The sequence below is a fragment of the Pyrus communis genome, chromosome 7 (genome assembly GCF_963583255.1).
Source record: "Pyrus communis chromosome 7, drPyrComm1.1, whole genome shotgun sequence".
Lineage (NCBI taxonomy): Eukaryota > Viridiplantae > Streptophyta > Magnoliopsida > Rosales > Rosaceae > Pyrus > Pyrus communis.
In genome coordinates, this window is record NC_084809.1 from 15,418,889 (window position 1) to 15,490,977 (window position 72,089).

The 72,089-nt window shown below is 37.1% G+C and overlaps 2 protein-coding genes and 2 pseudogenes across 2 annotated transcripts in view; 3 read left to right on the plus strand and 1 right to left on the minus strand.

Annotated features, from left to right (window-relative positions):
* Positions 1–35,794: 35,794 nt before the first annotated feature.
* On the plus strand, positions 35,795–39,130 carry LOC137738646 (nucleolin 1-like). Its single transcript, XM_068478121.1, has 7 exons — positions 35,795–36,379; positions 36,486–36,566; positions 36,674–36,806; positions 37,341–37,444; positions 37,528–37,672; positions 37,789–37,935; positions 38,217–39,130. Exons 2-7 carry the CDS (start codon positions 36,526–36,528, stop codon positions 38,991–38,993), a joined length of 1,347 nt encoding a protein of 448 aa, XP_068334222.1. The 5' UTR covers positions 35,795–36,379; positions 36,486–36,525; the 3' UTR covers positions 38,994–39,130.
* A 24,132-nt stretch (positions 39,131–63,262) lies between these two features.
* Positions 63,263–67,086, plus strand: LOC137740621 (uncharacterized; annotated as a pseudogene).
* LOC137741060 (protein ALTERED PHOSPHATE STARVATION RESPONSE 1-like) lies at positions 67,035–67,985 on the plus strand (annotated as a pseudogene).
* Positions 67,986–69,404: 1,419 nt separating this feature from the next.
* LOC137740237 (ras-related protein RHN1-like) overlaps positions 69,405–72,089 on the minus strand; it is a 3,492-nt gene continuing 807 nt past the window's right edge. Inside the window, exons 2-7 of the mRNA XM_068480082.1 lie at positions 71,913–71,990; positions 71,651–71,818; positions 71,310–71,358; positions 70,610–70,683; positions 70,358–70,451; positions 69,405–69,783 (exon numbers count right to left, since the gene is read on the minus strand). Coding sequence (XP_068336183.1) covers positions 69,683–69,783; positions 70,358–70,451; positions 70,610–70,683; positions 71,310–71,358; positions 71,651–71,818; positions 71,913–71,990 — 564 coding nt within the window. The 3' untranslated portion in view covers positions 69,405–69,682. The remainder of the gene's footprint in view (positions 69,784–70,357; positions 70,452–70,609; positions 70,684–71,309; positions 71,359–71,650; positions 71,819–71,912; positions 71,991–72,089) is intronic.

Here is a 72,089-nt window from a genome sequence, read left to right on the forward strand (position 1 = left end):
TTTACTATCTGTTTTAAATTATAATCTGTCCGTTTAATTTAATCTCGTCCAACCACAATCACCCCCCCTTATTTTGTTAAGTCTTAATCATTTGATTTGTCTTATTTTATGTTTTTGAGTATTTGGAGTCTTTTAAACTTGTTTTGAGTCTTTTAGTTTGTCTTAGTGTTTTAAAAGTTAGTTTTATTTATTTGAGTCAAGTATTTAGCATCCCTAGTTAATCCCCGGTTAGAACGATCCCTACTTACATCATTACTACAATTGTCACAAATAGGGTTTAGTTTGTGTGCGTATAATTATCGCATCATTGGCCATGGAGGGGATGGCCAACGGGATGGCCATGAAGTTTATGGCAGGTGTCTCGGGTATGATAATCAAAATTGCAGTAGGTGCAGTGGAGGGGAGGACGAGCAGAGGAGGGACGGGACGGGCCACGAACAGCCATGGCAGCAGGTTGATCGACAGAGCGGAGGACGCCCAGGGAGCGTTGTTTTTCAGCTTGAGACACCGAGGAACAGGCCTGACGAACAGTGGGAAGGGGATTCATTAAAAGAATCTGGTCACGAACAGCAGCAAAGGATTCGTTAAGGCCCATTAAAAATTGCATGAGTTGTTGACGGTCATGCTTGGTGTTGCAAGAGCACGTGCAGCCATCATTATAAGAAGCAAGCTCATCCCAGAGAGCTTTCAGGCGAGTAAAATAGGCGAAGATAGAAGAAGAACCTTGAGAAATTGTAGCAAGTTCCCGGTTGAGTTGGAAGATGCGTGGAGCGTTACTCTGAGAGAAGCGTTCGCGAAGATCATCCCATACAACTTGGACAGAGGTGGAAAAAAGCACAGATTCTTGAAGGTCAGGTTCCAAGGAATGCAGAAGCCAAGAGAGAATCATGTCATTGCAACGACGCCAAGCCGCGTGAGCATCAGGGTCGTCGGAGGAAGAAGGTTCTTGGATATCGCCAGTGATGAAACCAAGTTTATTCTTGGCACTCAAGGAAAGCTGTATGCCACGGGCCCAGGATGTGTAGTTATCACCATTCAACTTCTTGGATACAAGGACAAGATTCGGGTGGTCGGAATGATGAAGGGAAAAAACACCATCAGAAGAAGAAGAGTCAGCCATGGGAACGGCAGAGAAAGCTGCCCAAAAAAAAAAAAATTAGGGCTAGGGTTATAAACCTGCTCTGTATACCATGTAGAAAAAGGTATGTAGGCTAAAAAATATATTTGTTATTGACACGTGAATGTGGAAAAATGGAAGAGAATGCTTTTTTTCTCATTGTGTTTCTCTACAAGATTACAAGGATATATATACATGATACAAGTGTGTAGGTAGGACAAGGTAGCCGTCTTAGTGTGTAGGTAGGACAAGGTAGGACGGCTGTAGAGGACAAGGTAGCCGTCCTAGTGTGTAGGTAGGACAAGGTAGGACGGCTTGACGGCTGTAAGACGGCTAGTGTGTAGGTAGGACAAGGTAGGACGGCTGTAGGACGGCTTATTCTTCCAATAATAATATTATATACAATTACACAAGGACTCCAACCATATTCCTTATGTAGGCTAACAGGGTAAAAATAAAATAAAATTTTCTGTACCTGCAAGATAGAATGATTAGTGAATACCAAATAGAGTCTAAATGAATTGAAAGCAACAAACTTTCATCAATTTGCTTAAAACAATCAAAGTTCCAAATTTATACTGAGTTAGGCTTAAGCAAATTAAAACAAATGAACTTACCAAAACCTTGAAATTGGTTTGAAGCTCTGGTTTAGATTGAAGATTTTCTTGAGAGTTTTGATATTTTTTGGTTGAAATGGGAGAGATTGTGAATCAAAATGTAACGTTTGCATGATTATGTATTATGGTTAATCCTAACAACTCAGTAGAAATAATTGAATTACGTAAGATTTGATTGGTAAGTCATAAGTATGGGGATTTAAGACAAATCCAAAACTCAAATATGTTCAGTTGAAAGACAACCATGCCTTCCGTGGTTGATCCATCCTTTCAAACACTAATTGCTCATATAATACCTTGAACCGCAAATATTGGTTTATCGTGATGGATAGGGCATTCATTTGCAACTCAGGATTTAAATCATCACTTTTTATTTAGTCTAGCTTATTAAAGTAATATCTCCTTTAACAAAAATCGCTTCAGTCCTACTTGGATTTTATAAAAAGGAGAGATTTTCCAATGGGCTAGGAATACGGGATGATACACCATATGTTATTACATAAGTAGTGTGAAGTTTTTCTTTTTAAGTGTCTCTCTACTTGTATAATGACCTATGACGTATATGCACGGGTTTCGGACACACGAAAAAATCTCTACTTTAAAAAAAAAATAAAAAAATAAAAAAAACTAATTGGGCCAATCCACACTATTTTAAAGTATTGAAACAAGGCTCAATTATTTTGAAGTCCAAAGCGATATTGGGGTGCTATGAGTAGGCCCAATTCTAGTTTAGGCCGAAGAATTGAAGAATCCTAACCTGATAATCCCACAAGCTTATAGTTAAAATAACTGCATCCCATCCATGAGCAACTAGTCCACCTTAAGCCCATCCCAACGAATGTCACTAGAACAAGGCTTCATGTTAATCTTGAGTTTACTGTTGTTTTTTTTTTTTTTTGGATTACAATTTTCAATGTAGTTATTGTGAGGTTAAGTTTACCATCCTTTAGAGCAGTTTCACTGAGGAACTGATAGGCTAGCACCCAGCCAAAAAAATGGCTCGGCACCTGGGCTTTCCCCTCCAGCCCAGCAGATAGGCTGGCACTCAGCCCAAGCCAGGCAAGAGACCGGCTCAAAATCGACAAATCCAGATGCCTGGCCATCAACCGTGACAACCTCCGATTCCGAGCTGCAGCATAATAGAACAACGATGAACAAACCCAGAAAGCAACCTGGCAAACCAAGAAAAACCCATATCACAATTTGCAATACCAAGCTCAAGAAATTAATTTTCTGAAAATTTGGATAGGAAAAGGAGGCCACCTTCCAATAGAACCCATGAGGAAAAACCAGCTGTGAGATTTGTTGTGAGATTTTTTGTGAGATTTGTTGGCTGTTTGGTTAATTTTTCGGGAAAAACCAGCTGAGGATGGAAAAGGTGGGCCGAGGAACCTTACTGCTACTACGGTGTTTTATTTTTCTGTGGGGAAGACCGGAAGAGTTCCTTAAATCCGAATGGAGAGAGAGAGAGAGAGAGAGAGAGAGAGAGAGAGAGAGAGAGAGATGCAGAGGGAGGTTCCAGGGGAGCGGTGCGACATGGTGAGGTTTTGAGGGGGAGTGGGAGCGATGGATTAAATGGGGTTTAATAAAATTGATAATATTTTAATAAATCAAATTATTATTTTATAATAAAAATTAATAATATTTTAATAAAATTTACTAGGCTATTTAGTTTTAGGGGTGGAAATGCTCTTGGCCTATTACTGTTTATTGGGGTCTATCACTGTTCATTAAGTGGATAAATGCGCTGGGTGCTAGCGTGAAGTCTTTAGGGGTGGAATTGCTCTTAATGCAAATAATATTGTTTGTTTGAATTTTTTTGTAAAAACATAAAAAATAAAAAAACCGAATTGAAAATTGAACTCGTTTGATATCAACTATCATTTATCAATAAAAAAAAATGAAACAAAAACTAAAAATGAAATAATTTTTAAATTCCCTTACAAAAACAAGGTTCATATTTTTTTTTTGCCGTAGAACAATGTTTTTGTTTTTTTTTGTTGACAACGGAGAACAAAGCTTTGAAGGAAAAAAAAAAAAGAGACAACTACTTTAAAATATCACGAAGTCAAGTGACTCCAACTGTATCAAGAAGCTATAAAATATAAAAAAAGGGAAGATGACAAGCATATATGGTGCTCAAAATTTAAACAAAGTTTGATGACTCTAGTACTAATGTATATAAAAATGTTACGTACTATAATAGGACCATGTGTTTTGGTTCAATACGGAATATTTCTTGGTCCCGAAAACTTTGGGGCTCACAGGAAATTAAGTGGCATGTAAGAATTAAAATTTTTTTTTTGTCAACATGGAAGAATTAATTGGGTAAACTATTAACTACGATTGCCTCCTTGTTTTTCAAGTCTACGTGTTCCATAAGTTTTCTTCCTTACCAAGTTAGAGCTCCTTCTTTATATAAAAGAGGCTTTTTGTCACAAAGAAGACAACGGTTGAGTCAGTTCTTTTTGTTGTATTGCTTTCACTGTGTTAAAAAAAAAAAAAGCCCGCTTCGTGCGTTTGTTGGGTTTTTTTTTTTTTTTTTTTTCCTGGGAATTTTGTTGGCTGGTTATATATATATACACACAGATATATACTGTGGTCGATATGCCCTAGGTGGGGCATTATTCACGAGGCCGAACAATTTTCAGGAGCTTTTGTCCTGGGTTTCTCAGTCCCTTTCTGCACCTTCAACATTTGATTCTACTGTAAAATCCAAATCACATCTCTCTCTCTCTCCCTCAGTGTCTCTGACTCATTATTATTTTTATTTTATTGGGCTACGAATATATTAAACAAGATTCTTTCATCTCCAACGTCACGATTCTTCCTTCTTTGTCAACCCATCTTCTTCTTCTTCTTCTTCTTCTTCTTCTTCTTCTTCTCATGATCAATCCATCACCATGGTATGCTCTCTCTCTCTCTCTCTCTCTCTCTCTCTCTCTCTCTCTCTCTCATATGTATATGTTTATTGGCATGCAGTCTTCTTTCTCTTTTTCTACTTTAATTTAATATCAGCAAGATTTGTGGTACCCTTTTGTGTTTGAATGTTTGAATGCAAGTGTGTCACTCGGATGATTTCAATCATTTGATTATGTGTGCTTTGCTTAATGCCACTGGTTTTCACTCAACATGGATTCATTTCGGGTAATTGCCATCTAATTCTCGAAGATCATAGTTTGGACGCAGCAGTAAACATGTACCAATTTTGAAATTATTATTTTGTCATATATAGTAGTTAAATACATCTGATCAATACTTTCGAGTATTAGGTATATGCAAGTAATTTCATGTATATATTAGGCCTGAAACTCCCTCTCGAGTCTCGACCGGTTAAAATTTTAGGAGTCTGAAAATTAAGCTGATTAAAAGTCTTTAACAAGTACAAAATTTGGATATTTTTAAAAATGTTTATTTTTAATCAGTGGCAAGTAAACATTTTGTTAATAACAATTTTGACAGCCTGTAATGCGAGTGATGCTTGAATCACTGGTGAGCCTTGTGACGGCATTGATATCCCGGCCGGCAGCTACTACCACAACCTTGCTCTACCACAGTGATCTCCTCCCTCGAAATTTCAACTCACGGCGAAGGCGGTTAGAGCGATTGGTTCAACGAGACTATCTCGTTCAAGAAAATTGCCTTTTCAGCTCTCTCATCAACGTTTTGAGATGTTTTTGGTAGCATACAACTTGTATATATAACACAACATGCGTTTGGGTTAATCACTGTCACGTGATCGTTAGGGTTTTTGTTTGTATAACATGGTGTGGTGGCAAAGGACACCATACTTGTGGAGTTGAGTTGGCAAAAAATTTCCTTATGTAATATGCCTTGAGCGAATGCAGATTTTGCTTGGTTGAACCTCTTTCTGTACCTTCTTTTTTTTTCTTTTTTTTTTTTTTGGAGAGTTTAGGTGCGTAGAATTTGGAGTTTTAGGTGCATGGTTTTCTCAATTAATGGGTTGGCCTGTTGGCACTAATACAACAATAATGAAAATATTATGCTAAACACCGAAAAGAAAAAAGGACTAAAACAAAGAAGAAGAAATCAACAAAAGTTGGGGATTGGGCTGAAAGATTATCTTAAATATCCTATTTGGGCTGGCATTTACTGCCCTAACTTGGTTCACAACTCACGAAATCCGGGTTTTAGACATCCAAATATCATTTGGTTGGTGATTCAATTCCGTTTTGAGTGTTCAGTTAATACTCGGTGTGATGCCACATAATATTACAATTTGATGATATTCCTCTTTATTTGGAAGTGAGAGGTCTTTAGGTTCGAATTTTGTGGATGGCGAGTTCAATACCAAATTAGGTTGCCCATTGTGTAACTTAGCCGAACTCTCTGTTAGAGATTTCAATAATAAATATATAAATTATTATATATATATAATGACTTGGTGCTGCATTGTGTAGTGTGTGTGTGTATGATAAGGGGTGCTGCAGTGCGCAGAATTTAATTAGTTGAATGGTTACAACTTTTAGTTAAAAGACATGATGCTTACTCAAATTGTATGAGTAGAATTAAAAGATATAAATAATCAAAATTTATTTTCTGAAAATTCTAAATAGAAGACAAGTCTTGTGGGTCAACACTATTAAGAAGGGTTGTATACCTTCAACTAAAATGAAAGGACTCGATGAATGAGTGCTTTAATGCCTATAAATACCTATTGTGGCATAATGTTTCACACACAATTTTCAGAAATTTGTTTCTACATTATTTGCTCTCTTTTCTCTCCATCACATTCATACAATTTCTTTCTAATTATTTCTAAGGGAATACAATTCGGTTTTGCTAATCGAATATTCCATACTTTGTTGTATCCTGAAAGTGACTTGCCAAGAACCCTTTAGCAAACTCATTCGAGTGGGGGCAAATAACATTTTAAGGAAACGATTCAAGTCGTACCTCAAAGTCATCATTCAGATTATTCTCTATATTTCTATATTTACTCTAATAATCTTAAAGTGTTATTTTCATCATGGAGAACAAGTCTGATAACATGACTTTGAAGATTATCAATCAAGATGTCTACAAGCTAGACAAATTTGATGGATCAAACTTCACCCGATGGAAGGATAAGATGCATTTCATGCTTACCGTTCTAAACGTCATTTATGTGTTGGACCCGAAATTGGAGCCTATTCGTGAACCAAGTGATGAAGACTCCGACAAAATAGTTACCGATCGAAAGAAGTGTGAAGAAGATGAATTGGTATGTCGATGACACATCTTGGGCACATTATCTGATCACTTATATGACCTGTACGCACACATTCAATCTCCAAACGAAATATGGGAAGCACTTGAACACAAGTACACAACGGAGAAAAGAGATACCGATAAATTTTTAAAGTTCAAATATTATGAGTTCACTATGTTTGATAACAAACTCATCCTAGACCAAGTTCATGAATTATTGGTCTTGGTCTCAAAGTTTCGTGAACTCAAAATAATTATTTCGGATCCTATGATAGTTGGGGCTATTATGGCAAAATTACCCCAAACATGAAATAATTATAGAAAAAAACTTCTACACATGGTGGAAGATATTAATTTGGAGGATTTGCAAAAGGGTATTCAAATTGAAGAAGAAACTGGAAATCGTGATAAGAATTTTGCAAATCAAGATTTCTCCAAAGTTCACATTGTCGAAGGAAACAAATACAAAAAGAACTTCAAAGTCAAAATTGACAAAGGGAAGTTTTAAAAGACCAATTCCAACAACAACCAAAAGAATGCAAATGGTGTCTACTACCATTGTGGAAAGAAAAGCCATTACATTCATGATTGTAGACACAAAAAAGCAAGTGAGGAATATGTCAATAAGACCAATAGAGCAAATATGGTGAAAAACTCTGGAATTGATAACATTGTTGCAATGGTATCAATGATGCATATTGGCATGATTATCGAACTGAATATGGCAGCGGCAATAAAATCCTTTGATTGGTGGCTCGACTTAAGAGATACTATACATGTGTGCAATGATAAGGCACAATTTATGACATATGAAGCATCAACGGACAATCAAGAGGTTTTTATGGGGAATCATAATTCCTCCAAAGTTCTAGGAAAGGGAACCGTTGAACTTCAGTTTACTTCTAAGAAGAAATTGACGTTGCTTAATGTACTGCATGTTTCAGAAATTAGAAAGAATCTTGTGTCTGCAAATTTATTATGTAAGAACGGTATAAAGACTGTTCTAGAGTCCAACAAGTTAATAATGTCGAAAAATGGAATGTTTGTTGGGAAGGAGTATTCTTGTGCTGGGATGTTCAAACTAAGTATTAATAATAAAGTGAATTCTTCTGCTTATATTGTTGAATCTCCCTCTCATTTATGACATTTACGTTTAGCACATATAAATTTTAGATCTTTAAAATACATGCGCACACTTGGTTTAATTGCTTGTAATGATGATTATAATGATAAATATGAAACATATATTCAAGCGAAAATGACTAAGAAATCTTTTCCAACTGCTGAAAGAAATACAAATTTATTAGACTTAATACATTCTGACATATGTGAATTTAATGGTGTTTTAACAAGCGGAGGAAAAAGATATTTTATCACATTTATAGATGATTGTTCTAAGTTCACTTTTGTTTATTATTGTCTAATAAAGATGAAGCCTTTGAGTGTTTTAAGTGCTACAAAGCTGAAGTTGAAAACCAAAAAGGAAGGAAAATTAAATGCCTTCGCAGTGATAGAGGTGGTGAATATTTTTCACATGAATTTGATATTTTTTATGAAGAGCATGATGTTATACATTAAAGAACTGCACCTTATACACCACAACAAAATGATTTGGCAGAAAGAAAAATAGGACACTCACTGAAATGATTAATTCTATGATGATTAATGCTAATACTCCTATTTATGGGGTGAAACATTGTTTACTGCATGCCATATACACAATAGAATTACATCTACGAAGACACATGTGTCACCAAATGAAATTTGGAAAGGAAGAAAACCAAATTTGTCATATTTAAGAGTATGGGGTTGTGTAGCATTTTACAAGGCATTGGACCCTAAGAGATCCAAGTTGGGTCCAAGAGGAATTAAAAGCATATTTGTAGGATATGCAGAAAATTCAAAGGCATATAGGTTGCTTAATTTAGACTCAAATACAATAGTTGAGTCTAGAGATGTCAAATTTATAGAAAATAAATTCTATAACGACTACTCAATGTCTAGAAAAGAGAATGATCAAACACTTTTCTCTAATCCGGCTAGTAGTCATTCTCAAGGTGAGAAAAGAAAACAGTTTGAAACTGTTAATGAACCAAGGAAAAGCTAAATAGTAAGAAAAGAAAAGACTCTAGGCTCTGATTTTATTTCGTCTCAATCTATTGTATTTTTAGGAGGGGCATAGTCAAACTAAGATTTTAAAGGATTTTAAAAGTGATAAATTTGATAGGATTTAGGCCTGGTTTGGTACTGAGGTGATTATGAAAAAAGCTGGGAGCTGTTTTTGTGTTTGGTAAACATTCAGCTTCAGCTTTTTTTCACAGTTTTTGGTGAAAAAAGCCAAAAACAAGAAGTTGCAAAACCCAGCTTTGAAAAACCGGTTTTTTTTCACATCTGTTTTACATAAAAGTTTACCAAACACTATATTGTTTTTTTTTTCTTTTCAAAAGCACTTTTACAAAAAAGTTTACCAAACACTCTGCTGCTTTATTTCACAGCTGCTTATTCTCACAGCACAGCAGAAGCAGCTTTTTTTTTCAAAGCACATCAATACCAAACCAGCTCTTAAGAGGATTAAGGCCTAGTTTGGTACTGAGGTGATTCTGAAAAAAGCTGGTATAAAAAAAAAGCTGGAAGCTGTTTTTGTGTTTGGTAAACATTCAGCTTCTGTTTTTTTTCACAGTTTTGAGTGAAAAAAAGCCAAAAGCAAGAAGCTGCAAAACCTAGCTTTGAAAAACCGGTTTTTTTTCACATCTGTTTTATATAAAAGTTTACAAACACTATAACACTGCTTTTTTTTTTTTCAAAAGCACTTTTACAAAAAAGTTTACCAAACACTCTGCTGCTTTATTTCACAGCTGCTTATTCTCACAGCATAGCAGAAGCAGCTTTTTTTCAAAGTACATCAAAACCAAACCAGCCCTAAAGACTCCTACAAAATTCATATGGATTTTTATAGAATTTGAATGGATTGTGGTGGAAGGATTTGAAATCCTAGGGGTGGATTATTTGTAGTATTGGTTATATATACTTTTGGCTCTCAAATCCCACAAAATCCACAACTTATTGAAATCCTCCAAAATCTTAATTTTTTGAATATGCTTAGATTTGGATGGATTTTAAAATCCTTTAAAATCTTTTAATTGACTACACCTAGATTTTAAAGGATTCTAAAATCCTTTAATTGACTACACCTAGATTTGAATGAATTCTAAAATCCTTTAAAATCTTTTAATTGACTACACTAGGATTTTAAAGTCTTTTAAAATCCTCTCAAATCCAAGTTTGACTATACCCCCCTTAGTCAAAGGAAATAGAAAAAAGGTTCTTAAAAAAATACCCATATTGTTGAATGTTAAAGATGATCCTAAAAGTCTAAGCAAAGCAATGACTTCAAGAGATGTAGCCTTTTGGAAAGAGGCTATAGATAATGAATTTGAATCATTGATATCTAATCAGACATGGATTTTAGTAGATTTGCCTCAAGGATCAAAAGCAATAGGTTGTAAGTGGGTATTTAGAAGAAAATACAATACAAATGGGTATATTCAGACATTTAAAGCTAGGCTGGTTGCCAAAGGTTTTAAGCAAAAAAAGGGAATAAATTATTTTGATACATATGCACCAGTAGCTAGGCTTACATCAATTAGAATATTGTATGCATTGACATCTTTATATAATTTGCATGTGCATCAAATGGATGTGAAAACGACTTTTTTTAAATGGTGATTTAGATGAAGAAGTCTATATGGAACAACCAGAAGGGTTTGTTCTCCCTGGGAATGAAAAGAAGGTTTGTAAATTAGTAAAGTCGTTATATGGATTGAAGTAAACACCAAAGCAATGGCATGAAAAGTTTGATTTTGTAATTTTATCATATGGATTTAGACATAACAGTGCTGATAAATGCATACACTCCAAATTCACAAATGATTATGGTGTTGTTATATGTTTATATGTCGATGACTTGCTAATTTTTGGTACAAACATGAAAGGTGTATCTGAAACTAAAGAGTATCTAAATTCAAAATTTAAGATGAAGGACTTGAATGGAGTATATAGTATCTTGGGAATTAAAGTAAAGAAGTATAGTAGGGATTACGCTTTGTGTCAGTCACATTATACAGAAAAATTGCTTCTTAAGTTTAAGCATCTACAAATAAAAGAACCAAATACCCCTTATGACCCTAGTGGAACTTTGCTTAATAATTCTGGTAGGTCCATTGCACAGCTTGAGTATGCTAGTGTAATCAGAAGATTAATGTATATCGTGCATTGTACCAGGCCAGATGAGCTTGACTGTGTCGTAGGCAGCTACTTGCGCCTCCAGGGATGTGGAGGTGCGAGTGGGAATATTTGAGAACCTTGCCCTTTTAATGAAGGTAATCTTGTCTTTGGGATAAAGTCCACGTGTCGTCTTTTAGATTTTTGGGATTATTTTTTGCTCCACATACGTTATAATGATTTTCTTCTTTATTTGTAAGTGAGAAGTCTTTGTGTAAATATATTGTTGTATAAAAAATTTCGTTTTTCGTGTTAGGTAACCATGTAGTTTTCAGTTTGCATAGTGTTTTATACAATACACTAAGTGGTAGGAGAATAAATTGGTATTTCTCATTTACAAGTAAAGAAAAATACCACTAGACCATAGTACATATTAAGTGGCATAAATTTACTATTTTTTTTTTTAGGTGTGGAACAAACGATATTGTCTACACTAAAGGGGTAGGGGAGTGGGTTAAGCCTCACAATGAGCTAGCAATAATGTGGTTCATATTCACATTTTGGCAAGAATCAAACCTATGACCTCTCACTTACAAGTAAAGAAGAATACCACTAATCCGTAATAATAAATGACTACTATTATTAAGAGAAGGTGCTTGTCAACCATTTTGACACATTGCCAATTATGCCCTTATAACAAGAAGTCCCATTTCCATTTGATGGTTATCCTTATTTAAAGGATTCTTTTTAGCGCCCATCCTACATTGTATTTCAAAGATCAAATTGTTCATCTTTTAGGTCTTCCTTCAAAGATCATCTCTACCAAAAAAAAAAAAAAATACTCAAATCTGAAATTATTTGCCTGTTGAATTAAATGGTAGTCATTTTAGTATTTCTTCAAAAAATTGTATTCATCTATTTTTTCCACTACAATTGGATGTCTTCATGGTTTTAAATTGATCTAATTTTTTTGCAAGAATGTTATATGAATGATGTACTAAAATATAGACAGTTTGAATCATGAAAAATGATATGAAATGAGCACCACAAAGTATCCCTCAAGTACTTTGAACTAAATTGAATAAAAAATGAAGTTACATATTTAGGAAAAAATGGAAAGTAAAAAAATATTCCCTTATTTCTCTCTTCCCACAATTTCCTTTTCCTATTTCCTCAATGGAATAGGATCCTTTTGGATTCTCTTTGTGGGGATCTGGAGGATCAATCAATTTTGTCCGTTCATCGTTCATCGTGCGGTTTGAAATTATTTTTAATTTTTAATTTAAAATTGAATATAAATAGTACTTAACGAAAACTGACCACACGATATATGATGGACGAACACGATTGATTGATTTCCGGATCCCCACAAAGAGAATCCGGAGAGGATCCTTGTCCTTCCTCGACTATTCTAACAAAAAATCGCTTGTGCCATGTTTGCTATTTATTTATGGAGAAGCCATCATCCATCTATTGTCACTTGAAACGTGAATATGATTGCCATTTTCGGCATAGTCTGAAGAAGTAACTGTGCAACTGAGAAGGGTCATCGGCTTATCACCATTTCCACCATCACTTCTCCTTTGCCATTTCTAATGACAGTGCTATACTATCAACTCCACAATCAGGATAGACACAAAAAGGGAGAGTAGTGAAATTCACAATAAATAATTAGATATAAGACCAATTATGTAGTTAATTATTAAGTTTAACTCCTGGGATTTTTCTTTGTAATATCCATTTATTGACTTTTGATCCAACTAACCAATTTTATGATGATGAGTCAACATTTTTTTTTGGATAATTATTTAAAAAAAAAAAAAATCCAATGCCTTGTATTATATACCCTTCTACACATTTGTGCACCCCTGATTTTAATTAGGTCTATGTTAGTATAGGAGAATCTAATTAGGATTCTCATGAGCTAGGTTTTGTAAATCCCTCTGGGTTTATGATTACTTATATTTCAAATCAATTGTTTAGTATATATTTGTAATATTGTCACATCAATGAAACAAGGAATTACAATTCTACATGGTTTCACTTGTTTTAGATTTTCCCTTCCTGGTAAAACCCTAGCCTAATTTCTCCTTCTAAAACTTTTTTCCGTGACTTCTCATCCCTTTTCTACCATGACTACTCAACCCTCTTCCTCCTCTATCCCATTGGACCCTCATTCTCAAGTCCTAACGTTGCTCACTTTCTGAAACTCACTGACCCTAACTACCTCATTTGGCTTAGTCAGATGAAGCCATTTCTTCTCGGTTACAATTTATTTGGTTATGTTGATGGCACTAATCCGGCCCTTGCCGACACTTTTCCTGCTGCTGACAAGGAACCTGTCAAACCGAATCCGGCTTTTATTATCTGGTTTCAAACTGATCAATTGGTTATCAGTTATTTAATTTCCACTCTTGACTTTTACATTGTTTCTCTATTTTCCTTTGAGACAATTTGTTTTGTTTTTTTTATAAACCACATAGATAGGTTTATAAACCAAAGTGTAGTGACATTACGAACCTAACAAAATATCTACCACTCTTCATCATAGGTTCATTAACATTATAAACCACATAGATACATTTTCTAAATCATTTGGCCTACAATACATGATCATTATAAATTTTTCAGACAAGCATCCAATGCCAAGGTTAACAAGGCTCACTAAATCATTATACACAACCAAATAACCAAATCTCATTCGAATACACTATGAACATACATTGTTGGCAACTAATTTTTTTCTATTCTTGTGAATTATTTTACCTGTAAGTTGCTTGCTATGGTAGTAAGAATTTGCTTTCTTTGGTCTTGACAAATTTGTACATATAAAACAATTGAACACCTTCAATGAAAAACCAAAGTCACCCACCCACGGGAGGGGGAGGTTTGGCCCATTGATCTTTGATGCCTAAGTGGTTTGAAAATTACAATCTTCTCGTAACTCCTAGTCTTGATACAACGACTCAACGGGGGATGTTGGAAGTGTGCCCTAGAAGTCAATTATAAGATTAAATCCTTCAAGATAATACACAACGATAGTCAACTTTGACTAGTCTTAGGGTAAGAACACTGACCAAGACTATCTTATTAATCAATGTACGTCTAAACAGTTAGTCTATAGATAATTTATAGAGAAAGAAGCAATCTAAATAAGTTGGATTAGAGAGATCTTCTTCAGATCATCTATCTGATGAGATCTTCTTCAGATCATCTATCATATCATAAAATGTTCCTAGTCATAGGATTATCAAGTGTACACCAATAATCTGGAAAGATCAGTATACACTATGTCTACTCAATTGGGACGATGGCTAATTTGAAGCCATTTGTGTGTAGACACTAAGATAAGTGTGTTTATGCTCAATAAAGAGTGAGTTTACTGAACGTGATCAAACTAGAGTACTTGCATGGAGTTCCACATATATGTCAAGCAAGTGACTCTAAGATGTAAATATTTCAGCCATTGATCATTTAATGATGCGACATGGCCATACCTCATCTTAGGTGGGTTTCTATGTATCTTTGGGGTCCTTGACTTATTCATAAAGGCATATTTGTGTACAACAAGAGATCTCTAGCATTCAATAAAAGAAGAAGAATACTTTACGATATGAATCGAGAATCTTTAGCCAAAGTATTGACTGTGGTTAAGAAAGGCCTTATGCGTCTCAATTGAATCCTATACATTTAGGAAAATCACTTTAGCGGTTTGACATAAACCATCCATACACTAATAATATGATTAAGAGTATTAAGTAAGAGAAGGATTGAGTTGCATTGCAATTGCAATTGAATAAGTCCTCCAAACTATTCTATATTGGCTTGGATAGTCAGGACACATTGTTAGATGTCACTCATGACTTGTGGGCCCTCTTGATTACTAACGACATAGTTTTCGATGATTAGGAGAATTAAAAGTATGTTTTAATTCACTAGGTATTTGTGGTAGTACTAATCACCTTATTGCCTTTCTAATTGGAACCTAATGAATCGTATACAGATATGCTAGTCCATGAGATATAAGATAAAGAAGTGGTGGGAACAGTTCATTAGATTAATTAATTACAGGGAAGATTAATTAAAAAGTCGTAATTAATCAAACTAACGATAAATTATTAGTAATAACCCTTAAGTTTGTTTTGGGTTTTCTAGGCCCAATGGGCCCAAACCCATGGGACCCAACTTATGAAATAAGATGACATTAAGTGACAAAAGGCCCAAAAGCCCCACCCTAAGGAGAAAGCAGACAAGGAAGATCCAAAGGAGGATCAACAAAAGAAATGAAGGATCTAAGGAGCATATGAGCTTTCTTAGAGAGGCCAATCTTGGCTCCAAATGGTGTACCCATCTCTTCCCTTCTTGAATAAATGTGATTTAAAATAGATACATCAACCATTAGGCCTATGGATTTTGAAGGAGATTTATTTAGTTTTGATTAGTATTTTGTTTATTGGTTTCATTGCCATGCTTTAATTTTAAAGTATATGCATGCTAATCTAGTGAAATCCCACTCTAGTTTTTCTCTTTGGGGGAGTGTATTGTTGTGTTGTTTAGGCGTTAGAGGCAAGGGTCTTAATGTTTTGTCCAAGTTCATCTAATGCCCACAACTTAATAATCATAACCACATATAGTTAGGAATTATTTTAACTTTTTTTTTTTTTTTTGAACAAATGATATTATCTACATTAAGGGAGAGAAGAGATGGGCCTAGCCTCACAAGAGGTTAGCAGTAATGTGGTTCAAATTCGCCTTTAATGAGAATCGAACTTAAGATCTTTTACTTACAAGTGAAAATACAAATAAAAACTTGTAGCCGAATTCATTGGATATTCTGAACTCTAAACCTAAACCTAACAATCCAACTACAACTATGAGACCATACTTCTACGTTAAATAATTTTCAACAATTGGCACATATGGTCTTATAGCATTCATATTTACATATCAAATAACACTATGGAAAAAGTGACTAATAAGAACAATGTGGCTAAAATAATTTTCTTATCCTGCCTGTCACATGATCATGTCGATGATCTATCCTGGCATATTATAAATAAAAATGTTCATTTTCATCCACTAATCAACATAATTAGCTTAACCAAGTCAAAAGTCTAGGAGTTGTCACGAGTGCTACTACAAGTTGCTGATAGTTTGTGACACCAATTTACCAACAACTTATATTTCAAGCTACTTTCAAAGAGTGTCAAAAAGTGTGATAGCAAAACCCCATCTCACACAGCACGTTTTCGGCTGCTATTATATTCATGACAATGAAGTGTTTCCCTCTATGTCACAAGAATCACAACCAACTCTCTGCCAGCTGCTATTGGATTTTTCCTCTTGGAGAATGTCATGATCCAATCTCTGTAATAAATGTTGGATAAAACATTGAGAAAACAATGAAATAATCTGACTTTTGTTAGAAAGTTCAGTTAATTTTTAAAAATAATGTTAATTATTAGTCTTCACATGTGTATACGTGATTGACAGTCGTTGATCATTGTAAGTTTTGTGATGGTATTCCCATATATATATGCCTATGCAAGCAACCATTGATTTGAGTGAATCCATGAAAGACGACGAAAGCGAAGAATTTGTATATGCTAGTTGGTAAATATTTTCCTTTCAATAAAACTATTTTAGACAAACAAAACCGACACACTTACTAACACATTTTTTAATATAGGTGAGCTCTACCATTTTATATAAACCTCATATGTATTAGAGAAGGGTAATGCTAGGGACACTAAATTTGTAGACAAAATTTACAAACTAAATGATGTGTCATTAATAGGAAATGAGCACGTTTGCCTCGATCCTGACATATGTTCAAAATCGACATGTGACGTCACCAAATACTGTTATCTCTAACATACCCCACCTCCGGGATATGGCAAAGCACAACTTGAGAATCGAATCGCATAGTAATTTTTCGTATACTTTATGGTTGCATCTAATCTTCTCGTTAGATTGCCTATGTACCCTAAACAGGGATCAAGCCATTCGTAGTTTGTCTTTAACTACACTTGAACATTTATTGCATAAATCATTACCTAAGCCATGCGATATCTTAAATAACAATCGACGAAGCACAACATTATTCTCTAGCCATATTGGTCAATGAGTCTAATCATAATGACAACAATCATAACCAAAATCATTCCACAATCACATCAATTAATAACACATACCATACACCGAAATGCAGGGCTGGAACGACACAGTTCGGCCGAAGCCTACATCTTTGAAGCTGATATCAAATCCAAGGATCCAATAAGTCAAATGATGTGATTTCGGACCACTCAATGAAATCTAATAACATCGGGTTCCGAACCACTCAACGGAACCAAGAAACCAAAAAGGATTTCGAACCACTCAATGGAATCAAGACACCAAAGGGGATTCTGGACCACTCAACGAAATCCAAACCAGGATAAGATTTCGGACCACTCAACGGAATCGCGGAGTAAAAGGGATTCCTGACCTCTCAACGGAATTCGAGTGGATACGATTTCAGACCACTCAATAGAATTGCGGAGTACAATAAATATCAGACCACTCAATGAAATCCAAGCTGGATACAATTTCGGACCATTTAACGGAATTGCGAAGCATGAGGGATTCTAGACCACTCAACGAAATCCAGACGGAGCAGGGAACCAGACCACTCAACGGAACCCTAGTGGAAACCCAATTCTGAATCACTTAACAGAATTGAGCGGAAGTCCAAAAATACAGCAAAACTCGAAGAAGAAGACATGAAACAAGTACTCAAAAAAGCTCAACGAAACAAGAAATGGAATAATGACACGATATGTGAACAAGTCTCGAAGCAACAAACCCCATGACAATGGATTCATGGTCCACTCCTAGCCCTCACATTTCATCACATCAGGCCAAACATACAAATCAACCACACTTCACAACAAGTTCAATACAAAAGTCAAATCTCATAAAATAAACAAGCATAACACAATGTGATGCCATCAGTGCGTAAATTGAGGTGCACGTCAACCGAGGAAGACACGTCATCACGCTGAGTCCAATAAGCTCCATGGAATCTCAACAACACTCTAAGCTCAGCGACACACTAAAAGAAGTCGGGCTAATTGACTAAAAAGTCAACCGTCGATCAAGGTCGAGAGTAGGGTCCACAAACCTAGAAATCCAAACTAGAAGATCCGCCTATCAAATTTCTAATCCGTAACTTCCCAAAGTCCACATACTAAAACTTCATTACGATCCAACGGTTGGATCTCCACCAATTGTTAGAATTAGGTTGCTATCAACATTTGATTTTACAAACTTAGAAATTCAATTTGGGAAGAGCTGTACGTCGGATTCCCAATCCATCAGTTCCTATAGTCCTCAAATATTACGTACTATAATGTATTAAGGTTTGGTAACGGTCTAACATCGAATCTTCGTTTGCTACATTATTCAAATGGCGGACTTTAATGGAACTAGGTTCAAGGGATGGAATTTCATCAATTGGACATCATATATGGATTCAAGGTATTGAATTTAGACTGGAAAGATAAAGTTGGCCTCCTGGCCACGCGCCGCTGTATGCGGCGATTTCTGGCGAATAGAAACCTAATTTTATGACGAACTCTAAAAATTACCAAATTATATAGAAATGTAGAGCAAGTCAAGGGGAATAATTTTCATACCAGGGCCGAAGTCCAATTCAGTCGGAAAATGGCCTGAAAATGCCTCGATCTGCCAGAAACCCTAGAAATGGGTGTTCTCTAATTCGACAAATCCACAACTCCACCGCCCCCAAACCTATTTATGCTTTGTTCTTGGCCTCAAGGGAAGTCTTTTAGTGGTGGTGGTTGAAGGGAATTCTTGCAAGAATGGCGATCTGCCACCGTGAAGCCTTCGGTCGTCCCAACTTGGTTCCTCACAAATTTGGGGCTATACCCAGTCGAGTTTGGGTGGGAATTAAAGAGGGGACATCGATGAGTCTGGTGGTGGTGTTGGATAGCTTCAACTCGTCGGAAATTCGACGAAAACGGCGACGGAAAGTCGCCAGAAAATGGGTTGGAGTCGGGTCATGGTGGGGTGTCGGGTATTGGGGGGAAATCCTCTCCCCGGTTTGCTATTTTCCCCCCTTCCTCCTTTCCCTCCTTTTCTCATCATGTCATTGGTCCCTTTCTCCTTCGCCAGTCACAGCCACCCACATGGTGTCTCCCTTCCCCTCCATTCTCTCCCGCAATTCTTTTTTGGGAGTTTTAATGAAAGGCCCGAGGTATTGTTCACTTTAACGAAAAACCACATTTTTACACTAAAAAGTCAAACCTGGTACTATTCATTTTACTCTTTATTTTGTCTTTATCGTTAAAACTAAAAGTTTTCAAGCCTTTTTCATCATTTTTCCTTTATATATATATATATATATATATATATATATATATTAGTCCCTTCCCAAATTAATAGGGACCCCTAAAAATATTAAATTCTTATTTTATTTAAGAAACTTCTAACGTCCGTAACTTCTTCTTTCACGTCCTGATTCACGAATAGCCTTCGCCTATGTGCTCATGGGGTTGAGCTCCATTCGAAAACATTAAGAATGACCTCAGAAGGTCTATGGATTTAAATAATTATTTTCAAAAATTCAAACTTTGTAATTAAGTAATTAAAATCTAAAATTAATATAAATTCCCAAAAATAATATAAAATCTCCTTAATACATATAGTGAAATCCAGGAACAGGATTTCACAACGTTCATCAAAGCTTAAGTTGTAATCCAGTCATCAGTTTCTATGTCATTTAGTTTACAAAATGTAAAAACTGAAAGGGTAATGCTAGGGAGATCAAAATTTTAAATCAAATTTGCAAACAAAATAATATGTCACCAATAGGCAATAAGCATGTTAATCAACGTTTAAGTAATAATAATCCAATTATCAACAATCACATCATTTAGTTTGCAAATTTGATTTAAAACTTTGATCTCCCTAGCATTACCCTAAATTGAAATATCAACTTACATGTTTGAAAGTAGTTGTTAAACAAGTTTTTAAATTTCAATTTTAAAAATGTAAAAACTGAAATATTAAAATGATTATCTAACAGTCATTACTTAATTGATGCCTTTCGACCTGATTTTAAGCATTGACTCACCCTTTGTTGATATCGTTTAAATTAGTACATGTTGTGTTGATGGCACTTTACCATATTAACGGAAAGCAATAATGCCTATACACCATAATGCTGGTTCGATCCTCATTACTCCTCTTTTTTCTTAATATTTTAATAATTTAACCCTCTAACACTATTATTTGTCAAAACAAAAAAATTAGTATATGTAGTGGTCAACTCCAATCTCCAGTCTCCAAATCCAAAAACATCAAAACCTTTTCGTTAGTCATGATCATCGATCCTACGAATCCGACCACCCTCCCTTTTCTTGTGTGGACCGGAAGATTAGGAACACATGATGTCACGGAGTAAATACGCCATTGACCATTTGGCACATTCGAACATGAAAAAATATTAATTTACATGCACCATGTCATTTCAAGTCAGGTTTGCTTTTTAATTTAGGAAAACTAATGAAAATGGCTTGAAAACTTTAAGTTTTAATGATAAGAACAAAATAAAGGGTAAAGTGAATAATGACACATCCCGACCCAGAAAGTCCACTTGGACCCTGAATCGAGCTGTGCTGGCCGACACCTGGAAGGTGACGAAGCCATAAAATGTGATAGAGTGTAGAAAAATGTGAATAATTTGAACCTAAAAATTATTAATACCAGAGTGCGTTGCGAGCGGGAGCGAACCCATTTCATGCACGATGTCAGAGCATAAGTAAGGTACAGGAGTGTGGGTAAGAATCATACTCTCAGAAATATCCATCAATACTAAGATTCGCCACAGATTCTTGTCGATACAAACTCAGCAGCTAAAACCTGGAGGGCACCAAACAGAGAGTGTGAGTAAGCAATAAAACCAAGCTTCCCAAAGTTATTACCTCTCTAAAAGTAATGCCCCTAAATGTAAAACTCGTATTGTTTTCCATAAGACAATACAACATATATACATAATCCAAAACATACTCAGAAATGGCCAGAACCACGGTTTGCCATCAACTCCACCATGCAATAATAAGTAGGCCAAATGAACTTAATCAATACAAAATGATATATCAGTCGCAGTCATCTAATATGACATGTACAACTTATCCATATCTCATCAATCATGGCTAACATATAAGTCGGAGTCAACTATAGTGACCTGTATGACTTATCCATATCTCATCAATCATGGCTAGCATATAAGCCGGAGTCACCTATAGTGACTTGTACGACTTATTCATATCTCATCAATCATGGCTAGCCAATAGCTCAATAAGTATACCTGCATACGAGTCGGAACCACCTAAAGTGGTCTGTACGACAAGACTGGGTGTAAATAAATACGCTCAAGTGCTATGATCATGTGAAGACTGTGCGAATAATCGCGGGTCACCTACGAGTCGGAACCACCTAAAGTGGTCTGTACGACAGGATTGTGCACCTACCTTGGATCCAAGGTGAGCGTAAGGTGCGAGAGGTAAATATCATGTGAAGGACTGTGCCCTGGCCACGGGCGGGAGCACTAACATCGGGGTGCAGGTTTATGAGCTATATTATATCTCAACACAATCATACACACTAACATCACTAACATCAACATGTACTCACCTAAGGCTTACCTGGGCGTCCGCGGCGTCATATAGCACTTCAAAGCATTCACAATAGTTAGGTCCAGGTAATATCCATATGAATATGCCATGATGCAATCTAAACCCAAACATTTCATGATATTCCCAAAATATATATAATACGGCGTAACATGTATAATCAATAACACCCTACTCCCAAACTATTTACTTTTGAGAGTAATCATTAGTGATAAGCCCAATTAGACCCTAGTTACATTAACTATCATACTTACCTTTCCTTACTTCAATTTCTTGATTCTTCACGCATTGATTTATGATCAACATTTAATCACCAAATCATAAAGCTAAATCTCACAATTCCCACCAATGTCCCTCACATTGCTCAATTCACTAAACAAGGCTATTGTCTCAATTATTTAATCTCATTTATTATATGGCTGCATCTAACGTCTTGTTAGACTGCCTACGTACCCTAAACAGGGATCAAGCCATTCGTAGTTCGAAATAATTAATTGTAGGTAACAAGCATAGATCACTATAGAAGTGCTTGTGGAACTATCAATTATATGCCTATGAAAGAAAAAGGTCCACTCACCTGGAGTCCACGCTATGATTATCTTGCACGCACATCGAGACATCACGATCTATCGTCGCCTGTGACCAATTATGAAATCACGTCTCAAAGTTTGTACCAATAGAATACATAATTTACATAAAACATATCCTCAAGGACCTTCAAGAATAATTTGAGACCCATTGACCAAAAGTCAACCGTCGATCAAAGATCGACGGTAGGGTCTACAACCCTGTATAGCTCGATTTGGAAGATCCGCATATTAGATTTCCAATCTGCAACTCCCAACGATCCATAATATGTTTCTAGAATAACATATTAAAATTTCATTACGATCCAACGGTTGGATCTCCGCCATTTACCCAAAACCAAGTGGACGTGAACATTTATTTTACTAACTTACAAATTCAATTCGGGAAGATCCGTACATCGGATTCCAGATCCATAAATTCCTATGATCTTTAAATATTACATATTATAATGTATCCAAGTTTGGTAACGATCCAACGGTCGGATCGTCGATTCACATTTTCATCAAGCAACGTATCGTAACGAATTTAGGTTCCAACGATCAACCTATGTCATTCAAATAACAAAATTGAATTCAAGACATTCGACATAGCCTAAAAATAGCATTGGCGGCTCACTGGCCACGCGCCGCCGCGGGTGGCGGCGGCCGCCCCAACTCGCCGGAAAATCCAACTATTTCCAAAAATTCTCAAACTTCACAGAAATGAAGATCTCAGTGAGTGGAGCAACTTTCATACCTGCCACGAAGTCCAAAAGTGGACGGAAGATGGTCAATTTTGCCGACAAAGCCGGCGGGTGCCTAAAACTTCCCGACGTCGATTCGTCGTCTACGGTGGTCCAACGGGGTCAAGGTTGGTTGGGTTTTGCTCCTGGGATGATGGGCTACAAAACCCAAGTGGTGGCATCGGCCATCGATTTGCCGATTTGCCGGAAAATCGAAAAGAGTGGTCGGAGCACTATTGATTTTCATCAACTTTCGTGGCCTCAAACCGCCACATCCCATGGTTAATCAAGGTGGTTCTTGGGTGGGTTTTGTAGAGGGGAATGAGAGCTTCAAGATGGTGCTAGTGGCATCGAAAAACTCCACTGGAGTTGGCCGGAATCGGCCTTGAAAGATGGGTAGTCGGAGAGGTGTACGGACGGAACCCACGGGAGCTTTTCCCCCCTTTTTTTCTTTCTTTCCCTTTTTTTTTTTTTTTTTTTTTTTTTCATTTCTGATTTTTGGCTTCACCCCACAAAGTGGGGATTTAATTTAATTAACACTAAACCTAGAATAACTAATTTCGAACGTCCGTAACTATACCGTTATAATCCGGACTCGCAAACGGCTTTCGCCTATACGTTCGTACCAACGAGTACTACGAGGATATGCTAAAAGAATAAGTCCCACATCTCTCAAGTCGATGGTCAAGGGAAGTCAAAGTCCTTACCTCTAGGGCAATTTCGTAAATTCACGCTTTTAAAATAAAATAAAAGCGTAAAATTTGGAACGAATTGTCACAAATAGTATCAGGATTGCCTTTTTAGTGTAAAAATGTGGTTTTTCGTTAAAGTTAACAGTACCATGGACTTTTAGTTAAAACTCCCTTTTAATTTTGGGTTTAAGATACGAAGACTATAAAACTGCGGGTGATTTCTTAGTTGAAAGTTTTAAAAGAGAATGTAAGTCATTTAAATGTGGTTAAGTACTGGTTTGGTATTGAGATGCTTTTATAAAAATTGGGTATCAAAAAAAAGTTGAGCTCAAAAAGGTGTTTGGGAAACACTTAAAAATAGCTTATTTTCACAGTTTTGGGTGAAAAAAAAGCTGAAAACGTGAAGAAGCAAAAATGAATTTATTCTTATAGTACAACAAAATCAGTTTTTTTTCAAAGCACAGCAATACCAAACAAACCCTAAGAATGGACTAAAATAACTTCAGTTTTTTTGGGCTGAAGTGGATATTAGTCCTGAGTGTGGGATACCTAAGCTTGGGAAAAAAAAATTGGAATCATTCTAGTTGATTGTGACTGGTCTGTACAGTTGAGTCATGTGATCAACTACAACTATCGAGCTTTGATGGGTTATGAAGTCATTTAAATGGATTCGTTGTTGGAAGTTAGACCATCATGACCGTTAGATAATCATTTTAATATTTCAGTTTTTACATTTTTGAAATTGAAATGTAAAACATGAGTAACAACTACTTTCAGTTTTCAAACTCAAAACTAAAATTTAAAAACTCAAGAAAATAGTTTTATTTTTTGGTTTTCAACATTTAGTTTTTGTTATAAATTTTGTATTTAAGTGTGATTATGTAAAATCCTAGATTAGATTTGATTCTAGTTATTTGTTCTTATTAGGACTTGTATTCCTTGGAAGAGAAGGATTCTTCCCTCCCTTATTACTATAAATAAAGGCACGGGGAAATAACACATCCTCTACACAACCTTACAAACATATCTCTCTCCTGTCAGATAAAACAAGTTACAACACATTATTAGCATGCTCCTACTGTCACATCTCTGCCCGAGGTGGATCACTTCCCGGCCCGGGGCGGATCACTTCCCGGGCCCACTCCACCACCGTAGCACGATATTGTCCGCTTTGGGCCCCGACCATGCCCTCACGGTTTTGTTACTGGGAAGTGCACGATATTGTCCGCTTTGGGCCCCGACCACGCCCTCAAGGTTTTGTTTTTGGGAACTCACACGAGAACTTCCCGATGGGTCACCCATCCTGGGAATGCTCTCGCGCGCCACTCGCTTAACTTCGGAGTTCCTACGGAACCCGAAGCCAGTGAGCTCCCAAAAGGCCTCGTGCTAGGTAAGGATGAGAATATACATTTAAGGATCACTCCCCTGGGCGATGTGGGATGTCACAATCCACCACCCTTAGGGGCCCGACGTCCTCGTCGGCACACACGCGACTAGGGTTAAGCTCTGATACCAAATGTCCTGGTGTCAGCCAGCACAACTCGATTCAGGGTCCAAGTGGACTTTCTGGGTTGGGGTGTGTCACCTACCACTGTGCTTAGAAATCTGATGTGAAAGTTTTTTGCATCAAACTAGTTCATCAATATCATCATGCAATCAAGTTCTTCCAAAATAATGGTTTTTATCTCGATATTTTTGCAGCCTTGGTAGCATGACCATTCACCATAATGCATAACCTAACTTTACGTTTTTCGAATTTTAGATTCTACATAAATTGTGTATGCATTATATCCATAATTGTTGAATTATGTGAATTGATATTGTCATGAATTGCATCAAATACCTATCCATCCATTGAATTATAATATGGAAATTTGAACAAAAAAAAAAAAAAAAACTAGGGTATTTCCAAAAACCCATCCTGTCATCACCACATCACAAGCCACTGGCTTCCAAGCCGTGCTGCATTGAGCCACCACAAGGCCTGCAACCTGCGTGACTGAGCCAAACTGCAAGCCACGAAGCCGAGAGCCAACAACTATATCTTCTTGAAAACCAAAACGACATCGTTTATGGCGTCGTCCCCAAACCCACTGTAATACCTTGAAATTTTTTAAATATATGCTTATGTGGAAAAATTTATCGAAAAGGGGAAAAAATGAAAATGCCTTAGTTGGCTAAATTGAATTTATACAAGGATGTATTTTATCCTCATATATTTTATCGTATTTCTTGGCATATTTGGATAGAGCTCGATCTCACGGACGCGTAGGCACAAACCGTTCGTGAAATGGAGTTATAATGGAGAAGTTATAAACGAGCAAAGTCAGGGGTGAAATGGTTATTTGACCATAATCTGGATCTCTCCAGATAATTCTGGTGAAGCCACGTGGAGGGCTGGGAGAGAAAAGAATAGGCACTACCCAATTAGAAACCAAGGGAGGGAGGGAAAGGAGAGAGCCAAAAAAGGAGGGGGAGGAAACTCGGTTTCCTCAACCCGCGTGACTCAACTCGAATAACCAAACCTCCGACGCCGATTCCGGCGTTTTCCTGGCGAGTTGGGTGACACCATCATTACCAATTAACTCCTCATCATCCCAGCTTCCATTCCCACCTAAGTTGAATGGCTGTGGTCGAGGTTTCACGACGAAATCTTGTCATCTTCTCTGGCGAGTTTGAAGGCACCTATGGCGGCGATCCACCCGTTTATGAAGCCATCACCATCGACCACCACCATGGGTTGACATCTAGTGAACCCTGGAACATGTCCCATGCCTTGGTTAGGGCGGCGGAGCACTAGAGGTGGTGGATTGAGGTCACCCAATTTATAGGGTTCCGATGAATTTCGAGGCAAATTGGAGCTTTTCCTGGCCAAATTGGTCTTGACCACATGTATAAAGTTTGCTCTACTCTTTGAGATCTTCATTTCTTTAAATTTTGAGAATTTTAGAAATGGTTGAATTTTCTGGCGAAGCTAGGCAACCGACCTCCAATCGCGGCGGCACGTGGGCTGAGGGTCATCGATGCCAATTTAAGCTAAATTAGATGTCTTGAATTCAGATTTGGTATTTGTATGGCGTAGGTCGATCATTTAAACCTAAATTCATTACGATACGTTACTTGGTCAATTTAAGAATAGATGATCCGACCGTTGGATCGTCACCAAACTTTGAGACATTATAATACATAATATTTGAGGACCTTGGGAACTTACGGATCGGGAATCTGATGTACGTATCTTCCCAAATTGGATTTGTAAGTTTGTAAAATAAAACATCGACCGTCACTTGATTTTGTGGTTGGTGGAGATCCGACCGTTGGATCGTAATGAAATTTTAGTATGTTGATCTAGAAGCATAATGTGAACTACGAATGGCTTGATCCTTTTCTAGGGTACGTAGGCAGTCTAATGAGATAGTTAGATGCAGCCATAAAACAACTCAAATTTAACTTGATTTCTTTAAGGAAAGAGATTTATTATGGTCAATAGCATAGAGATTAACCGTGATTTTAATTTTGGCCTATCACTAGATTTAGCTTCCAATTAAGAATTTTTGGGTCGTTACACCCACACTCGCACGAAGATGAGCCACGATATCAACGTTGATTTCCATTGGGAATCACGATCTGCAGTCTTGTTTTTGGGTCAAATCCATCGTCTTCGACGATGATTGTTGAAATCCCCTTCAATTTTCATTGAGTTCTTATAGATTTCAATTCAAAATCCCCATGGTTTTCACACCCAGCATTGAAAAATTAATTATTTTTTTTTGTTCAAAATAGGGTTCCAGTTCAAATCCATGCTTCCCTTCAACCAAAATTGACCTATAACATGGTTACTAGAAACAGCGGCACTGGCCTTATCTCAGGCAGCTTTACCCAGTAACGCTGGGATGTTCTTTGGTCTGAACCCGAGCCCATATAGGCTTGGCTTTACCCTGGTCAACACACCAGCCCTTTTAGGCTTTGGTGGCTTCCCTAGGCCTGCATCACAGAGCCGAAATGGGCTTCTGTTGAACTCAGTCAATGACACTAGCTTGTAGAGCCCTGGTGTCCCCGTGTGCTTATAATACACTGGATCCCAGCCCCGCGTTGGTGTATTTTTGTCACACCAAAGCCTAGCTTTTATGACTGGTGCACCTGTGTCCATGAAGTACTTGAGCGCACCTTTGTTTGGGCATCCATATTTTGGCTTGTTTCTTTAGCCCACAAATTTAAAAAAAGAAAAAAACAAGACATGACTGGCAGCATATGTGTTTCCTAAAGCATATGCGCATCCATATTTGGGCCCGCTTCGATCACTAAAAGGACATCTTCTTGCCTAAAGCAAGACATGACTAGCAGAATATGCGCTTCCAAGACTTTATGTCTATGAATGAATATAGTTCTGAAGTTTGTCGAATCCGATTACTTCTCAAGATCTGTAACGAGAACTTAACTGATGAAAATCTTTTGGAGAAGATTTATTTGACCTTCATTGCCACTAATATTGTCCTGCAACAACAATTTAGGGCTCAAAAGTTCACTAAGTTTTCTGATTTGATTTCTGTTTTACTTCTCGTTGAAAAGTAGAATTAGCTGTTGATAAAAAATCATCAAGCTCGACCTACTGGGGCGACACAAATCAACGCCTAAAATGCCAACATAGGCGTGGTAAGGGAGTCTAGAACCATCCTGTCAAGGTCGACAAAACCAAGGCCCATCTAAGGGAGGAAACCTAGCCCAGAAGCGCCTTAACTTCGCTCCCAAGGCCCCGACCTTCAAGAATAAGGGCAAAGCACTTGAAACAATGGATACGGACATGTGCTACCATTGTGGTTCAAAGGACCATTGGTCCCGTGTTTGCCGTGCTCCCCAGAAGGTTGTAGCTGAATATCATTCTCATCGTAAGAAGTTTGAATCAAATTTTATGCAAGTAGATGAACTGGAGAGTACCAAAATGGAAGTTTTTGATTTTCAAGAGGCTATTACCTCTATGGAAGATTAAAATCTTAAACATAAACTACTTTTAGTTTAATTTTAGAATAATAGGTCTGAATTCCACCTAGTGACCAATCTTTCCTTGTTTTTTGGTTTAAGTTTGAACAATTTTCCTTTATGTTTAGATTATACGTTGGTGATTTGTTTTTGGAACTTTTATGCAAGTGACCGATTCAAATTAATTTTTATTTCTAGGTATGACTAGTGGGAAAGTTAGTTGTCTAGTAGATAGTGCAACCACACGCACCGTTTTGTGTGAACGCATCTATTTTACTAACTTCATACCGAAGAATGCACCTTTGACAACTCTCTCAGACCCATCCAATTGTCCAATTGTTCAATCTTGACCATTGAAGATGCACTTTATTCTCCACGTTTCAGAAGAATGTTATTGAGTTTCAAGGATATTAGAGATAATAATTATCACGTTGAAACCTATGTAGAAAATGAAGTTGAATTTCTATGCATCACTTTCTACAAATATGGCTATAAGCGTATTCTAGAAAAGATGGAGCGTATCCCGAGTGCTCTGTATACTACAACTATATGCTTTATAGAGAGCCACTATGTGGCCAACCTTAACTTTGGGAATTATACTTTGGCATGATCATTTGGGACACCCTTGATGAATAGCGATACGTTGTATCCTCAAATCATCACATAAACATCCTTCAATCTGAAGTTTAGGCTTGATTCAAGGAATTGCATATCAAACCTACTCAATGGGAAAACTTATCATTAAGCCTTCTTATGACAAGATTCATTTGAATCCTCATATTTTTCTACAAAGGATTCAGAAGGACATTTGTGGGCCGATTTACCCTCCATATGGACCATTTAGATATTTTATGGTTTTGGTTGACGCTTCTACATGTTGGTCGCACATGTGCTTGTTGTCCATAAGGAATGCTGTATTCTCTAAACTATTGACTCAGACTATCAAGCTAAGGGCTCACCACCCTGATTATCCGATCAAATATATTTGATTGGATAATGCTGGAGAATTCACATCTAGAACTTTTGATGACTATTGCATGTCAGTTGAGGTTGAAGTTGAATATTCAGTACCCTATGTTCACACCCAGAATAGTCTGGCAAAGGCATTCATTAAGCACTTACAAATAATTGCCCAATCGTTGGTCATATATACCAAGCTTCTAATTGTTGCTTGAGTCCATGCAATATTACACGCAACCATGTTGGTGCACTTGAGGCCTGTTGCGACTTAGCCATATAGCGCTCTTCAGTTGTTTCAAGATACAAACCTCACATATTGCATTTGCACTTTTTTTGTTATGCAGTCTATGTACTGATTTCGTGGCCCTTACGTACAAAAATGGGTCCTCAGCGAATGATGAGATTTATGTTGGATATGATTCTCCTTCAATTATCTGTTACTTAGAACCTTTGATAGACGATCTGTTTATCGCTCGTTTTGCTGATTGTCATTTCTATGAGACAGTCTTCCTGACGTTAGGGGGAGATAAGAACGTCACCATTCCTAAAGAATGACATAAATTATCGTGGACGACTTCCACTTTGTCTCATTTAGATCCCCGCATTGCTCAGTTTGAAACTAAAGTGCAGCATTTCATAGATCTTCAGAGTGTAGCTCAGAGCATGCCAGATGCTTTCATGGATCTAGCACAAGTGACAAGATCACATATTCCAGTTAGGAATGTGCGTGCAAATATGGATGTACCAAATATATAACGGACTTCCCTCTTGGAGGCCAGGGACGTTAACTTGGCCGATCCTCGTACATTAGCAGCCGCTAGCCAATCCTCTGCCCCTACACAAAAGCGTGGTAGACCACTTGGTTTAAAGGATTCACACCCTTGGAAGAGGAAACCCATGACACAGGCTCCTGTTGAGCCTACCATGAATCTGACTGTCGCTTACTCATTCTATCAAACTCATGAGGAAATTCTAGATTACGGAAAAGTCCTTGAAGAGACGAATCCACCTCCTGAGAATTGAGAGATTTCAATATATTATGCTAGCTTAGATGATGTTTGGTGTAGAAATGAGATGATCATCTACGATGCATTAACATATGCAGTAGCTACTGAGATCATGTTGAGCGATGACATTGAACCCCGTTGGCTACAAGTTGGTTTTCATTCAGAAACGTAATGAGAAGAATGAAATTATGAGTTACAAAGCTCGTCTTGTTGTACAAGGCTTCTCACAATGCCTCGGGATTGACTATGAGGAATCTTATTCACCCGTTATGGATGTGAGTACTTTTCACTACCTTATTATTTTGGTAGTTTTCGAAAAACTTAGTTTGCAGCTGATGGACGTAGTAACTGCATATCTCTATGCGAATCAGGATACGAAAATTTATATGAAAGTTCCCGAAGGACTTACGTTGACTAGATCAAATATTTCTAAACCTCGAAACACGTTCTCAATTCGGTTGAGACATTTACTTTACGGTTTGAAGCAATCCGGAAGAATGTGGTATAACTGTCTGAGTGAGTATTCGACTAGTCAGGGATATGTGAACAACAAACTATACCCTTACGTGTTCATTAAGAAGTCATATTTTGGTTTTGCGATTATTGCAGTTTATGTTGACGACATGAACCTCATCAGAACTCTTGAAGAATTTGAGAAAACTGCCGCGCACCTAAAGTAGGAATTTGAGATGAATGATCTAGGAAAGACTTGATATTGTCTCGATCTCGAGATAGAGCACCATTTGGATGAAATCTTAGTACATCAATCGAACTACACCCAGAAGGTGTTGCGCCACTTTAATGAGGATAAAGTGAAGCCTTCGAGTACTCCTGTGGTCATTTGATTGCTAGATGCAAAACGAGATCCCTTCCGTCTGAAGGAAGATGATGAAGAGATTTTGGAGCCTGAAGTTCCTTATCCAAGTGCGATAGGCGCTTTATTATACTTAGCTTAATGCACTAGACCCGACATCTTCTTCGCTGTTAATCTTTTGGCAAGATACAGTAATGAGTCGACACGCAGACAGTGGACTGGTATTGAAGACATCTTCCGTCACCTTAAGGGTACTACGGATCTGGGCATGTTCTATCCCTATAGATCGTTGGGTGATGTCGCACCGCTTTATCTCGAGTCCATTCTCGCCTTATTGGTTATGTCGACGCATGATACTTATCTGATCCACACAAGGCACATACTTAAACTGGTTATGTCTTTACCGTTAGAGGCACCACAATCTCTTGGAGGTCAACTAAACAGACCTTAGTTGCCACTTCATCTAACCATGCAAAAATTCTCGCCTTACAAGAAGTAACTTGGGAATGCTTCTAGGTGATAGTAGTTATGGGCCATATTTGAAGCTCCTGTGATTTTTACCTCGTCGTTGACGTCCCGAATACGATCTATGAAGATAATGCAGCATGTATCGAACAACTTAAGAAGGGTTACACCAAAGGAGACAACACCAAGCACATTACGCTGCAGTTATTCTTTTTACATCAACAACAAGAGCATCAGAAGATTGAAGTCACGTAAATCTGTTCACAAGACAATCTCGCTGACCTCTTCACCAAATCACTACCGAATGCGACGTTGCAGAAGCTTGTTCAAGGAATAGGTATGCGTAAACTTTATGAGTTGTAACATTGGTAGTTGTCTTTGAAATATGTCAAACTTAGAAGGAGTATCCTGAAGTATACTTACTTGATCTTAATGTACTTTTTTTCCCTACAATTACGAGCATTTTTCCCACTAGGTTTTTGCTACCTAACGAGGTTTTGACGAGGCACCCACATTGGGTTGATCATATCCATGATGACGTTCCGTAAACGTTTGATTTGACTTTGCATTACTCACGCATTTTTCCTTACACCATGGATTTTGTCCCTACTCGGGTTTTACCATAGCCATTGGGTCTTTTGTGAGACTTAGTTCCATATGCAAGTTTCTACTTTACTTTGAGACTAGCGTGTTCCTAGAATTAGTGCTGACGAGTCGACTTCCTTAACTCTACTTGATGCTGAATCAACTTGAGTATTTACACACTCAAGGAGGAGTGTTATAAACTTTGTATTTAAGTGTGATTGTGCAAATCCTTCATTAGATTTGATTCTAGTTTCCCTATTAGGACTTGTATTCCTTGGAGGGGAATGATTCTTTCCTCCCTTATTACTATAAATAAAGGCACTGCGTAGGGGGAATAACACATCCTCTACACAATCCTACAGTCACATCTCTTTACCTGTCAGATAAAATAAGCCACAACAGTTTTCATATTTTTGTAAATTGAAAACTGAAAGTAATTAATCAACTTTTCAAAAAAGTGAAAACAAATATTGAAAAATGAAAACTAAATGATTATCAAATTATGCTCCGTATGGATCCATTAATTTAGAGCTCATTTGAAAATAATTTTAATAACTAAAAACGCTTTTAAAGTAAATAGTTTTGGTTCCAAAAGCACTTGAAGTGCTTTATGGAAGAAGCATCAGTTATGTGCTTCTTCTAGGAAGCACTTTAGTTGATTTTCAAGGATTCACTTGCGTTTTTCCAAATGGATGCTTCTTTTAGGAAGCACTATAAGTGCTTTTTCAAGATTTACTTGCGTTTTTTTTTTTTTAATTTTTATTTATTTATTTTTTTACTACAGATTGGTTCTAAAAATATTTTCAACAAAAGTGGCTTCAGTCATATTAAAAGTTTTATGTGTTTTTTGTTTGTTGTTGTTGGTGGTTCGAGCATGCAACTAAGGTCATCTCCAACTAAAAGAGGGTCAAAAGGCCATGTTTAGTCCTATAGCTCTGCAAAAATACTACTTTTTTAAAGAAAAGTGTCCGACCATATGTTTTAAACAAGGTTGAGGTAAGTTAACTGAATCCAGCTAGCAGGTGTTTTGGCCAAAATGTTTCGGCATCGTTTTGACATCCTATGCCTTGCCATTATTCTTTTGACAATAAATCATGCCCAAAACCAAAGTTGTCACATTTTTCTTGTTTTTCCGACTAAACTATCAAACAAACCCATTGGCTTTCCTTTTCTATCAACTTTTCTTTTTTGGTCGGAAAGATTCACTTTTTTGCTTCTTTTTCTAAACAAGTTTCTTTACGAAGAGAAGACTAATTACCCATTTCAGGCATCAATCCTCCATATTAGTATCTTGATAATTTACATATTTTGAGGTAAAGTGTCCGATATTCATTTGATAATCTAACTTATTACATTATCTCATAATGAAATAATATTTGAAATGTACAAAAATGCAAGTAGAAGTGATCCAAGAAACTAGAACAATTTTGACAAATGCCACTGAATGCAACAGTTTAATGACATTTCTTTTTATTTAAATGTTAAATGTCTTATATTCGAACTCATGAATACCCTACGAATTTAAAATCAACTTATTCCCATACATTTTAGTTTAAATATATTCTTGTACAAAAAAAAAAAAAAAAAGCAAATAAACCCTTGAGATTAGTCCAAGTGGTGAAGGAGTGTGTGATGATGTATTAAGATTAGAATAAATTTGTTGTTCTAATTCCTTCAATGTAACTAAAGAAAAGAAAAAAGTTTAACAGATTAATAATAACTTGAGTGGTAGGAAAAAAATTTCAAATGAAACGATCAAATCATAACGCAGTGCTATTAATTTATGTGTTATAATAAGTATTACGATAGCACATACAAATATTATAATATGTGTAAATTAATAATACTAGTAAACAGTATTACGTGACAATCTTGTTCTTCAAGATCCTATAGCTAAAAGAAATTATAATCACCTATTGTTTGATTTTAATCTCACGGCAAATAATTATTTAATTTTTATTATTATACTTTCTCTTTCACCCTTACATTAAGAATGAATGGTGCGTGGGTGATTATAATTTTTCATAGAGTTGAAGAGAGCGGGACTCATAAAGAGGATAGGAATGGCAGTGCAGAGAAAAAGGAAGCAGGAATGGGATATTAATTTGCCGTTATGCCATATAAGAATGGATATATGATGCCAGCAAGCATACGTTGCTCACGGCTGTCACTTTTCACTCGCTTTCGCTTGTGTTACGCAACATGCTGCTACTGACACGTTCGACACTTAAATCAGCTGGCTTAACGCGGACGCAGACCAATGACTATGGCCAAAGCTTATATAGTCCAACTTAATTTATTTCTTATTTCTTAATAGAATTTCAAGTTAGTTATATATGCCTTCTGATCTTGGGATCGAGGAACAAAACTGGTAAAAACACGAGTGATTCTTTGGTAAAAAACTTTAAAAGAACGTGTGTTATTTGACTATGTGCATAGATGGGCTGAAAATGCCTTCAAGTTCCACTAAAAATTAATCTTACTCTTCAGGGTGCCTGGGCTGATACCTCAGGCTTCGGCAAAAAAAAAAAAAAAAAAAAACTTAATTTATTTTTTTATTTATAGTTTGTAATTGTATTAAAATAAAAAGTTAAATTAAATAAAGGAGAGAGAAATGTTAGCCAACTTTATGGGAATTGACTAAGAAATCGAAACGGGCCAAGAAAGCATGCAATAAAGAGAAAGATGATTTCTTTACTATATTTCTTAATGACTTGGGTTTCGTTTGTTGATTAGGATTTTTCCAGTCAAAAGTGTTTGATGCATGCCTAGCTATATAAAGGCCTACAACATCATATGTTGAGCATTGTCATGGAGTTTTGAGAGTTTTCTCGTCCATATATTTTGGTAGGTTACATGAATTTCAGAATTCAAAGTTTCATATCGACAAATTATATATATTTTGGTAGGTTACATAATGTTTACATACATGCAAACATATCGACAAATTACATGTGTTATCAAAGTTTCATATCTTTGTGTTAATAATTCTTTATATGAGTTCCAACTTTAAAGTCTATTCCATTATTCGTTCATTGATTAGTAAGTTGGTTATGGTGTTCAAAGGATCCGCTAATCCAACTTAGGGTACGTTTCACTTTGTCACTTCTACACTAGAAAACTAGAAAACCCAGCAAACTTGAGTCTTGAGGTGCAAGTAATCTTATGCTGCCTTAATTCCTTGATTAGGTGTTAAACCTTTTTCATTAGGGATGCATGTATAGCTTTAATAGATTTGTTCCAGCTGATATATACCTGAAAAATTCACGCAAGCCCGTTAAGCTAGGGAACATACAAAATGAGTGCAGAAAATTTCGTTTCGGTAATTTTAGCTTTTCTAGTAGTGACTTTCGTAAAAGGAGCGGGTAAATTATATTTTTAGCGGGAGGCCACGTCGCAAAACCCCACGTCCGTTTAGATTTTCCCAGAGCTCCATCTGCCAAGTATATATAGCTTCTTGATTGACCTTTCGTCTCTCTTCCTCTGCAAGCTTCTTCCCGGAAAAAAAATACATACACACATATATAAGTGTATATATTTTTATATGTGTGTGTATAACAGCTCCGAATTCTTGATTTTCGAGTTCTGTTCTTCGTGGTGATCCCAATTCGAAGGCATTGTTGTTTCTCTGTTTCTTGCTTCGAAAGCCAAAAATACCGATTTGCTTTCCTTCTGGGTTTCTTGAATCCGATTCTTGGAGTGGACCGGTGAGTCCTCATGTTTTAATTTCTCAGTCATTCTTTACCTTGTTTTTACATTTTCGGAAATCCCATAGCATTGTATAAAAGCTCGGTTTCTTTCTTTCTTTATTAGCCCAGGTTTTGTGAATTTTTCAGAATCATCAGAGGACAAGATGCTGAGGGCGTTCCGAAAGCCGAAATTCGTCACCAAATGGTTCGTTACATAAAAACCCAACTCGTGTTTCATTTTTTTTTTTTATTTCTGTTCGTTGATGAGTTTTTCTTTTTCTTCGTTCTAATTCTGGCTCTTTTTTTATGCAGCAAATCGGATATAAAGACGACGAAGATGCGGATCGAGGCGATAAAGAAGAAGAGGAGCGCGGTGCAGAAGTTTTTGAAGAGCGACATAGCTGATCTTTTGAGGAGTGGCCGTGACATCAATGCATACGGCAGGGTATGTATGTTTCTGCTTAATTAATCTTCTTCTTGGTTTTTGTTTCGATTAATTAATTAAACAATATGACGTTAATCTTGTTTATAATTTTTGTTGTTTTTATGGTTTTCTGTGTCCTGAAAAATAGGCTTGTTTCTATTCCCTCTTTTTACTCATGAATCATTTTGTATGATACAATTTTTCCTTCATTTGAAAGATTTGTTTACCTGGCCAATTGAAAATTTAGGGCTGGTTTCGGTTTGGTAACCGAACCGAAAATTGGCTACCGAAAACCGAACCATGAAATTAACAAAACCAACTCCGAAAACCGAAAATTGGTAGTTCCATCCCCAGCCACGCAAACATAAACCTGCTCGCAATGTCATGTACTTTCGATTGCCTTGCATTTATATTGAATCAAGATTACTTGCATACTGCATCGTTGCAGATGATCCGTGGTTTTTACATATATGCTTGTGGCAATACTTCACTCCCAGAGCCTCCAATTAATATATCTTGTTCAGTTCTCTTAACGCTTCATGATCGGTGAAACAGGCTGAAGGGCTTCTAGTTGAGCAAAATATGTCTGCCTGTTACGAATCAACTGAGAGCTTTCTTGGATGCATCTCGACTCATCTTCCTCTCATACAAAGTCAGAGGTATATGTGGCTTCCGGAATAATATGCTCATTAAGTTTCATAGACTCTTCTGCTAGCCTTATCTTTTATTTGTTTGTTTCCAGTGAGTGCCCTGAGGAATGCAAGGAAGCTGTTCGTTCAATTATGTACGCAGCAGCACGATTTGCAGATTTGCCAGAACTCCGCGACCTCAGAACTCTGTTTAGTGAAAAGTACGGAAATTCCCTCGAACCTTTTCTGAATAAAGAGGTGATAATTCAAAACTTGCTCTTTTAAGTTCGTAGTTATCAAATAATCAAAAGATGCATACTTGTTCTATAGGTTTGTCTCTAGTCTGTCTGACCCAGTTATTCGTTTGTGCTCAGTTTGTGGAGAGGTTGAAGTCAAAGCCTCCTACGAAGGAGATGAAGATTCAGTTAATGCACGACATAGCACAAGAATTTTCGATTGAATGGGATTCAAAAGCCTTGGAACAGAAACTGAATACTAATACTCCACTGGCATCTGACCAAGTAAGTCTACTTTATGCATCATTGCTATAAAATACTGGAAGAAATCAAAAGTAAATTGTACCATCTGGTACATATTCTGAAGCTAATAAAGTATCTTCGCTCGCCTTATGAGATTTAACCCATGAGAAAGGATGTCGAAGAGGGCACTTTTGTACCTTGCAAAGCTGCTTAGATGCCAAACGTTTCCCTCCTTCATGTTTTTTGTTCCCACGTTATGTGTTATTATAATGCTTCTTATTGTCTGTTCTCATTGATCGTAACATATATGACCCTTTTTGCAGGGCCAGCGCAGGTGCAGATCTCCAGTTGACAGCGATGACGATATGCACAAATCACATAAAAGGCAGGACAATGCATTCCCGAAGAGAAGAAAAGAGGAGGGTGACTCTTATGACAGATACAAGCTGCAGAGCAGCAGTGAAGACGAAACAACAACAGATGTATCCCAATCTGCCCCAAAATATTCTTCAAGCTCAATAGGAAGTACATCCGGGGATGAAGCGGATACCAGCAAGATGCCCTTCTACTCCAAGTTTATTCCACCACCTTACTACAAATCAAGACCTGAAAAAAAGGAAAGCAGCCACGTCGAAAAGGAAACAGATCACCCTAGCGATGTTTCAGTTGGCGAAGATAATACAAAACGAAGATCAGTAAGGAGGGGAAACTTGAAACCACCACCAGGTCATGAGAATCTTGGCAGGAATGATAAAACTAGACGAGGAGATGATAGTGATTCAATGGACGAAGAAGAGAGAATAATGGATGGGCTTTTGATGCATTACAGCAGGAAACAGTCACCCTATGAATTGAGCCAGATGAAGGGCAGTCTGGACGATGATGATGCAAGTGAATCCACATGGAACAGAAGCAGAAGATCTCAGCGAGAGGCTCCGTCAGCCAGAGCATCATCTCTCCCACCAGAGCCAACGAGTTCAATTGAGGCACCGAAAAAGCATGGCCGAGCATTTTCCTTCACACCAGATGTGCACGTGCACCCAAAGCTACCGGAGTACGATGAACTGGCAGCTCGAATTGCCGCTCTTAGAGGAATATAGAAGAAGGACAGCATTAGAAATTAAAGTCTGTAAAAGTTTACTTGGTGTCATCTTCTCTACATCTAATAGGAAATATTATTGGAGTTTGATATGTCTATTAACATCCATTAATCATTAGTTTGCTGATCATATAACACTGTAAAAGTCCCAAAGTGTCGTGGTTGAACTTTAGGGTTCACAATCTAACACTACTTTAGATATAAAAGTTGTGTGTTTTCCTTTCATGGTTTATGTTGGATTTTTAGTTCTATGATCATGTGAAAATCTGGCACTTGGAATAACTGAAACTAGTGATAATGTGAAATGGTTATATTTAGATTCTACGACAAATCATTAGGGCTGAAAAATTTTCCTGAAAATCTCAAATCAAATAAAAAAAATCCCGATCCCATACCGAAATTTTTTCAAACCAATAATACAAAAATTTTTGGGATCCATATTGAACCTATCCCAAACCTTTCGGTACTGGAATCGGGATCACATATTCAATAGTCCATGAATCCCGAACCGAACCGAAAAAAAAAAAAATATATATATATATATTTATTTTGGTTGCATGCATATTGAATGTTGAGACTATATTAGAAATAGAAATATCAAATTAAGTAGTTTGGAACTTTGGAACATCAATGTGACTTGTTATGAATGAAATCGTCTTTCAATTGATATGAGGTAAAAAATCTAAATTTCAATTGATATGAAATTGGGGAACAAAATTTTAGGCCGAAAGCCCAAATTTTAGACCATAGCCCAAAAATATCAAATTTCAACCCAAAAGCTCAAAACCGAAAATCCAATTCCGATTTATCCCGAAATATCGAAAACATTTTGAGAATCCCAAAAATTTGGAATGCCAAAATTTTCGTTTAGCATTGGTCTTCAAATTCTTGTCTCGAAAATTTTAAGTTAGGATTCAGGATGCCATTTTCAGTTTGAGATTTCATACTGAACCACTTTTACAAATCACATAAAAGTTATAACATTTTTTAAGCATTCAACCATGCATTCGAGATCTGTGTTTCAGTCTACTAGAAACTTGCTATATAGCTCAGCTCGTAATCGTTGGCATTTCTAAAAGTTGATGAGTCTAGAACATACTCATTGCTCGCTAACCAAGTATACTTGCTAACATTTCCTTAGAACTGAATGAATGGAGGTTTATGAGCAAATGAAAAAGAATGCTCTGTACTAATGACACCTCTCACTCAACATATTTGATTATTAATAAGAAAGGAAAATTAACGAAAAGTTCAAAAAAATTGTAGTTTTAATGAAAAATGACAAATAAAGGTGTAATGAATAGTATCATGGAAAGGTAAAAAATATGATTTTTCATTAAAAATGAATAATACCGGGAATGCTTCGTTAAAACTCTCTATTAAGAATGCTTGTACTGATAACATTAATGAAAAGAAGAGGGATATTTTCAACCAAAATAGAAATATATATATATATATATTAATCCTTAAATATTAGCCCATCTAAATAGTTATAAACCCAACATTTAAGAAAAACATAGGCCATATTAAAAACAAAAACAGCAGCCTAGCCGACTCCAACAAAAGCAGTAGCGTAGCCCACTCAGAGAGAGGCACAAACAATAAACAAACAACACCAGAGGAAATCAAGAAGAAGCAGCCTGCCGCTGGATGTCTCTCGCCAGCAACCACCGGAGTAGCCATCATGTAGGAACCAATCGAAGGTGGGTCCATTGAGAGCCAAGCAAAACCAAAATAACCCCACAAAAACAAGCACACCTGAAGCAAAAGTCAGATTTTAGAGTGCCGCAACAGATCGAGCCATCTAGATTCGTACCATCAGCAACCACACATGGAGGAAGAGTACTAAAAGTACATTAACAAAGGGAAGTGGATGACCAATGGATGTGTGAAACATCCTTACTACGACAAAAGTCGTAGAACACTTTGCCCAAATATTTTGGCATGCTGATAGAGCAATGGGTAGTGGGGTAGCAATCCAGATCCCCAATCAGGTCCAAAACATGAATGACACGTTTCGTAAGGATAATCAAAATAAAAAAGAGAAATAGAATTCCGACTATAGAATATTCTGGTGTTTAGCAAACATTGCAGAATAAAAGATATGGTGGGACCCACCCAAATTTTGGAATCCAACTCTAAATAGAGGATTTTTTTTTTTTTTTTTTTGAAGAAAACGATAGTAGATCTCATTAATCATATCAAAATACAGTGAAACAAGCATATAAAGTTCAACAGGATGAGGCACAATCCTCCAAAAGTACATCAATTAAAATACTAGGAGGAGAGGTCATCCAATCGAAAGTATGTTCCACTGATAATCCAAAGCGGGCAAGTCTACGAGCCGCCGTGTTGGCTTGACGGCGAAAAAGGCACTTCAATGACTGAGGGGGCTAAAACCTTGATGTCTTCCACCACTTGACCAATGTAGGATAGATTAGTAGATGGATCACGTAAAGCTTCCACAATCTCAAGAGAATCGCTCTCACAAATTAAATTTGTAAACCCTTTGTCCATTGCCCAAATCAAACTAGTCTGGACGGCCACTGCTTTCGCTTGTAATGGAGTGAAGATATTTGAAGACTTTCCACACGAAGTTGCCATAAAACTACCAGTTTCATCTTTAATGATCAGGCCGAAACCCCCCACTTTACTCTCACCATTCTAGGCCCCATCAATATTTAGTTTGAGGCATCCCGATGGCGGAATTGTCCATTTCAAAGTGGGATGTCGGGAAGGGTTTATGTGGTTTGTGTTGGCATTGGCAGTAACAAAATTCTACCACCAATGAAGAGCCGAGCAACCACCACATCATGACATTCCCCATCGCCATTCCAAAGCTTCCCATTCCGAGCTCCCCATATTGCCCAGCAAATCATCATGGTCGAATTGAAATGAGAGGATTAGAGAGAACCAACGATTTCTATAGCCCATTTAAGAAATGTAGCGGGGGAGAAACCCTGTAATGTTATCCCCAAGTGTGAAGAAATCCATGCACATTAAGCATAAGGATAGTCCTTTAAGAAATGGAGAGTAGATTACGTCTGATAGTTGCAATGCACACACGCGAAATTCGTAGGGATATGGCGTTTCCCCAGATTTTCCTTTGTAGGAATTATGTTATTACAGAGTCGCCAAAAATAAAGCCTCACCTTGGGGGGAATGTTTGCCTGCCAAACCTTAGCCCATAATTTGGAAGTGAGCCCCGAAGATGCAGAGGAAGAGGCCCCATTATTTATCAGGACCAACCATGCACGTGTGATATGATACGCACTTCTCATTGAGAATTTACCATTTTTCTCAAATTGCCATATTAACTGATTAAGAGAGCAGCAGAGGCTTAAAGGTATGGCATGGATCGCTTCCACTTTCGTATCGGTAAAAAGAGACCCCACCAGATCTAGGTTCCATGTTCGCGAAGAGTGAGTGAGTTAACAGACATTTTGGAGGATACAATCAGTGGGCTTTGGGGAGAAATGCGAAAGGTGGATGGGAGAAGGACCCAAGGATCCTCCCAAATGTTGATCGATTCGCCACACCCCACTTGCCATCTTATGCTCAAGCTAAGAACCTTCCTGGTAGTGCATACACCGTTAGAGCAATAAGAAGAGTCCGAGAATACCATAGCGTTTAAGAGACTTGAGTTTGGAAAGTACTTCACTTTGAACACTCGAGCCACCATCAATTGAGAATCAGAGCGGAACTCCATCCCTGTTTAGCAAGTAAGCTGAGATTGAAGGCATAAAGGTTCCTAAAACCCAATCACCCCTCAGATTTGGGAAGGCACATTTTATCCCAAGAGTACCAATGGATCCGTTTCCCACCCTCATAATCATTCCACCAAAAAGAGGGTACCAACCAATTCAAATTGGCACATAAGTATTTTGGTAAAAGGAAGCAATTCATCATGTATGTAGGAATGGCTTGAGCCACTGCCTTGACATGAATCTCCTTCCTCGCCGCACTTACAAGTTTGCCCTTCTAACTTTGTAAGCGTTTCCAGAGTCGTTCCTTGATATAGGCTAAGCAAGCACTTTTATTATTTCCCACTAATGTAGGAATTCTCAGATAACGTTCATGTCTCTTTACTGTTTGCACCTCTCGAGCGTTGGCAAATTTTGATTGCATATCCCTTTTAACATTTTTGCTAAAACATACTTTACTTTTAGCAAGGTTCACTTATTGTCCCGAAGCCAATTCATAAGTGAAGAGGTGTTCGGAAATATTGTGTCATTCATCTTCGATTACACAACAAAAGAGTAGGAACATTAGGTGATTTATGGTCAGAGCATTGGCACATATAGAGATCCTTTGGAGTTTCCCTTCTCACTTTCGTTTGGTAATGAGGCTGGATAGGCCCTTGGTGCAGAGAAGAAAAAGATAGGGAGACAAAGGGTCTCTTTGCCTAAGTCCCTAGGTATGGTGGATGTAACCTATTGGCCAACCATTCATAACAAAAGAGTAGGAGATCGTAGAGATAAACTGCATCACCAAGTTCACCCATTTCTGTGAGAATCCCATGGTGGTAAGAACACTCTTAAGGTATTGCCATTCAATGCGATCATAAGCCTTATTTATATCAAGCTTTAGGGATAAAAAGCCCTTATTTCCTCTTCAGTATTTGGACAACCAGGTGGCAATCTCTGCCGCAAGAAGTGTATTGTCCGAGATGTGGTGGCCCAGGACAAAAGTTGTCTAGGTGGGGGATATGATTTGGGTGAGGATCTGTTTCAACCGATTGGCCACAACCTTAGAGGTGATTTTGAAAATCACATTATAGAGGCTTATTGGTTTGCAATGGGAAAGATCCCTTAGGAGCTTTAACTTTTGGTATCAGAGAGACATGAGTGTAGTTTATCTGTTTTAGCAACTTCCCAGATTAGAAAATGTTAATGATGGCATTGGTCCTCAAAATAATTCAGAACTACCTTCTCCATGCAGTGATCATCCGATACCCAAGTCCTATTTGAATCATTTAGGCACTTTATTCGGTTTTTTTGCTTCCAAAAATTAGCTCGTTGTTGGAAGAACTTTGTGTTTTTATCTTCTTGTCTCATCTAGAGTATAAGTGATCTCTGGGACCAAAATGTCTCTTCCTATCCCAGCAACCTATCAAGATCATCCAACAGATGTGCTCTTTCGGCAATGGACTCTTTAGATAATGATTAGGCAAGGAAGAAACCCAATTTAGATCTCACCCTTGTGATGTCATCATGTCTCCCTTAACAACAACTTGCTACCACTTAAGAAGAGCCACCCTTATGGCCGTAATATTATGAACCATTTGCTACATTAGGACCCTTATCACTGGACAATCCTAGGCTTCCTTAGTACTCCTCAAAGTGAAGCCCATGACGACCATTTCTCCTTGATGTTGGCTCGCCATCAATAGAGAGAATAATAGGCATATGATATAAAGTGCTAGGATCCAAATAAGTGACCTTAGTATTTCTAAAAAGATTTTTCCAGCTAAAAGATACTAAACCTGGTCTAACCGCTCCTTGATTCCACCCGAGCAAGTTGTGACCCAGGTATGTTGATTGCCATCAAAACCCAAATAAAAAAGACCACAATCATTCACAGTAGATCTAAATGCAAGAATCTGATTTATGGGACGAACGAGACCTCCTTCATTTTCATGAATGTGCAATAGTTCATTGAAATCATCCCTACCACCCATGGAAGTGAGCAATGTGAAGCTAAGTCATGGAGCAGATTCTAGGATTGGAATCTATTTGCTATATTTAGATGCCTATAGAATCTCGTGAACCTCCAATGAAGGGGATCCCCCATGCCCCTACCTTCGCATCGATAAATCTTTGAGAAGATGACAAGATTCGAAGGTTTAACTTATTATTCCAAAAAAGACAAAGTCTTCCAGAACTACCTTGAGAACTTACACTAAAAACTCTGTCGAAGCCCAGCTTGACTTTGAAAAAAATAACTAAAGAGATTAAGGATTTGGTTTCACAGAGAAAAACCAAAAAGGGAACTTGCTGCCTGATTAGATTTTGCAGCGCTTGAACTCGCCGAGGGTTCCCAAGCCCCCAATAGTTCCAGAGTAGGATTTTCATATTTGGCGGTGTAGCTGAGCCCTGTTAGCCGTCGCCGATTTAAATTTTTTGTACCCTTTATTTTGCTCGTGAGTTTCAAATCCCTCTGTCTTGGAGACCCTCATAGAGGGTGTAGTAGGGTCCTTAGTGATTAGTTGGTCCTCATAAGCCATATCACTCAAGTTCAAATGAGTAATGTAGCCTCCACAATCCCCTCGCTCTTTATGTCTTGTGCTTTTGCTTTTCTGATTAGAAAGATGTAAAAGACACCCACTTTTTGGGTTGATAGCAAGTCTGACCCTTTTGTGTGGAGGAGAGACCAAGTCGTTTGGTCTGTGGCCATTGGATTGGTCAACCAAGATAGGTGGCTGACTTAGGGAGGCCTCATCCACCTCAAGGATACTAGTACCTGGGGGAAAGGAGTCCATTACTGAAAACTTTGTTGGGCTGGCCCTTACTCTATGCTGAAGAAGCTCATTTACATTTTTGAAGGCCCAATGGGGGACCTTATTGGGATCGCACCAATCATTATCCAATGAAAGACCATTTATAGCGATGGTGAATGTTCCATTCAAAAATTGAGTCTCGAAGCTATCCGGGTGCCATGTGCTCCCATAGTCTAGTAATAACTTAGAGCGAGAAGACAAGTGTTGGTCAACAACCTCATTTGAACCGACAACTGTGTTATGAAGGATCACATTTGTCATAGGCTTAGAGGTGGTAGGTGTAGAGGTGTCAGGTATAGAAATGTTAGGGGAGACAAAAGGGTCAATCTTCGGAAATTGTCGTTTGGTCCCTTGCTTTTCGGCGAGCCAAAGAATTATTTACCGGTTCCATTCAAAAATTGAGTCCCGAAGCTATCCAGGTGCCATGTGCGCCCATAGTCTAGTAACAACTTAGAGCGAGAAGAAAAGTGTTGGTCAACAACCTCATTTGAACCGACAACTGTGTTATGAAGGATCACATTTGTCATAGGCTTAGAGGTGGTAGGTGCAGAGGTGTCAGGTATAGAAATGTCAGGGGAGACAAAAGGGTCAATCTTTGGAAATTGTCATTTGGTCCCTTGCTTTCCGGCGAGCCAAAGAATTATTTACCGGTAAGTCCATTTCTTCCTCCGATAGGCCGTGGAAACCTCCGACTCCCTGTTCCCACTTTCGATGCCAATGGTGCTCGTTGGCACTAAATTTTATAGTCGATCATGTCCGGGGGACAAGGGGCACGCAGGTCTATGTTAAAACGGTTGTCTGCAGACAAAAATGGTGGTGTAGGGTGCGTGCAACCACTAAAATGGGCAAAGTAGCTGCACCTGTAACAAAAGATCGAAGCCTTTCATAGCGAAGCCGAATCGTGTAGGAACCCAACTTTGAGCACGGCACAAAAAACCAGGCCATCAAAGGCTTGGAAGTATCAAAATCCACCCTTATTCGTAGAAAACTCCTAAACCCAGTTACCAAAGGGTCCTCCACCTCCCAGACAGTGCCAATTTTCGACCCCAAACTTCTCGCGTTCTTTACTATGCAAAACATTTTAGGGATCGCATGGGCTTGTACCCAATAGATTGTATATCATCAAGTGAATGGTAAGAAGGCCATAATTTCACAAAAAACGTATAGTTTGTGATGAACCAAGGATTTCCTTCTAGGAGCTTCCTGGCCACGGCTTCTTTTCCTACCGTAATTGTGTATATGTTATTTTTAGCCTTTAAAATCCTCACAACTCCCATCTTGTTCCAAGCCGATCTTAGGACTTCATTTACCCCAATTTGTGAAGGTTCGTTGTCAGCAATGAGCTTGCCGACAAGGTGGATGATGCTCTTAAATCTTTCCTCAAGATTGAGGTTATCCTCTAATGTGATGCACAGTTCATCTAGCACTTCCTCTTCATGATCCATTTCTCAAACTGCAGAGCCCAACCCCAGCAGTAAACTGAGTAGAGAAACAATCCATATAGGATACTTAGTAGCACAGAAATAGGCTGCACAAATTAACAGGCAAAAATGCCTATGTTGGATTGTAAAAATCTTCATCATTTTTAGAAGGAACAACATGTGCGGAAACAATTGGATGGTGGGAATTGAATTTCGGGTTATTAAGGAAATCATAATGAATTTTTCCTCCCTATTATACCCTCACAAAGTTAAAATAAAATAATTTTACCAAAAAAAAAAAAAAAAAAATTAACGTATAAAATAAATTACTAGTAAATTTTGAACCTGCTTCCACAAATCAATTGATTAGCTTGGATGAGGATAGTGATCTTGTTCTTATGAGACGCAATAGTAAGCTTTCACTTGTAGTGGTTGATTTGTTTTGAATTTACTGCTTAACCGAAACTGGTAATTCTTATCGAGTAAATGCCACTCTAGATCTTTTCGTTTTGTTTTGTTTGCACTACAAATTCATCCAAAATGTGCAGAAGTATCTAATTCAAGTGTTAGTTACAAGTGTCAGTTTGCAGGTAAATTTCGTTATTGTTGTTGTTGTTGTTGGTTTTTATACTAGTTTTAAGTTTTGTATATCTGCAATGTGTTCATACCGACCTTTCAGGTATGGAGGGCAGAACTTGTGTTATCTGATTTTTTGTTGCATAAGATGTTTACATCATCTGAACTCAATGGAACTGTTTATTTAGAACTTGGTGTTGGTACAGGTACTTTAATAATATCTATCTTAAGGATAACTGATTATATTGGATATGTTAGTCAATGATTCGTTAACATTCGTTTCAGATTTAAGTCGTGTTCATGAATTTTTAGAGATTATATATACCTCAAATTGTGGGTAGAGTTCTAAGTCTTTTGTGCTTGCCTTTTTTATTTTTAAAATAGAAATCTTGTATGCCTTTAATATACCAAAAGTTTAAGATTTGAAGCAATTGTTATATAGAGTGGGCTTTGATTATGAAAAGAATAGGTGTCAAATTGAACGATAACTACATTCTTATATTGGTTTGTTTTATATAATTCCTCGTCTGTTTCATAATTTTTAAAGTCTATCATTTAACTATAACTGGGCTTTGGTTTTTTCTACATCAGGTGTTATACATAGCGTTGGAAAAGCGCTACAACTTCAGTCTTGATGATCTCAACATTGTTGCAAATCATTATTTACATTTCCAAAGCTTTCTATGGTTAGAGGGGGTAAGCAATGTTCATGTATCAAGATGCACTGGTATCATGATTGGGGAGTTTATTTTATTGTTTAGTTTTTCATCCTTTTGCCTTAAAGTTAGTTTGGGATTTCAAAGGATGGTGAATGTGGTTATATGCCTTGCTTTGTGGGAAAATTCATTGACATTAGATACATTCCTCAGTATGTAAGAGAGTATGATAGAGGAAAAAGCAAGTATTATAACAAAACAATATTAATGTAAACCCTCTTGATGTAATGTCCATCAATACAATGATCAAAGGTTAAGTTGAGGGATAAATGGACTCTTTTCACCTCTTATTTTTATTCTTAGAAATTAAAGCGTTGGTTCTTGAACTTGGCCTAATTGGAGCATTGGTCCATGAATTAAAAATTTGCAACTGTGCATCCTTGAACTTGTCGCATCGTGGGGTGGAGCGAATTTGTCCAAAATAATAGGCTATAAAAAGTTGGTTACCTAAAAGGACCATTGCTTTATGTTGGGACAATTTCAAGGACTTATACACACAAGAATTAATTTAGCTACTAAAGATCCAATTAGGCCAAAGTTTAAAGATCAATGTTGAAGGATAATTTTATTCCATATATCAAGAACCACGACATAGTTACAAACTACTGTTCAACTCTTTCACTAGACCGAAAAGGAAATACTGGCATCATCCATTGAAGAGTTCTTGCAAACATGGTGTGCATATGGTACCTGAAACAATGTGAGAAATACAAATAGGATACAAAACAATTGAAGTTAACAAGTAACCATGCTTTGGAACACATGTCGTTAGGAAGACATCAGAGGTAGCTTTAACTTGACATAAAAATTGAGATAATTCAATATTCATTCCATTTGCATGTTCATTAAACACTTAAATTTGATAACAATTTAGTTTTAGTTTCAGGATATAATGAATGTATGTTGAAGAATGTGGAAATAAGGGAGGACGAACCGAGAAATAAAGGAGAATGTAAGAAACAAAAACTAGAAATGAAAACCTATGAAAAATTATTTTTAGGTTGTAGCTTCTAGTTTTCATTTGTTCACCTTTCCCACTTCCTTTCCACCACTCTTCCCCAAACCTTGCTAGGCCCACTTTTCTTTGTTGTACTCTTTATTGTTCATTTAAAAGTGAATTAAAATTATAAACAAAACTGCTACCAAATCAGCTTTAAGCCTTCAATACAATGTATCATTATTTCAAAACACTAATGTCAAGATCATCTATACAAAAAAATTTCTTCAATATGGAGGCCATTTAACAATTCATATGCGTTGAATAAGTCGACAAAACCAAGTAAAGGCGCATTAAGGAGAGAATGGAAATTTTCCTGGCTAGAGCAAGGAAGGAGAGTTGAATATCTATAAACTGGCTAGAGCAAGGGAAAGAAAGAAAAAAGACTAAACCAAGTAAAGGCGCATTAAGGAGAGAATGGAAATGTTCTAGCTACAGAGAACACGCTTAAATACATATGGAGAGCTTATTTTTAGGGCTGGTTCGGGAATCCCAATTTCAAGATCGATCCCAAACCAAATTTTCAAGAATCCCGAAATAGTTTTGAGATTTCGGGACAAATCGGGATTAAATTTTGATTTTGAGCTTTTGGGCTATTGAGCTGAGACTTGACATATTAGGCTTTTGGACTATTGAGTTGAAACTTGACATATTAGGCTTTTGGGCTAAAATTTACCCTTTTATATTGAAATTGTTAGCCCAATTTTGTTAATTCCAATCTGTCATACATACAAATATGCCATATGTGTGTTTGTGCAATCTATTTTGAGCCAACAATGCAATCTATTTTGAGCCTTTAACTTCATACATACCAATCTGTGCAATCATAGATTTATAGCCCTAATTGAAATATGAAATTATGAATTGTTTTTCAAATATATTCTACTACACATGCATGCAACAAAAATAAATTAAGCAACAAACCCAAAAGCAAAAAAAATTAGTTACAAGCCAAAGTTTCAAAATAAATTAAGTAACAAACCCAAAAGAAAAAAAAATTAGTTACAAGGCAAAGCTTGAAAATAAATTAAGTTACAAACCAAAAACAAAAAGAAAAGCTTAGGGCCTATTTGGTACTCTACTTGAATCCAACTTTTTAACCTCACAAACAATTTTCAAGTTTTAGGCCTTAAAAACTTGTTTGGTAGGACTATTTTCAAAAACTGAACTCAAGACTAACTAAAAAATATAGTCTATTCTCTAAAAACATAAAAAGTGAGTTTTTAGAGTTTTTAAACTTGAACTCACTCATTTCTTTTCTCTTCCTCCTCCCCTTCCACTCCAAATCTCTCTCTCTCTCTCTCTCTCTCTCTCTCTCTCTCTCTTTTCTTCTTTCTCTTTCCTCTTTTTTTCTTTTTTTTTTTACCTTTTTCGTCTCTCCTCCAATCTGCTATCTTCATTCTCTCGGTTCTTTCTCTCACTCTTCCTCTCTATGTCGTCCGATCCTCTCCCTTCTTTCTCTTTCTTTCAATCATCTCTTACTTTCTTTCTCCTTTCTCCTCTTTCTCCCTCTTTTGCGACCCCCTCTTTTTAGATCTCTTTGTCTAGTTTAAGTAGTAAGATTTAAAAATTTTAAATCGCAAACCAATCACCTTTTTGAGTCTTAAAGTAAATTGATTTCAAGAAATGTTTAAAAAATTTCAAATAGGATACCAAACATACCCTTAAAGTTTATGAAGATTGTTGGCCTCCTCAGTCTCTTCGGCCCCTTGATCTTGTTGATGGTTGTGGTTGCTCCCTTCTTGTTGGTACTCTTCCCCATGATGTTGATGGTTGAGCCCTTCCCCTTAAAATGGGTGCTCGTGGAGGTAGTGATTGATTTTGACGTTGTTGAACTTCAACTTGAGGTGGTCAAGGAGGTGGAGGTGACATTTCATTTCCATGTGTTGTATTCTCCTCACCTCCCAAATTAGCCATGCCTAAAACAATAAACCACAAATCATTTAGATTGAATTATAGAAATAGATAATAAATACTGAGAAAAAAAAGAGGAAATTAAATTATTTACTTACTTTTTTCTAAGCGTTCAAGTTCCTTGTAAAAATTGAATTCGTCGAGTGTAGGCTCCTTGTAGAAACAAAATTCATTTCCTCTAAGCCAATCACTAGTACACACTAAAGCCTCAACTATTTTAGGTGTTAAGGAAGCTTTAAAAGGATCAACAACTCTCCCACCAAGACTAAAGGCATTCTCACTAGCAACGGCGCTACTAGGAAGGGCCAATACATCCTTAGCAACTTTACTAAGAGTTGGACATGCACCACTATTTCCTTTTGACCAATCCAAAATATTGAAACCATCATATGTTAGGCTTTGATGTCGATCATTGAAGTACATATCCACTTCCTTGGCTATCTCATTTTGTTATGCTGCTGCTCTCTTTTGTTGGATCTTCCTTGTCATCCTTTTAGCAACATCAATATCTACCACACCTCCCCCCCCCAATCATCTAGTACAACACTTGATCTTTGCTCCACATTTGAAGTAGCACTACTACTAAGGACCACTCCCTCCTTATATGCATTATACAACTTAGTTACATATCTTTTAACCCTTGCTTTCTCCTCCCTTATTTTGTCCCATCCATAGCTGAGCTTTTCTATATTTGTCTCCAACATTTCAAATTTGTACCTTGGGTCGAGTGCTTGGGCTTCAAAGAGAATAGGGTTCACCTTTTCAATGTCACCTCAATATTTGTCAAACTTGAGCTTCATTAAGGTAGCCACACTTTGCAAAGTGGCATTGGAGGTGTTTAAAATTTGTTCTTCTATCCCCATTTGCAAATTAATCACCATGCTAAGTATTAAATATGACGTTGGAGTAAGGGTTGCACTCAATATCAAGGTGGAATCATGTAACTTTTTTGAGAAAGTAAGCAAAACTCACCAACCTCTCCCAATCATCCACGCTTGAGGACTAGCAAAAGCTAAGTGTGGGGGTATTTGATAAGCTCATATTTATATATATTTTACATCAAATTCACTTTTCTTTTCTTAGTTAGTTCCTTATATTTTTGAACTATTTACTTTGTTTTTGTGTTTTGTAGGATTTGTTAAGCAAAGAAAAGAAAAATAGCACAAGTGGAATTTTAAGTAACAAATTCGTCAAAACTGCCTGTGCACGTCAGCTGACTTTGGAATTAAGTTGCGGACAGCTCAGAATGAATTAGAGAATGAGCCTTATATGTTTGGAAAGCTACGGATGTCTATTTTAACACTGAAAGGTTCCCAACAGGCTAAGCAGTTTGTAACTGACAAGAAAGCATTGAAAGCAATAAATCCAATAAATTTAGCAGCCAAAACTGATGCAATTAAGAACAAACCAGCTGACACCTATTCAAATAATAGAGGAAATGGAATTAAAGATGAGGATTAAGAGGGAGTTATTGGCATAAAGGCTACCCAAGGAGTTACAATTGTTTCACAATTTCCTCTCACTTATTGTCATCACTAAATGGCTATTAGGGGGTGAGTTAAGGAGAAGAAAATGATGCAGCAAGAATTGGTTTAAAAGTAGCATTGGGGAAGCCTTAGTCGATTTCTTTCGGTTCTATTTTCTCAAACTCATGTCTATCTTTTGTTTTAACTTAAGGATTGTGTAATTAAATTTTTAGTAGTTAGGGGCTGTTTGAAGCCCCGAATATGATTGCAAGTTTGTTATGACATTTTGTTTGAATTACTTTTATGAATGGATGAAAATTGGTTCACTACTTGTCTCATTGATGAATTCTTTACGTGTTTTCTACGGATGCATACTTAGTAAGCATATCTAGGATTCTAATGCTATGAATATGTGTGTGCCTGCCCTTGTCGAATGAGGACCTACATATGTTCTAGAGTAGTACTTGTTAATTGCAATTAACATGTGAATCAATTTCTAGGATAAGTAAGACAACGATAGTACTCACAATGCCTTGTGATGACTCAAACTCTTTTCGTTCTTAATGATTTCTACTTGTTAAATCTATGAACGCACCATTCTAGATTGCATGTTAGGGACTAAGTTAAGTTGAAAACGCCGTTCTCTTAACATACTACATAAGAAAGAGTAATAGGTTGAGTTCTAACATTGAGCCAACTTGAGCATCTTCATCCAGAAATAGAAGGAATTTGAATGAAACATAACATTTTTGCATGATTATTTGGTGGTGGATAGCAATTCCCCTAACTCGTTTTTCTTAATTTGTGAACTACTCAAAAATATGTTTCTGTTTTGTTTTTGTTCGATTTAATTTAAATAGCAAATCAACTCCAAAAATACCAAATATTTGTGTGAGTGTAGCTCTGTGTGTTTAGTATCTGCATATAAAATTTCGTAGACTTTATATAAGTGTAAGTCAGTCTAATAATTATTTTTCGGTGGTTGGTCAGTAGGGACAACAGCCCAGTTTTTGTGATATTTTAAGTAGTTAGACAAAACAATCTTCTGTGGGAAAGACCCTTATTTTCATATGCTACAATTGACAAATCTTAGTGTTAATAAGGAAAATCAATAGGACATTTGTGTGCTACTTTGTGGTGTGTCTTTAATCTTATCAAATATTTGGCGCCGTGTCGCCGGGAATTGTTATTTCTAATTACTTATTTTTCTATTGTTTTCTTTTCTTGTCTAATTAGTGTTTTTGTTTTTGTTTTTATTTCAGGTACTCTCTTTGTAGTATATGCATACTCGACGGTCCAAGAGCATTGACCTAGCTTCCTACGAATACCGGAAACGTGCTAAAAGTGAATGGGCATAGACTAAAGCCATATTATGAGTCTTTTGCGGAGTATGATGTGACGGAATATTTGGTTATGTCCACCCTTGGAGTTGATTGCAAAATTAAAGTTTGGGGGTCATCACTTGATTTTACTGCAAATTGGGGAAGTTTTCAGTCCAAATGCTTTATTTTGTTTCTTATTATTTTATTTTATTTTTATTTTATGCATTATTGTGTTTTCTAACATTGGGGACAATGTCCAGTTTAAGAATGGGGGTCAAGATTGAAAAAATGACCAAATTGAAAATTTTCGTCCCTTTGACTAAGAATTGGTTTCATTTGTTTCCTTCTTGTTGTTTTTTTTTTTGTTTTCTTAATTAGTTTTGTTGACTCTAAAAAAATAAAAAATAAAAAAAATAAAAAAAAGAGAAAATTTTGAAAATGTGAAAATCCAAAAAAATAGTCTTGTTTTATTTATTGTTTTGAATTAGATTTTTGTTAGTTTCCCGACCCAATGATATAATTGGATTGAATTTGAACCACAATGATCAAGAACTTAGTAAGCATGTATTGTGTGAAATTCCTTATTCTCTTGTTAGTTTTGTACATGTTTAATCATCTTTGAAAAACCAAAAGCACATAGCCTTGTTGATGTGAAACTAAAGCATGATTTAAAGCTTCGTATGTGAACATAATGACCATATACAACCTATGTGAGTTTTTGAGCCTATTGAAAGTGTGTGCATTTTTCATACACTCATATTCTTTCATGTGTGATAAACTTATGTGACGTACATCTCTAGAACTTGCGCAACGATCTTTCGAAATGTTTGTCATTGATTGCATGAACTTGAAAAGGATAGAGGCATTAGGTTTATCACCATGGCCCAAATAAGCATGTTTCCTAAAGAAAAATGATATCATTAGATTGCCAATTTGAGCCGTATATGTTGAGCCTTTTATTTCTTATCACCATATATGTCTACCCTTATACCTTAAACATTTTTCCTTACCCTTTCTAAGCTAGCTAGTGAGCAATGTGAGATTATCTTATGAGAAATGTTTGTGAAGTACTTTGAAGGAGTTTGGCAAAAGAATAAGTGTGGGGGTATTTCATGTTTGTATTTAGTTATGTGCAAAATTGGTTCAAAAAGAAAAAAAAAAAAACAAGAAGAAGAAGAAGAAGAAGAAGAAGAAGAAGAAGAAGAAGAAGGAAAAAAAAAAAAATTGTATACAAACCAAATAAAAAGTTTAGGGGTATGATTGGAGGTATTAGTAGAGTGGTTGGAGAGCTTGAGTTCTTATAAATCTCAACAAGAGAATTGCTTGCAATGTAGCTTGGAACTTGTGTTTACCTATCCTTTCATTTCTATAACCCTCTCCCTAAGCCTCATTACAACCAATAAAAGTCCTCTTGATTTTTGTTTTGCAATTATGATTGTGAAGATGAGATCTTTATGCAAGCTTATGGTAGATTTTTCACATTTGATTCTTTGAGCGAAACACGTTAAACTAAACATATGTGTGATTGAGTGTATGTCCTGTGAGAAGGTCACTAGTTTGCATGTGGTGTTTTAAAACAAAACTTAAAATTGCATTAGCATGGCTATTACACACACTACACTTCAAGGATGATTAAAAGGTTGCTGTTAACATTTGAATAAGGAAGATGAGCTTGGATTAGCTTGTTTGGTGCTAGCTAAGGTTCTTGATGATTTGTTTTCTTCAATGAAATTCTATGAGAGTCACATAATGGGGAGCTAATGTTTTTCATGTTGCTACTTTTTCATATTTTCTTTGTTTTACTCGAGGACTAGCAAAAGCTAAGTGTGGGGGTATTTGATAAGCTCATATTTATATATATTTTACATCAAATTCACTTTTCTTTTCTTAGTTAGTTCCTTATATTTTTGAACTATTTACTTTGTTTTTGTGTTTTGTAGGATTTGTTAAGCAAAGAAAAGAAAAATAGCACAAGTGGAATTTTAAGTAACAAATTCGTCAAAACTGCCTGTGCACGTCAGCTGACTTTGGAATTAAGTTGCGGACAGCTCAGAATGAATTAGAGAATGAGCCTTATATGCTTGGAAAGCTACGGATGTCTATTTTCTGGAACATTTCGTGGACTGTTAATATCATTTTTCTAGAAGAAGTAATGGCCGTTTTAACACTAAAAGGTTCCCAACAGGCTGAGCATTTTGTAACTGACAAGAAAGCATTGAAAGCAATAAATCCAATAAATTTAGCAGCCAAAATTGATGCAATCAAGAACAAACCAGCTGACACCTATTCAAATAATAGAGGAAATGGAATTAAAGATGAGGATTAAGAGGGAGTTATTGGTATAAAGGCTACCCAAGGAGTTATAATTGTTTCACAATTTCCTCTCACTTATTGTCATCACTAAATGGCTATTAGCGGGTGAGTTAAGGAGAAGAAAATGATGCAGCAAGAATTGGTTTAAAAGTAGCATTGGGGAAGCCTTAGTCGATTTCTTTTGGTTCTATTTTCTCAAACTCATGTCTATTATTGTTTTAACTTAAGGATTGTGTAATTAAATTTTTAGTAGTTAGGGGCTGTTTGAAGCCCCGAATATGATTGCAAGTTTGTTATGACATTTCGTTTGAATTACTTTTATGAATGGATGAAAATTGGTTCACTACTTGTCTCATTGATGAATTCTTTATGTGTTTTCTATGGATGCATACTTAGTAAGCATATCTAGGATTCTAATGCTATGAATATGTGTGTGTCTGCCCTTGTCGAATGAGGACCTACAAATGTTTTAGAGTAGTACTTGTTAATTGCGATTAACATGTGAATCAATTTCTAGGATAAGTAAGACAACGATAGTACTCACGATGCCTTGTGATGACTCAAACTCTTTTCGTTCTTAATGATTTCTACTTGTTAAATCTATGAACACACCATTCTAGATTGCATGTTAGGGACTAAGTTAAGTTGAAAACGCTGTTCTCTTAACATACTGCATAAGAAAGAGTAATAGGTTGAGTTCTAACATTGAGCCAACTTGAGCATCTTCATCCAGAAATAGAAGGAATTTGAATGAAACATAACATTTTTGCATGATTATTTGGTGGTGGATAGCAATTCCCCTAACTCGTTTTTCTTAATTTGTGAACTACTCAAAAATCTGTTTCTGTTCTGTTTTTGTGAGTGTATCTCTGTGTGTTTAGTATCTGCATATAAAATTTCGTAGACTTTAGATAAGTGTAAGTCAGTCTAATAATTATTTTTCGATGGCTAGTCAGTAGGGACAGCAGCCCAGTTTTTGTGACATTTTAAGTAGTTTGATAAAACAATCTTCTACGGGAAATACCCTTATTTTCATATGCTACAATTGACAAATCTTAGTGTTAATAAGGAAAATCAATAGGACATTTGTGTGCTATTTTGTGGTGTGTCTTTAATCATATCAGAGACCTTCTTTTTGAAGTAAGCAATAAAAAGTCACACTCAAAGGCCATCTTAGAGAACACTTATTTAAACTTGAAAACACTATTAAGCATTTCGTAGGTGGCATTCCACATTGTGACAACATCAAAAGGGATACTTGACATCCTATCAAGTCTCAACAAGACACAATATTTCCTAAAAGACTCCAACCTTGCCGGGGATGAGTGTATAAACTTCACATAATTTATTATGGCATCAATCTCATAACTAAGCTCTGTCATTCCATCCTTAACTATCAAATTGAGGATGTGACAAGCGCACCTTATGTGCAAGTGAGCCCCATCGAGTAAAAGAGTACCATTTAACTTGAGTCTTCTTTTCATGTATGCAATATCGGTGTCATTTGCACTAGCATTGTCAACGGTAATGCTAAACACGTTGTCTATGCCCCCAATAATTCAAGCAAACCTCTAGACATCTTCTAATGTCATCACACTTGTGAGAAGTAACTTGGACAAAGTTTAGGATCCTCTTATGCAATGCCCAATTAGTGTCCAAAAAATGGACCGTGATGACCATGTAGTTTATCTTTTGAATCGAGGTCCAAGTATCGGTTGTAATACTCACTTTCAACCCCTCAATCACACTTTTTATTTTTACCTTCTCTTTGAAAAACAACTCCAAAACCGCTGCCGCCACCTTATGCCTATTAGGAAGTTTGTACTTTGGATTCAAGTCACGAATAAAAATTTGAAAGTCCTCTTGATCGACCACCCTAAAAGGCATCTTCGCTATTATAAGCCACCTCACACATCTCCTATCAAGTCTTTTTTGATTGAAAGTGTGAGTGACAACTGCACCTCCCATCCTCGCTTGTGCCAATGCTGGTTGGTTCGGATCCACTCTCAGAGACTAGAACTCAAGAATTTCTTCAAATGCTTAAGAATGCCCGTTGTCCCATGAATTCTAAGGTGTGCGAGTACTAAGAGTTTGCAATGCTTTCATTCAGCCATGTACGATTCCACCCCTTTCTCCTATTGCCCTTTTTCTGAGGATGACCCTCCCATTCTCTCACTACTCATTGTACTTCCTATTCCCTCTCTTCCCCATGTTCTTCTACTTGTTCTAATGCAATATCCTTCTCCACATTCGGATCATCATCCCAAAAATCTTCATAATAATCATCATGCAGATAATCTTGAGGTGAGGGAGTGCCTAGTTGAAGGGTACCACTAGGTTGGATTTGTTTTCGCTTTCGTAATACTGAGACCATAGGTGTACTAGATTGGCTACTAGACCCGTCCGTCCTAACAAATATAATAACAATGCACATTAATATATCACAACCACAGTTCAACATATATCCAAATTCCAATACAATAAATCATATATCCAATTCAAATGCAATAACATATTCAATATGTGCAAAGTAAGCACAACATTAAATTTTAAATCTATGCATGCTAAATGGCATTTCTTAAGAGGAAATAATTAAAGATAATTCTCAAATCATATCTATTTGGATAAAGTACTAGGAAAACAATTAAGGAGAATTCTCAAATCAAATCGTATCAATTAAAGAGAATTCTTAAGAGGAAACAATTAAGGAAACAATGAAGATAGAGTACTAACCTTTAAAAGCCTCAATTCAAACCGAGGACCGATCTTTGTAGGCTTAATTCTATATAGATAATCCTTCTAGTGTCAATGGGTAAGTTAAAATAAGCAGACGGAACCATTGCACAGAAACGAGGATCAAAATTTTAAATATGAATAGGACAAGCATGACAGGTAGTTCTATGTGACCACAATTTGACCTTGCTTAACCACATTACAACAAACTTTTAAATACGCACAGTTAGAATAGATCAGGGAAGAAAATGACATTCAAAATCTATTGGAACTCCCTAAACCTTCCCAGATCAACGCAAAAGAGATATTTCTTCAACAAGCTTTGCTTGCATTCAAAGAATGAGGTAACAGATGGTGACCTCACTTTTGTCAAAACATATGCCTTTCTAGTTTCTAATAAAAAAGATATCAACCCAAAGCTACATCAAACCCAAATTCCATTAAATTCAGTGGTATTATAGACTATCTTGGTACAACCAAGATCAAGCCAATAATTTCAATTCTCTTTTTATGCAACAATTGAAGGATAACTTATCCAACCTAGTCACTATGTAACTCAACACTATAAAATTCACTGAAGCAAATGAATTGCTATATCCACATAATAAACAATGAAGACTCAGAAGCCAGAGAATTTCAAATGCGATTATGCAAGCAAGAAGGAAGGGAGAGAAAAAATCTATCCAAGAACATATTATCAAACATATAACGCATAAAGGTTTTCAATTACCTACTAGCACTAAAATTTTCAATAAAGATACCATAAAACATCAGAAGTTTTAGCAAAAGTTTCAACTTCCAAGAATCAAAACATTGGAGCCGTGTACATCATTGTTTAAGCATAATGCAACATCAACTGGACTACACTAGACTGCTCAACCCCTATTACATATCTTTTACTTCATGACCCTCAAAATAAGAACTCGGTAACACAAACTCAACACAACTATTATGCAAAATAACAAAATCTAGGGCTCCAATTCACCCAGGCACAATTCTTTTCAATGCTAATTCAACTGCATCAGCAACAAAAATGCAAGAATTCTTCTTTATTTTTTGTTGTATTATTGAACATATATCGTATACACAATTTGAAATATCCTCCTCCACATCTGGATATATACTCAGCATTAACATCAAATCTTAATTTCCCGTAACCAAACAAGAAGCTAAATCAAATAATGGACCAAAAAAAAGTTGAGTTTGAGAGATGATTTGTGACATACCGGATCTTTAACCTCAAGCTCAAGTTTCAACGACCTCTTTATTTACTTTGCTTGGTAAAGGCTAACTGTATAAACCATAAATCATTAACCTCCATATCAGTATCTTCCAGGAGCTAAATTTCACAAACCCTAATCTAGAATTCAAACCCTAAATTAATTCCAAAATTTACATGATTTTGGGGAGAATTGGTGCACAGTGCGTTGAAATCTGGATGAAGAAGTCGATAGAGAGAGAGAGAGAGAGAGAGATCAGAGAGGTGAGTGGTGCCGGTGGCTGTGGCTTTGCCTCTGTATCATGAAGGAAGGCTCCTCCATAGTGATGGATAAGAAGTTGAGAAAGAGAGAGATCAGAGAAGCGATAGGTCAGTCGAGTGAGAAATGAGTCACTTGTGTGAAGTGGGTGCGGCCGAATTCGAAGAGGGAGAGAGAAATTGGCGAGAAAGGTGGTGAGGTGAGGTCTAGTCGAAAGACAGAGAGAGAGAGAGTAACTGAGTTCTGAGGGTTTGATTTGTATTAATGGTTGAGATTAAATTCCAACTGAATTCGACGGCTGTTACAATTCTAAATATATATTTAAAATTAAATAATATATATTTTTTATTTCAATTCAGTTTGGGATTACCGAACGAATGAAAATGTGAGACTGATTACCATACTAAAATGTGACAGGTCTTGTGAGAGACAAGTATAACATGACTCACAAACCTTTTCAATAAGATTTTGGAAACGAAGAAGATGCCAAATGAGTGGAGAAAAAGAACTTTGGTGCCTATCTACAAGAATAAAGGTGACATATAAAATTGCATGAACTATAGGGTATTACGTTAATAAGTCTACAATGAAGCTTTAGGAGAGAGTAATTGAGCATAGACTAAGGCAAGAGACACGGATCTTAGACAATCAATTTGGGTTCATGCTAGGTTGCTCAACTATGGAGGCAATCTATCTCTTACGAAGATTGATGGAACAATATAAACATATGCAAAAATATTTGCATATGATTTTCATAGATTTGGAAAAAGTGTATTCAATATGATATCCCTTAGTGTATGCTTTTCGAAAATGATATAGTCCTAATAGATGAAACGTTGAAGGGAGTAAATATGAAGCTTAACCTTTGGTGGGAAGTGTTGGAATCTAAAGGTCATCGCCTACGTAGGTCAAAGACAAAGTATATAGACTGCAACTTGAGTGGCTATGGGGTTCCAAATGAGATAAGGGTGAGGTTTGGAGAATTGGATGAGGATTTCAACCATAGAATATAAATTGGATGGATGAAGTGGAAGAGTGCACCAAGTGTGTTGTGCAACCATTCTATACCACTAAAGTTCAAGGAAAAAATTTATAGGACTGCAATAAGGCCAACAATGCTTTATGGCATGGAATGTTGGGCAGTCAAGCATCAACATGTGCAAAAAATGAGTGTGGCAGAGAAAATAATGCTTCGTTGGATTTGTGGGCACACGAGAAAAGACAGGATTAGATGAGAGAAAATTGATTAAGGTGGTTTGAACATATGAACTGAAGATCTACAGATGCTTTAGTTAAAAATACGATTATGAGATAGTGGCTCAGGGTAAAAGGCGTAAAGGAACACTTGGAAAGAGACTTTAAGAAAATATATGGTGTACTTGGAGCTAATGGAAGACATGGCGTAACATCGAGCGCAGTGATCTTCTGGAATTCATACAGTCGATCCCACTTATTGGGATAAAGCTTTGTTTGAATTTGTTTACATATTCAGAATGAGAGATGTGATGAATGAGAATGTTACTCAATTGTTCATGCATACAATAAACAAACCCTTCCTCAGTGATCATATACCTAGTGTTCGTAACGCCTTCACTGTCACCCACTTTTCCTACGCCATCTACTTCAAGAACACCGGTGACGCCTTAAGCGACTACGCCCAGGGCGAGGTGGTGGGCCCACACCCTCCCCATTTGCAGTTCTACCAGCCCAATTTAGCCTTCACCGCCACTGCTGCCGCCGTTGGCGTCCCTGCCACACCTCATTTTGTGGATACTTTTCCTCTACTGCCTTTGCCACTCCTTAGCTTTTCCAACTCCCCTTTACAGCGCGCTGCCAGCATGCCCGAAATCAAACCCGACCCCGAGCCTTGACTTAAGTCCAAGCCCAAGACCGTCATTGAGGGGGACGAGGATGATGATGATGAGGTGATTGAGAATAGCGAAAGCTTGAGGTGTAAGACTGTTATGACCTAACTTATTACTGAGGTTTATGCTTTTTTACTATGGTCACTTAGAACAGAAAATCGAAAACCAAAACCAAAACACGAACCAAATCGAACTGCAATGAATGGTTTGGTTTTGAAACGGTTTCGATTTTGAAACCGAACCACAACATAGAAAACGGTTTGGTTTCAGTTTTGGCTTTTGAAAACCACACCGAAACCGAATCGTACCGTAAATATTAATAAACATTTAATTAAATGTCCATATTAGATTTCATGTTTTAATTGGTTGTTTATTAGAATCCATACACTTAGTATGGACTCAACCACACTAGAATATCATCATTCATCACTTTCTTTCGTTCATTAACTTGAAAGACCTTTGTTATTTTATACCATCACACACCACACACACACATATATGTACAAGGGTGGACTAATCTTGTTATCAAGAGTCAAACAATGATTTAATGAAGTCCACTCATTTGAAGCATGATATCACATATTCCAGTATGAAAGTTTCGCTCATGTTTAATGAATTCAAAGTTATTCAACTTGTTTTATGTTATACCTTGTACGGGACACCCTTTTGTTGCACAAACATGTTTTAACATCACAATTGCATGCAACATGCTAATTGTTTACATAACAAATGTCTTTTTCCTATTGCTACTGGGAAATACTTATTAATATGTTAAATTGCAAATTGTACATTTTTTCTTAAAAACCAAACCGAAATCATTTGAAACTGCACTGAACCGAACCGCAAAAAAATTCGGTTTTGGTTAAAGAAGTGTCTTCTGAAGAAGAAGCTAATGTGTCTCACATTGAGATTAAGATTACTGAATACCATGGCTTAGATGAAAAATGTGATTTTGGTGGAAAATCTAATAATGATAGTGTTGAATCAGGTAACTGTGCTAGTCAGATTAGGGATGAGGGGTATCTTTTGTTTAAAAACTTGTGTAAGATGTCCATGAAATACTCATCAGATGAGCATTATGATGATCAAATTCTCTTGAGGGGTATAATATTGTCCTTGAGCTTTTGCAGGTGGTCATGGATGATAGAGGTCCAATTTGGTGCAAAAATGACATGTTTCTAAATGCTATCAAGCAGTTCTTCTGCTTATCACTGTTAAAAATCAGTGCATTTTCAGTGATGGCTATTTTCTAGCCACTATCAAGCAGTTCAAATAAAAAGCTCTTATTCGACCAATGTCCAAAAATAGAAAACGTGCGAGCACATGTTGTTCGAAGTCTCAATGGAGATTTGCCAGCTTTAACGGTTAGAAAGTCAGAAGTCGCAGTTCACAACTCGGTGTCTAGCTTGTCTTCACCAATTAGCAGAGATTTGAAGAGGCTCCAGGGTGGCGCAGTGGTACGATCTGTTCTGCAACTTCTATCAAGTGGATATTAGAGGGGTACATCTCGGGCAATCAATGGTTGTTTCCAGCTGGAAGTGAAAGCCATTGTAGTCAGTTTTTCCCAGATTATTTTGAATGACAATTGGAGAAAGGTCAGCTGGGAAAACGGCAGCATAGAACTAATTTTTATGGAAGGTTGTTTTCGAGAGAACAGTTCTGGTGAATTAGATATGGTCTGGCAACCCTTAGCAGAAAATCAAAAGCAAAAGCAAGGTCCTGATCTTATTATGTACAGTTTGTGGTAAGAAAAGTTGGGACATTTGGTTTGAAGATAATTGTTTCATGGTCAAGGAGATGGTATATTTGGCAAAGATAAAACAATATTTCCTAGACGCTGCCAATTTATCTGATGCCTTGCCACTTAATCCAAGGAAGTCATTGATTGCACAAACCTCTTACTTTAAGGAAGTCATTTCCATGGTTGCCAACAATATAATAAGTTCCATAAATCTAGAGATTGAGGTCAAGCTTCTTTTGCTGGGGGATAAGATACACCTGCTTCAATCTGATTTTTCTTATTACATGGAATGCATTTCAAGGAGCGTGGGAAGTCTGGGACGAAAGAGGCGTTACAATTTGTGGCTGAAACTGAGCAGCAGTGTGGTACCGTGAATGCAGTGAGGCAGTACTTGTGGTTGTTTGAAGAATTTTCTCTAAAAGTTGTGCATGCTTATGTGGATTTCTTCAATTTCAGAGGTAGTGGTCATGCTGTGCTGATTGTTCAGGGACATCATTTTGCTTCCTACTTGGAAAAGGGAAGGATAGTGCTCAACCTACGATATTCAAGTAGCAAATGTGTCGATTGGAGCTTATGATAAAACAGGGACCATAAATACAAACCAGACGGCAGTGGCAAAACTTTTAGCTTTGCATCCTAGGCTTATTGTACTATTGAAGTTTAGGGTGGATGGAATTATATACAATCCATTTGATGGTGAAATTCTTAACCGCTCATCTCCTTTTACTTACGCATTTCCAATTAAATCATGATCCCATCTTGATCAATTTCGTATTGATTAGGGCGAGCGCTCTAGTCCCCAGACAACTTTCTTCAACCGCCTTACATTACTCACTTCGTTCGCAACTTTCCTTTCCCTACGCCCAGGGCGAGTTGAGTTTGAGTCTTCATCGATTGGGTGGCAGAGAAACAAGCCATTGGCTGCAAGTGGATTTACAAGCCAAAAAACATTTTTTTTTTCTTCAAAAAGTCTCAACGGGTCGTTGTACCTTTTGATTACGGTAGTTCTCGAACAAGAGTTCCCCTTACTCGTATTGCAAAGAAACGGTCTATGGACCTTCGTCTTCTCCATGGCGTTGTTGGATTTCTCCATTCACGTACTTTCACTAGCTATAGAGTTATGCTCCTAGCATTACATAGACTTATGCTCTGAGCCCACCTACAGAAGATCGATTGGCGGGAACCAAAGACGTTGCCCAAAGGGCCAAAAATGGCTGATTCTTTCCCCAAAAAGTCACCAAAATTTCAGAATTAGGATTCTCGCATGTCCAGGGTCCGATCAGATCAACCAACGATCGGTTTACGGACTTGATAAAGCTATGACCGTTACGGTCAACTTTCTTGTTCTTTAAGAACTCCCTCCTTTAGCACGATTAAGGTCATAATTTGTTGAACCGGCAGTTGCCGAAATCCCATTTAATTCAGGTTTTATATTCTGAAATTCCTTATCCCCAGTGAGGGAAGTAGCTAAAACAAAAAAGAAACTATCTAATTAGGGGGTGCCCCAAAGAATAATTGGAGAGGATCTTAAATGACTTTTGGGGGCTTTTTCGGCTTTTCTCATTTCCTCTTCTTCCATAGCTTTCTTGTGCTACTTACAGGTTGATTAAGGGAATTGAGAATTGGATCGTATCAAGGACTAGCAGGGGCAGCCAGGGCAAGAGAGGGGTTGTGGAGAACGATCACAATTTGGATGGTCCACCGCCAATGTCATCTTCGGCACCGCCTGTTTCGATGGAGAGCTGGACGATGCCGCCGCTGCCACAGCATGGAGACAACCTTATGACTTCTATTTCTCAATGGAGGACATGTTGGCGTCGATGTTGGCCGATGCCGAAGAGATTGAGTGAAATGTGTATGACGAAAGACTGCCAACGAGAGTAGAGAGTATTGAAGAGGATGAGGCGTTCGAAGAAAGTCCAAAGAGAGTGGAGAAGGACGAAGAGAAGGAGGTGGAAAGGAGTCCGAAAGTCGAGGAGGTTGTGGCGACGCCTCCGCCTCCGGTGGTGAATCATAATATTTATGGAACTTGATGACCATTTTCTCAAGGCTTCGGAGAGTGCCCATGACGTTTCCAAGATGTTGGAGGCCACCCGGCTTCACTATCACTCCAATTTTGCTGATAATCGAGGTAATCTTATGATTCTGTTGTTGGGTTTGTTATGTTATGTTCGAGTACTCTTATGATGTTTTCAGATCGAAAAAGTGTAATTCTGATGGTTGCTAGCAATTACTGTGATTACAATTGCAGGGCACATTCATCACTCTGCTACAGTGATGTGTGTTATCACATGGAATCCGTCTTTTAGAGGATTGCTGAATGTAGATGATAGCAAGGATGATTTCGACTCAGAAAAGCATGAAACTCACGCTACCGTCTTGGATAAATTGTTGGCATGGGAGAAAAAGCTATATGATGAAGTCAAGGTACTCCGAAAACTCCATTGTTTCTGTTTTTATTTTTCTTTCAATGTGATAGGAAATGGTGTGAGGAACTGTTACGTTACATTTGCATTTACCCTTTAATCCTTTTTTGCTTCCACTGATTTCAATATGCTGATTGAATGCTACATTGTTCAACACAACTTTACGAATCTGTCATTGTTGTCATTTGGTTTGGCTGTATTGTGGTCCTTTGAACTTTAGTAATGCTCTTCACTGATGTCAGTAGTCATTAATCGTGTACTGAATCTTATTTGGGATTGGTTTGTGGATAGACATATGAGCTTATGAAATATGAGAACCAAAAGAAGGTTACCTCGCTGAACAGGCTGAACAAACGAGGTACTAACTCTGAAGCAATGGAGAAAGCAAAAGCAGCTGTAAGTCATTTGCATTTTGTTTTGGTTTATTAACACTCAGGGTTTTATTTTGTTTTGGTTTATTAACACTTGGGGTCATTGCCCTGCCTAGACACACGGTGTCTTGGCAGTGATGGACTTCACCACCGAACTGACCTTTTGGGAGTTTAGATTTTTAGTGCTTGAACAGTTATACTACTTCGTCTTCAAACATGGAATTTGAAACCACTTAAAAATGACTCACGGACTGTAGGTTGGCTATTATGTGGGGAACAATGCGAGCTCACCATAAGACCCAATCGAAGATTGTGATAGCACTCAGGTCGTTGAACATCTCCCAATGTCCCAAGCATACAAGTGAGCACCACCATGAGCGCACAATACAGCTGTTTGGTGGTGCAAGGATGGCATGGTGAGTTTGTGAAGCTTGTGAGTCAACAAAAGGAGTACATAAAGGCCCTTAACAATTTGTTAAAACTTAATCTCATCCCCATTGAGAGCAACTTGAAGGAGAAGGTTTCTTCCCCTCCAAGAATTCAATGACCCCCTATTCAGGGACTCCTTCTTGCTTGGCATGACCATCTAGAGAAACTTCCAAATGATGTTGCAAGAACTGCGATACATAACTTTGCTGCTGTAATTAATACTATTATGATTCACCAAAAGGAAGAAATTAAAATGAAGGAGAAATGTGAAGACACTAGGAAAGAACTTTCCCGCAAGGCCAGACAATTCGAAGACTGGTACAATAAAAATATGCACAAGACCATTTCGGACGAAGGAGATATAGATAAGCCAGAAGGCCACACTTGAAGTGATGTGGTTGCAGAAAAGCAGTTTGCATTGGAGACAGTGAAGAAGAAGTCAGAAGAGGAGGAATCGTATGAACGGTTATGCCTTCATGTGAGAGAGAAGTCGATCACAAGTCTTAAAACTCGCTTGCCAAAACTCTTTGGGGCGTTGTCGGATTTTGCCTATTGTTGTTCAGAGATGCATAGAAGCTTGAGGTCCAAATCACCCCATAATCCAAGTGAGAGCTCAGCAAGAGAATAGGTTTGTATATATAATTTGCCCATTTATTTTTGTTTAAATGATTATTTTTCCTGCTTATATGTTTAATTGTTTCTATTAGTAACTTATAAGCTTGTACAATTTTCTTATGGGACAACGCCCTCAAAATCATATACATAAAGTTGTTACAATATATATTGAGAATTGAGAAACAATTCCCTCTCGTTGCTTTCCTTTTGTTTTGGTATAGACTCTCCATTATGTACGTGTTGATACATGTTGATGCAGTAAAGCATCAACACGTACATAAAATGAGTGTAGCGGAGATCAAAATGCTTCGTTGGATGTGTGAGCACAAGAAAGGATAGGATTAGGAGTGAGGATATCTGAGCTAAAGTAAGAGTAGCCAAAATTGAAGGAAAGATAAGAGAAAATCGATTACGGTGGTTTGGTCATGTAAAACGAAGGCCTCCTAATGCTTCGGTTAGAAGATGCGATTACGAGACAAACATTTAGGGCATTACGAGACAGAGGTTCAGAGCCGAAGGGGTAGAGGAAGACCTAAGAAGACTTTGGAAGAGACTCTAATAAAAGACTTGGAGAACTTGAATTTAACGGAAGATGTGATACATAACTGAGCACAATGGCATTCTAGGATTCATATAGCCGACCCCACTTAGTGGGAAAAGGCTTTGTTGTGTTGTTGTTGTTGTTGGATAGACTCTTTATTATGCGGGAAAGACTTATCTACACTATTTGGAATGTCACCGTAGAGCTTCGGACAATGATACAATGTCATGTATCTCAACTTGGTGTCCTCGTTCTACATGGCATTGTTTGATTTAAGATGTCACATTCGTGTCCATGTTCCATCCAAGTCGTTCTTGTACTATAATGTCTTCTAATTTGTGTGTCAATGTACCAGTATTAAATATGATAAGTTTTTTTTACCCTCTAGATATCCTTTTTTCAAACTGATAGGGATTCTCTCCCCTCCCCTCCCCTTCTCTGACAATTGTTTTTGTTTTTTCTCTTGAGGGTTCAAATAGAAGGGAAAGGGAAGGGAGGGAAAATACCCTTTAATGTACCTATTTTGAGACATCATCTAATCATTCCATTTAATATTGACAAGCATATTGTCACATGATCAACTGTCCATGTTTTATAAATGTACTTGTCATTAAAAGTCGAAATGGCAAGTAACTGCTGATGCGACATCATCTCAATAGGTGATACGACTCAAAATTTTCTATTTGGAAGGTAATCCTCAACTAAGTATCTTAACACCTTTTTAAAATAGGAAAACTAATGAAAAGGGCTTGAAAACTTTGAGTTTTAATGATAAGGACAAAATAAAGGGTAAAGTGAATAGTACTAAGATTGACCTTTTAGTGTAAAAATGTGGTTTTTCGTTAAAGTGAACACTACTGTGGGTTTTTCGTTAAAACTCTCTTTTAAAATGAGAACTGCCTTTTTAGGAAAAAGATGCATAAATGGTTAGAAACCACACACAAGCTGATGGAAAAGAATGAGAACTGCCTTTACAGTTACAGATGAGCTGATCCATCCAACCAAAGTTTTATAATGTCTAGGGCACAACTTACACCCTACGCTTCATACGCTTTCGTTGAACATCGGTCACATACGAATACGATTATCAAGGCAAACGTTGGTATTCTGCAGAACGTATACAAATTTTATGTACAAATGTACTTTTCAAACAATAACATGTTTGATTCCTGTGAGCAATTTGTTGAGACTCCGACTTGCACTTTGAAGAAAACAATCTCCGAGGGAGCGACAGGAAAAATGGGATTTCTCAAAAAATGTCGTCAAGTTATCCCAAGCAGCAAAATGCCTTTCTTCTTCTGTCTCGTGTTACGCTATTTAGGTTCACTCCGGCAGGCCTTGGGGGGCAAGCTCTTGCTAATCTCTTTGCTGCATAGGTGCAAAGGAAAACAACTTTCTAAGCATTGTCCGAACGCAAGTTAGAAGGCAAAAACTGTAACTAGGAGACTGTCAGGTAATTACGATTAATACAACCCTACAAAACTAGGTGATAATCCTGCTATCCTAGGCACTAATATAACCTCGGTTCTAAAAATCCCCGCCTAGCGCCGCCTAGGCGTTAGGTGGCTAGCCATCGTCTCGATTAACCCCTAGGGGTATGAAAGTTAAGAAAGGGCGCCTAGACTGGCTTAGGTGCCCATCTAGCCCATCCAGACTAGGCACCCGCCTAGGTTGCGACTCTCAAACAAAAAAGAGATCACTTTCATTTTGCATTATGTTATAGTACTTTATAATCTATCTGCTATTCTACTTTGCAATTTATCTATCACAATGTAATTTTGTATTTTTTAAGTATAAGCAAGCACTTATGCGATATATATTAAATTTACTTAAATCCACCTAGACGCTAGGTTCCAGTTCACCGTCCGACTAGCGCCTAGCATTTTTTGTAACCTTTAATATAAAGCATATCTTTCTTCCGGATAATAAATATAAATTTTACCTATTTCATGGAAAAGCTCGTTGATGTTCTGTGCGGTTTTGGCTGATGTTTCCAAGAAAAACATCCCATTCTCTTGAGCAAATTGCTCCCCTTCCTGCAACCCAATTACAAGAAAAATCAAACAGTCACCTATCATCTGTTTACAACTTTCAATCGAACAAACAGCGAAACATTTAATGTGCATTCCTAAGACATTCATGCAGATGGGAAGCGAAAGAGAAAGGGAAATTGTGGAGAAGCTGTTGGAAATACCTCACTCTCGACCTCCCTTTTCGCCTCCAAGTCGCACTTAGTTCCAACCAATGCCATCACCAAGTTTAAATTCCCTGAAAAATGTAATAAATAATACATCATCTCTCAATAACAGCCGGAGATCATTCCAAAATAAGCACACAATGCTGATAACGAATCATTTTCCAAGTGCAACAAAATATTCATCCGAAAACAGACGTACTACTTTAACATATAACATAGGAAACACAGAGATGTATGCAATACAAGAGCTAGACCAGGTTGTTTCAAATTGTACTAGCCAGACTGAGAAAAGCAATTAAAATTTTGACAGCAGGGGGCACGCGAAAGAGATGTATTGGGGTCTGCCGCAGATTAATAATATAAACGACACAACTGTAGACCATGAAAGGTGACAAACTGCCCGAAAGATTCAGATGAGAATAGGAACTAAATGGGAGGTATATGCAAACTATCGGAACACTTCTAGTATACGAAGTAATTTACATCACATATCTGATGAAATATTTGCAAAATACACACAAGTTTTTTTCTTTAACAAAAGCGTATTAGGAAGATTATATAGTTATGATTACCATAAGACAAGAGAAGAGGTAAATCATTTTTAGTAATTCGACTATTCGGTCTTCAAGATTGGAAACAGAGTTTAGGAATGGAAAAACACGATAAGAGCACTAGTGTTCAATCTTCATGTACTTACCTTGCCTCTGCAATTCTTGAACCCATTTTTTGGCTCGAGTAAATGTATCCTGGGGACAATGCAAAATAGTAATCAGAGAACCATAGATAACTGAAATATATTATAACTCAGTGTTGAACTGAATATCGTGCCAACGTAGATATATTGGATTTAAAGTCACAAACTAAGCAGAAGTATCTGCAGGCAGAGAGAGAGAGATAGAGAAGAGCTGCACGCATTCAGCGCTCTAAAATGTGCCCTCGCATTGATTATTTATTACTGAGTTACTGAGTACATGGTATAAGTTGATATTATATTTCAAATGCAACTTTTGTTATAAGTGAAAAGTGATTCATAGGTACCGCGCTTGAGATGTCGTACGCGACTACTGCTGCTGCTGCACCACGATAGTACATAGGAGCCAAGCTATGGTATCGTTCTTGTCCTGCGGTGTCCCATATGTCAAACTTCACAGTGGCTTCGCTTAAAGACAGTATCTGAGTGAAAAAAGCTGCTCCAATTGTTGGTTCCTGCATCAAGACATGCACCAAGGTCCTCAATTGTTCAACACATAAATTGGGAAAAGGAAAGGATATCTTGAAAGTACAAGAGGCCAACAAATACCTGGTTATCGAAAAACTGGCCTTTGACAAATCTTAACACCAAACTGGTTTTCCCAGTTCCCATGTCCCCCAGAAGCACCTGAAAAAAGAAAAAAAAAACCATTTAAGAAATTTAGAAATAACCCGTGTCTTTGTGAGACGATTCAACTAATATTGTTTATGCACTACATAATAAACA

Bases quoted from the DNA above. Each gene is read 5' to 3' on its own strand.
- LOC137738646 (XM_068478121.1), top strand. From the start codon at position 36,526: ATGCTGAGGGCGTTCCGAAAGCCGAAATTCGTCACCAAATG. The intron at 36,807-37,340 runs GTATGTATGTTT...TCGGTGAAACAG, and splicing joins ACATCAATGCATACGGCAGG to GCTGAAGGGCTTCTAGTTGA. The intron at 37,673-37,788 runs GTGATAATTCAA...GTTTGTGCTCAG, and splicing joins AACCTTTTCTGAATAAAGAG to TTTGTGGAGAGGTTGAAGTC.